This window comes from Cuculus canorus, chromosome 2 (assembly GCF_017976375.1).
Source record: "Cuculus canorus isolate bCucCan1 chromosome 2, bCucCan1.pri, whole genome shotgun sequence".
Taxonomy (NCBI): Eukaryota; Metazoa; Chordata; class Aves; order Cuculiformes; family Cuculidae; genus Cuculus; species Cuculus canorus.
In genome coordinates this window covers 51,153,333-51,225,421 of record NC_071402.1, presented here as the reverse complement: position 1 = coordinate 51,225,421, position 72,089 = coordinate 51,153,333, and the positions used below count along the sequence as shown (strand labels likewise).

The 72,089-nt window shown below is 39.7% G+C and overlaps 1 protein-coding gene across 2 annotated transcripts; it reads left to right on the top strand.

The window, feature by feature from the left end:
- Nucleotides 1-20,759: 20,759 nt before the first annotated feature.
- Nucleotides 20,760-71,756, top strand: YES1 (YES proto-oncogene 1, Src family tyrosine kinase). 2 transcript variants are annotated; one of them, XM_054059790.1, is made up of 12 exons: nucleotides 20,760-20,935; nucleotides 54,995-55,267; nucleotides 59,619-59,718; nucleotides 60,802-60,900; nucleotides 63,861-63,964; nucleotides 64,162-64,311; nucleotides 64,529-64,684; nucleotides 64,958-65,137; nucleotides 67,445-67,521; nucleotides 67,866-68,019; nucleotides 68,544-68,675; nucleotides 69,440-71,756. In XM_054059790.1, the coding sequence occupies exons 2-12, from the start codon at nucleotides 55,003-55,005 to the stop codon at nucleotides 69,646-69,648; spliced, it is 1,626 nt and encodes a 541-aa protein (XP_053915765.1). In that variant the 5' UTR covers nucleotides 20,760-20,935; nucleotides 54,995-55,002; the 3' UTR covers nucleotides 69,649-71,756. The 2 variants fall into 2 exon arrangements, with proteins under 2 accessions (XP_053915765.1, XP_053915766.1); XM_054059791.1 differs by lacking the exon at nucleotides 20,760-20,935 and adding an exon at nucleotides 28,956-29,081.
- Nucleotides 71,757-72,089: the final 333 nt, after the last annotated feature.

Here is a 72,089-nt window from a genome sequence, read left to right as displayed (position 1 = left end):
TGGGTGAATGTGTTTTAATTTCAAATTAACTGGAAAATATATAAATAAATTGGTAATTACCACTGTCTGAGTTCTATGATGTTAACTACAGGACATAATGAGAATTTAATTGAGTAGTAGCCACTGTCTTTGCTAAAATTGGTAGCTAGGCCTTGAGCTGAAGTATTCTGATTTTCTCAAATCTTCCCATAACGATGCCTCAATTCCTCAGTTTTCTTAGAGCCCATACAATTAACCGTATGTGTGTGCATGTGCATTTCCTGTACAGGACCCTGAGAACACTGGTTAGTGTTTTATTTGCACTTTATATACAGGTGTGCTTGCTTTTCCACCTGATATTAGCTAATAAACCTGCCATACGACTAAAACCTTTGAATACTTCAGTGTTGCTTATCAGTGGAGTCACAAACTACATTCGCTCAGAACCAGTTCTAGCTTTAAATTCACCAAAATTAGCTTTGTCAACCTCATCTCTTCTCTCCTTCCCCAAAAATACAATAGCTGAACTCTCATTAGTAGGTCCCTGTCTCCCTTGCCAGAGCTGATATAAAAAGAAGAGAACAATAGCCAAAATAATCTTTAAACTAGTCTAATACTTCTCTTCGTCTTAACATCTATTCTTACCAGGTTCAGCAAGAAACTAAACTAATTTGTACCAAAGTAGCAAGAAATTATGCCCTGCTGTACCTAACCTCAAATGTAACTGTAGAATTAAGTGTAAACCATTCCTTTGCCTGAAGACAGCAGCTGCGCTTAACCTGAAGTAAACCAAGTGCTTTAGCCCTGGATGTCCTTACCCTTAACCATTATCCAGAAACTCCTAATTGACTGCAAATGAACCATAAGTTATTTGCCAGCATGGGTCAAGTTTTTTCCTGTACATCTTGGAGAATTCAGCAGGAAACTGAGCCCTTCGGTTCCTGTTTTCCTGAACCCAATCCTAATCTCAAATCCTTGATGTAAGGCTATTTTTTTTTCTATCCCAGAATAGATCAAGCTATCTAACTTTTGTTACCCTGAACTTAAATTCAGCCAGCCCTTGTTTCATTCTGCATCAAAGTCTTATAAGTCTTAGAAGATCCTGAATTTTCCTGAATTCTTCAGATCCTTGTGAACTAAACTCTAACATTTACTCAAACCCAGCCATGGTGTTTACATATATCCTACCAATCCTTCCCCACACCAGCCCAAACAGTGAGCTATTTTCTCCTACCAGGGTCAGTCCGCAGGTTAACCCCATGCATCTCTTAGATCCAGCAGTCCTCTGACTCTTCAGCCCTCTTAAGTCCTAGTTAGGTCCACACCCTAATCCTAGCATTAATCAGAGCTCAGAGTTTAAGCTGCAGTTGTGACTAGCATCTGCATTCCCTGCTGCCTTTCTGGATCAGCCCTTTCCAGCTGAACCTCTAGCTACAGCCACAGCCTTCCTTCACTGCAAGGACTCACATCCCTTCCTGTCCCGTTACCCTGAAATATTACCTATCAGCAGTAGTCCGCATTCTAGCTTTAATGTTCTTGTAAGAACACACAATAAACACATATTTTCATGCTTTTTTTTTTTTCCAAATCCTTATCCTGTCCTGTTTCTGTGACAGCAAGGAATGAAGAAATTCACCAAGATCCTGCAGCACACATGAAGAGAAGGGCTGGGGTTACTGTGGGAAAGGACAGTGTTTAGATGTAAGGAGTTGGTGATTTGGAGCCCATGATGCAGCCAGGAATGCAATTAGAGCTAAAATTTACCAGCAATGACAAGACCAACGAGTCACACGTTCATACCTAGTCCCTACAAGCTGCACAGTCATAAGTAAGAGCTTCTGCTGAGAGGTGTGAGTGATGCATGAAAGATTTGGGAAGGCTGTATCTAGCAGAGGATGATTAATATTGCAGATACAGTTTCAGAAGAAATGAGCTGAGAAGCATTTTTGCTGACTGTTGAGTTTTGCAAAGCCTAGTGCCAGGAGCACCCAATTATCTTAACTAGAGAACAAATGGGGATCTATGGGTAATGTTTAAGCTAGAAGGAGGGATAGGCTACGTAGTAGGATTCAGGTCACCTGGAAATGAAGATCAGTGTTTCTTTGTGGGTTTTTCAAGGCCAGAAGGCTTGTGAAGAAGAGTGACATGGCTACAGTGAGCTTATTTAAGTTGAGCTGGAAGAAAGAGAGGACATTGCTTTATAGCCATTCTAGGACTGACATCATGGATTCTAGTTGGAAAGGAAAGAATGTGTTTTCTTCCTTCATTTCACAAGCCCAGTACATCCTAAAGTCAACTTCTGATTAAAGCTAGGGTTGGAAATGGCATTACATTTGGAGTATGGGATGAGGAGTTGGTGCCAGGGATGTGGGTGAGGTTCTATCTGATAGAGATGTTTAGGATTATAAAGTAAAGGATCAATACTGGGAACTGAAAATGGCTTTTCATTATTTATTAGACATGCGGGAACTGTTTTAGGTAGTTGAATCTGTTTGTAGATCCTTGGCTTTCAGCAGCAGCGGTTTTTTTTAAATGAGACTGGACATGTTCTTTTCCCCAAGGGAGACTGGGGAACTGGCTGAAGTCATGTCGAAACATGAGACATGGCTACAGTGGCAAATTCTGGGTACGTGATCTTGAAAGAAATTCTGATTACAGGTGACTAGGTAACATGCCAGGATTTCAGCAGGGAGGTAACCTCTGCTGCAGGCACCCAGGGAAATGGGCAGGCTGATTCAAGTACAAGGCACTGCAGTATGGGATAACAGCTGAAGCACTCAAGGTGATATAATTAACTTTAAAGAGGGATGCAGCTGCATAAACTTCACATCCATACATGTTCAAGAAAAGAAGCAAGCCCCCGTGTCTGAAGTGTGATAAAAGGAGGCCTTGTGAGCTTGGCAGCACAAAGCAATGCATGTTAAGGTCCAAGAAGTAGCTTTCCCATATATAAGAGTGCTCATAAATCTTGTTGCCCAGACACTGCATGTACCTGCATGCCCCATGGAAAGATGTAACACAATTAAAATGTCAACAGTCATGACAGCACCTGAGCTGTTCTTTCCATTTGTGATAGCCCACGGAACCCAGAGGCAGACAGGTTGTGCATGCCACCCCTTCCAGAGACCTGCAGTCACAGCTGCTCCTCCTGGGTCAGCCAGCACTGGTGCCAAGCTTACCACTGTTCTGCCAGAAATACATGAAGCACAGCATACAGGTCAAGTGCAAATATCCAACAGATATATTAAAATGAGGCTTCAATCCTCATTTGGGGTAAACTAACACATTACTGATCACAGAAACATATACCATTTGAGAATGGCGAAGGGCCCTTTAAAGCACAGACCAAAAGCACAACAGATAAGCAAATAGAAACACAAATTTTAAACACTGTTATGATTGCTGTGGAATTTCAGAAAGTGCAGAAGGCCCCCACACCTGCAGAATGTAAGGCAATGTTAGTATTGGACCAGGACTATGTAAGTGTGACTTTCAGAGCAGCATTTTGAATTCTGTTACCTCACTCAGAGGTGTATTTCACTGCTCAGTGAGACACGCTGGCAGTGCTAGAACATGTTCAGACATAAAAATGCAAATCAACTCACCTCATTAAATCCTACATAGGGGATCAAATGCTGTTTTACAGTTACTTATTTTCTTTTTTTTTTTTAATTAACCATTTGCAGAGAGCAAGACAATTCTTCCATCTTTCCAACTCACATCAGAGCAGGCTCTGGATTAATTCTTGGCTCTGAAAAAGAATAGCACTACTGTGGCCCATAAAAACAGCTGCTGCTTACATGGGAGTTTAGTGCATCTCAATGCTTTGTGTATTAAAATTATACAAAAATTTTCAGTATCATTTCTGCAAAATTTACTTGTGGAAAGTGGTATTTTGATAGATACATTGCTACTTTAGGGGAATTTTTACCCTTTTCTGAGTGAGTATCTCCGCTTACAGAAGTGATGATTTATTATTATTACGGGGGTGATTTATTATCTTTTAAAAAAAATAATCTTTCTGTCATTTTATCTTCACTAACAGTGAAAAAAGCCTAGCTTTTTTGCAGGAAAATTAATTTCCTGTAGACATTTTTCTCTTTCTTAAGTAGAATGAGTATGCCCCTCTCTCTCTGTGGGGTCCTGTACTGCAGAGTGGGAGCTGGACATGCCAATATACTTTCTTCACCAGCAGAAGTTCTTCCTTCCCCTGCCACCACTCCTCAGAGATCAGATTATAAATGCATTCATGAATTTAAATGCTCTTATTTTAAACAGTGTCCACGGGAGTCCCATAAAAAAACCAATATGTCGAGATCTACAAGTGTTCAGTTAAACCTTTAACGTGCAGCCTAACCTATTACCTTCACACGCATATTTGCCTTCAAGAACATGCAGTTTTTCCATTAGTGCACACAGGGAGACTGACACCTGCATTCCTGGATTTGCAGATACAGAGTATGAAAGTAAACTATTTTTCAGGTCCACTCTTGATACACACATTGAATTATTGTCTTTGACTTAGTTGTAGATGCACATTTCTATGCATTTAGCCATACCAACTCTTGTTTCTCTTGAAGAATATATTATGACAGGGGTCCCCACAAAAGCAAAGGGCAGGAAGGTCTCCCAGGGTGCCTTTGAAAGTCTTCCCCACAGAGGTTTGTCTTCAAAGACTGCCTGAGTTCAGACATTCCAAAATTGCAGCTTATTTTTTTAAGTTCTCCAGGAAGCTTTGTTACTGTGTGGCCTCAGGACATTTCTGCTATTTGTTTTATTTGACTTGTTCAGAGAAAATAAACCAGGCTGTCACCAGGAAACCAAAATAATCTCCTTATAAGTTTTCCACAAGAGGGGGCAGTTGCATTTTGTTAAATCCAGAGCCGACTGCAATTAATAAATGGACTGCAGCATCAGCTGCCTAGCTGCTTACATAAATGACTAACAAAACAGTTACAGAAAACTGTCTTCAAGAGAGATGAAAGATGAGAAAAATATATTGAAACACACTGAATGTATTAATGAACAGCACTGTTTGTCAGGTGATATTGACTAAAAAAACCTAATACACTTAAAATACCTTTCAAACCTCAGTGAGATCCATTTGTAATTTGTTTTCTTTGAGCTAGTGAAGAGCCACAAGTGCTCCAAGGGGAGTCTCTCAGCTACAAAATCCACTTTTCAACTTTAATTAGACTTCCCAGAAGAAACATCATGCGGCAGGTAGAGCATTTTCTAATTTCAGCAGCGTATGCATATGCGATGACCCTGGGTCCTTCAATAGCTCACCATGCATTCACAGGAGTGTGATGAAGCTCAGAGTTTGTGGCTATTTTGCATATCAGACTAGCAAAGGTTTTTCTAGAATGGTAGTTTTCATTATGAAAACACCTAACGGACCTGCCATGGGGACTAGCATCCCACTGCGAAAACTGTACACATAAAGAACAAAACCTTGATACATGCCTGCAAGAACTTAGTGAAAGATTGTATATCTTAGCTGACCAAAACACCCATTTGCCAACAGGCATGATGCCAACACTCATCTTCAAATACCTGTTGAGCTCCTGATTTGGTTTGTTGCTCTGATCTTCTTTCTTGGTCCCTTAAGCTCACATCACCCAAAGCTGTCCAGTCCACATCTCTCGGTGCCTTCTGATCAATAGAGGACACTTCAGTCTGGCACAAGTGACCGGGCTCAAGCGTGGCTGAAATCTGAGAGGTGGTGATAGATATTCAGAGTACTCAACACTGGCTGGTCTATTGGGTCACTTCTGTTTTTGAACTCAGTGAACTGCCCATTTATTAATACTCCGAAAAGCATGCGATTAACTTTAGTAAAGGACAGTAACAGGCTTTGTCTTCTCCCCGCTATTGTCAAGATGAAGCTTGCCCTGATACAGAAGCCAGGACAAAGCTTGTCACATTTAAAGCAGAAGTTGCTCCGAAAGAGAGACATTGAGGTGGTCATCAGTTCTAAAAAGTCAGTGACTCACAGCCACTTTTACAATGCCAAGACTATAAAATGGTCTGGTAGATTATTCTAATTACCCATACCCTAAAAATTCAGTAAGAGTAGTACACCTGATATCTTTCCCCAAAATACTTCATTGTGTTGTTAAAAAGAGCTTTGTACCCATTTTTTAGAACCAAATTTAGTGGTATGTTTCCAAATATTAACATTTTTCTGTATGTTTCTAAATATAAAAGCTTTTGCTTGGTGGATAGGGAGTTGTGTTTTTTAGAAAAAGGCAATGCTCAGTTTTTTAAAAATGCCCAGTCCTAGCAAAACAGTGTTGAAATCCCAGATGTGATTTTTCACCTCAAAGGCCTAAGCCTTCCACCACAGCTCTTTCACAATTTTTAAACAAACAGAGTTTTCGAGTGCCTCTGTGAAACATCGTATTTTAAATGTGTTGAAACATACTAAGTCGTGCCACATGGATTTCATCATGTTGTGTTTGGTGTCTATGAAACATACAACCTTCATATGAAAATATTGCTGCTAGGTTGTAGCGGTCCTAAGATTCTCTTGGGAGAACATTTTCAAGTGTGCTTAGTTTTGGCTTTAGTGCTTCCCTCAGTTGCTGCTCCAGAATTTTCTGTTCATGGCTTTTTAATAGAAAAGTAGTTTCTGTAATATTGACTTTTTTCTACAGGAAAAGGTTGGTTATGCCAAAACAATGTAATGTCCCTTTGGGAAAATAAAAAAGAATCCAAAATGTTTTGAACTGTCCAAGCAAATCTAAATGTTTTGCTTGGGGATGGTTTGTCATTACTCATCGTGATTTTGTCATGGCTTAGGTCCCTCATTTCCCTCCATCATCTGGGGTGCCTGAATAGATTACATTTTCCATCAAGAACCAGAGTCCCTTCCAGCTGTGTTATGATGATGCATCAAAGACGTCCCAAGCCCACATTTCAAAACCAAAATATTTTGGAATTTTACATGTTTCATTTTTCTTCCCAATTAGAAAACAAAAGCAAAAATATGGGACAGTGTAGAACAGAGTCCGATATTCAATAGGCTATTTTGAAGGAACAAGGAGTAGCATAATCAAATTTTTGTGCTTTGGAAAATCCCACTTCAACCAAAAGTAAAAGGAAAAACAAGCAGAAGAAATCAGCATGTGAGCCACACTAATGTAATCTTAAATGCCATGTATTTTTCTTTAGCTACTGTTTTTCTTTAGCTACAACTGTCTGCATATTAACTATTGTTGTTTCATTATCACAAGAATGATAAGTGTATCTTTTTATCTTGTCATGTACAATTTAATCCATGAGCAATAAAATACCAGCTATGGGATGTTATCTGGCTTCCACAAACTGTTAATGAAGTGTAGGAAACATAAGATAATAATGAAATATGATGTTACTTCAGAAAAAAAATCAAAGGTTTTGATATTAGATCAAAGTTTTGCAGTTCTCTGAAATAACAGGATCAATTGCTTGCATATTCAAAGAAAGAAAAAGGAATATCTGTCACCTCTCTTTCTTAGAATAGCTCAAAATTTGGAGAAATGTATGTTGATAAAAGCTCTCCTTTCAAAAAAAAAAAAAAAAAAATTCTTCTTTCTGTGGCTTCCAGTCCTGAATTGATGGCATTTACTTAGTTTTCCCCTGAACCTTTATAGCAGCCTTTTTTTCTCCTTTTGAAGAATATGAACAAAAAGGTTCTGAGCACCTGTGACGTATCATTACTGGCATTTGTTCTGGGGAGCCGAAGATGGGTTCTGTTCTTCTTTTCCCCTGCTGAGAGCTAGACACCTGTGAAGCACAGTGATGAAACAGCCACACAAATCAGGAGTCTGCAGAACAAAAAGACAGCAACTCAGAAGCAGTCTTCCTTATTTATTCATTCCTGTATGTTTTTTTCTTTTTAAGCAAGGGGTGGAGAAGGGAAGAGCCACTACCGTTTTCCCATAATAGTTATTGCATGGTGGGAGGTCCATTCCAGCCCTGCGTTCCTACCTAATTGCAAAGAATTGCTAGCTTTGAAGCCTTAGAATGGGGCATCTCCAGACTCCTTGGCAAGTAGAACTTGTGGGAGGATATGCAGATAGACTTTTTGGAGAACTCCCCTTAGATCTACTAAGCTCCTACATGTGAAGTAAAGCTGTCCAGAGGCTTAGTTACCACCAGGTCAGATGTGAATGAATTACTAACACATACTGCAAAAGGTGTATCCCTGACATCTGCATAGGAGACTTGGTAAATTTCAAATGCCTGCACCCAGTTTGGAGGTAGAGGTGCCTCTCTACAACTCAGTTGGCAAAGTTACCTCCTTCTAACATGAGAAAGCAGCAGTTTTTCACATTGCAGAGCAGTGAGGTCGGCAATTGCCAAGAATAATCTCAGCCTAAGAAGTTGAAGTTGGGTGGTCAGAGGCAAATGAAAACTCTTACTAACAGTACTAGTGATCATTAACCAGAGGAAAGGCTACTGGCCCTGCTTTTAATAAACCCAGGCTTCTTCCATATCTTAATGTATTTCTCAGATTTTAAAAATTAGGTTTTCCATAGGTGCCTCTTCTCAAGTAGTTGTTACTTTGGCTGCGTTGTTGATGACTCCCTCCTTCGCCCTGGCACAGATTCTCAGAGGAGGATGGAAGAGACTGTGTCTGCTTCAGGGGAGCAAAGCAGATAGTGTTAAGGAAACAAAAGGACATTTATCTGGGGTGGGATGGGAACTGAGAAAGATGCATGCAGATCCAAGAAACAGCTAAACATGAGGAAAACAGGGCTATCTAGTCTTTTCTACTCCCCACCTCATCTCTTTCCTCAGCTACCAATGCAGTGACATTGGGGTTTTCTAAATTCTGGAATTCTGGAAAACTCAGATTGCAGCTGAAATGAGGTGTCACTGGTCAACTCCCTGATGTTGTTCTGTCTTTCTTGATATCAGTGAGCACAACTGCATGGATGTCACTCCCTAGCAAAGTTGCATCAACATAATCTTTAGAAAACTATTAGATGATTTAAACTACCTAAGATCACGATGGCAGAACTGCAAAACTATAGGAAAAAACTTATAACCATAGTCATGCCAGCAGACCCGAGAGGATTGTAAACTCCAGTTGAAGGCATGGTGATGAGAAAACGGAAAATGGGCGAGAAACAACAGAGATACTGGGCATGCTGAGAAAAATAACTATGCATCTGCTGGCTGTCCAGTTTTCTGGGATCTCTAAATGTGTACAACAGTTATGTCCACATCTCAAGGTGAACACTGCAACAATGAACAGCCTCATCCTGATTGAAGCTCCACTCTAAGGATATGTCTGGCATCCCAGACCAAGGGGAAGATGTTGTTCCTGGAACTATTCCGAAAGTAATAAACTGCATCACATTCATGTCTAAATTAAGAAGGAAGGCTTTCTGTTGCCCAGGGTTGTGACAGACAATTATCGTCAAAACATTAGGGCAAAACAGTAGCATAAGGGCCCCAGCCCAGCCAATTTTGGCAGCTAAAACCAAGCAGCTGGCTCTCAAATCCCTCCCTCCCACCCCCAGGGAAAGAAAATGAGAGGAAAAAGACTTGCGGGTTGAAAAATAAAACTATATCTTTAATGAAATAATAATAACAATAATAACAATAATGACAATAATAATAGAAAGTAATAAAATATATACAAATATATGAGATCGAGACCCCACCCCTTGATGACTACACGTCACCACAAATACCGTAGAGCAGAGACAAAAGAATAGATCCATGGCTAGGAGGGAGCTGGACTCAGGAACTGGAACATGGGGATCTGGGGTCAGGAACAAACAGACAGATGAGGTCCTGTCTGGACGTCAGCCACTGCAGAAGAGAGTAAGACCCTCATGATCTCCCATTTTTATACTGAGTATGACATATATGGGATGGAATACTATGTTGGTCAGTTTGGGATCACCTATTGTCCCCCCATCCCTGCAGGTGCAACCTTTTTTTCGCCAGCTCTACAATGGCCTTGGTTCCTATAGGAATACATATAAGCAATGGCCTTTATGCATACCAATGCCCCGTGTTACCCCTTCTAGACAGGAAAACTGTCTGAAAAACATGCAGTTAACTTTAAGAAAGTACTTAGATGAGACTGAGCTGAAGCTAGAAACTGAGCCTAATTTAGCTCAAACCACAACACCTCGTGTGGAAAATTCAGAAGATCCATTAAGCATTAATGCATAACAAAGAGCCCTGACACAGACTTGAGGAATTTGTCCATCTTTAGTCAGGGTGGGAGGTCAGGGGAAAGGAGCATACTGAGCCTTCAGCCAGACTGAGCGTAAGAGCTATGTACCCATGAGGAGGAGGAAGATAACATCAGGGAATACAGCAGGGACAAGAATGATGAGGTGCACAGAGGAGAGGCTGATTATGGAGGGCTGATCCCATAGAGCCGCATGATGACTACATATCTACTTGCTATGTCTTTGTAAAAAGAAAATTGTTGAATTCTGTTTCACTTGGCTTGATTTGATGAAGTCATGTACAAAAGTGCCACAACAGCATGCGTGTTCAACAGCTAAAATACAGGGTGCCCTGGAAAACAAGGTAATTTGATGTGGAGTCCCCTTGCAGTGCTCCCTAAACGCTGTAATAACTTGGATTTTGCAGCTAATAACATCATTAAGCATTTCTTCCACAGTAATATCTTGGGCAGTTAGCACAAGAATAACAAAATAAGTATACCAAATACACATATGTACAAGTCTCCTAAAGTCAGCAGAAACTGCTTCTTTATACTGGCCACCAAATGAAGTCATAAGTCCCTAAAAGGCTATGAATGATTCTAGCAGTGATATCAAAACCAAAGTCAGTTCAGGTTAGCTTTACCACACATATTTTTTCTCCCACTGTTTGTCGCTTCTCTTTCTGACTAAGAGTACATGACCCACTTTGTGAGAATGAGAGAATATGTTCCAAATCTCTCAGAAAAGCACAGTGGCCCAAGTAAATGCATTAAATGTTTCCAGACATGTATGTCTTCACAGGCTCCGTTTTTTTTCAAACATGGAATTCAAACAAAAAACTCAAAAAAACTTAATATATCTGTGTAGCTTCCAAATTAAATCATGCAAGAACTAAAGACACAGGATGTATAGCTACTGCCAAAGCAGGGTTGAGAGTTAAGTGTTCATTATATATAGCACTGCCCTTGAAACAAAAGCAGTAGTTATTTTAAGTAACCATAAGCAATACTCATGTGCAATTCAAAGGAGATCAGATATAAAGAGATAAAGATTAGAGTACAGCAATACGGCTTTCATTAGACAATGTAATCCAGTGCGTCTGATATAACTGGATGTGACACAAATGTAAATAGCAACTGGTTTGGAAGTACAAGGTTTTCCAAGATAAAGTCTAGTTGGCTTTCAAAAGTAACTTTAAATAACTCCAAAACCAATATTTGAATCAATGTTTTTCAAAAAGAAACCTCCACACGCTTCCTAAAAGTATAGTACACCTAAGTAATTAGTCACATTACACAAGATCAATCAGAAATGCTATTTGAGAAAAAACAGAATATTTAATCTTGCAAATAGATGTGCCCACCAAACACAAAGTTCCTGGCCATTTGGAGAAGCATTTTAAGGCAAAACAAGACTTTGTTACAGAACGGTTTTGAAGTTTAACATAAAGCAGAAATTGAATACTTGCTTCAGAACAGGAGACAGTAACAGCTCACACAGTGACTTAGCACTCCATTTCCTTACTGAACTACTATACTCATATGTAATTTGCATTATTTCCAAGGGAGATGTTTCATTTCTAAAAATCAATGATTTTATTAATAGCTCCGCTTGAAGAAATTAACATGACAAAACAAAACCTACCCACTTATTTGACTAACATTTAGAATATTCAGATTCAAAATAGCTATGCTCTGCTAAACTCCCTATTCTTAAAAATACTTACGCAAGTGCTTAAAAGTAAGCATGTGACTAATACTAATTAATTCCAAGAACAACTGCATTTTGTAATATGACTACACAGTACCATGAGCAATGGGAACTTGGCCCATGAATTTTGGGAGATGTTGCTATAAAATGCCATCATTTTCCACACTTTTAAAGAGTGATAACTAAGATGAGGCTTTGACTACCATAGTTATTTCTCAAAATGAAGGAATACAATCATAGAATCATAGAATCATTAGGTTGGAAGGGACCCACTGGGTCATCGAGTCCAACTATTCCTAACACTCCCTAAACCATGTCCCTCAGCACCTCGTCCACCTGTCCCTTAAACACCTCCAGGGAAGGTGACTCAACCACCTCCCTGGGCAGCCTCTGCCAGTGCCCAATGACCCTTTCCGTGAAAAATTTTTTCCTGATGTCCAGCCTGAACCTCCCCTGGCAGAGCTTGAGGCCATTGCCCCTTGTCCTGTCCCCTGTCACTTGGGAGAAGAAGCCAGCACTCTCCTCTCCACAACCTCCTTTCAGGTAGTTGTAGAGAGCAATAAGGTCTCCCCTCAGCCTCCTCTTCTCCAGGCTAAACAACCTCAGCTCTCTCAGCCGCTCCTCGTAAGACTTGTTCTCCAGCCCCTTCACGAGCTTCATTGCTCTTCTCTGGACACACTCCAGAGCCTCAACATCCTTCTTGTGGTGAGGGGCCCAGAACTGAACACAGTACTCGAGGTGCAGTCTCACCAGTGCCGAGTAAAGAGGGAGAATCACCTCCCTGGACCTGCTGGTCACACCGTTTCTGATACAAGCCAAGATGCCATTGGCCTTCTTGGCTACCTGGGCACTTTACTGGCTCATGTTCAGTCGGCTGTCAACCAACACCCCCAGGTCCTTCTCCTCTAGGCAGCTTTCTAGCCAGACTTCTCCTAGTCTGTAGCACTGCATAGGGTTGTTATGCCCCAAGTGCAGGACCCGGCATTTGGCCTTGTTAAACCTCATGCCATTGGTCTCAGCCCAGTGGTCCAGCCTGTTCAGGTCCCTTTGCAGAGCCTCCCTACCCTCCAGCAGGTCGACACTTCCTCCCAGCTTAGTGTCATCTGCAAACTTGCTAAGGGTGCACTCAATGCCTTCATCCAGGTCATTGATAAAGACATTGAACAGGGCTGGATCCAGTACCGAGTCCCAGGGAACCCCACCTGTAACTGGCCTCCAGCTGGAGTTAACTCCATTTACCACCACTCTCTGGGCCCGGCCATCCAACCAGTTTTCAATCCAGGAGAGTGTGTGCCTGTCCAGGCCAGAGGCTGACAGTTTCTGAAGCAGAATGCTGTGAGAAACTGTGTCAAAGGCTCTACTAAAGTCCAAGAAGAGTACATCCACAGCCTTTCCCCCATCCAGTAGTCAAGTCATTTTGTGATAGGAGGCGATCAGGTTAGTTTGGCAAGACCTGCCTTTCGTGAACCTGTGTTGACTGGGCCTGATCACCCGGTTCTCTTGCATGTGCTTTGTGATAGCACTCAAGATCACCTGTTCCATGACTTTACCTGGCACTGAGGTCAGACTGACAGGCCTGTAGTTCCCTGGATCCTCCCTGCAACCCTTCTTGTAGATGGGCACAACAATAGCCAGCCTCCAGTCTAGTGGAACTTCCCCAGTCAGCCAGGACCACTGGAAGATGATGGAAAGGGGTTTGGAAAGGACATCCGCCAGCTCCTTTAATAATCCTGTGTGGATTCCATCCAGCCCCATAGACTTGTGTGTGTCTAGCTGCACAAGCAAGTCTCTAACCACCTCCTCCTGGATCATGGGAGCCACATTCTTCTGTACAAACTCCTAGGTTTGTACACAGGGGGAGCAACTTCGTTTACCATTAAAGACTGAGGCAACGAAGGCATTAAGTACCTCAGCCTTGTCTTCATCCCTTGTCACTGTTGTTCCTTCTGCATCCAATAGGGACTGAATAGTCTCCCTAGTCCTCCTTTTCTTGTTAATGTATTTGTAGAAAGATTTTTTATTATCTTTCACAGACTTAGCCAATTTGATTTCTGTTTGGGCCTTAGCCCTCCTGATTTTTTCCCTGCACGATCTCACTTCCTCCCTGTAGTCCACCCAAGACACCTGTCCCTTCTTCCAAAGCTCACAGACATTCCTCTTCTTTTTTATGTCTCTCAAGATCTCCCTACTCAACCAAGCCGTTTTTTTCCCCCCGACAGCTCCTTTTCCAGAACATGGGGATGGCTTGCTCCAGAGCTGCTAGGATTTCATTTTTGAAGAGTGCTCAGCCCTCGTGGGCTCCCTTGCCCTTAAGGATTGTCTCCCATGGGACTTTGGTAACCGGCCTTCTGAACAATCCAAAGTCTGCCCTCTGGAAGTTTAATGTGACTGTTTTGCTAATCCCCTTCTTCATCTCATCTAGAACTGAAAACCCTATCATCTCATGATCGCTTTGTACCAGGTGTCCTCCAACTGTCACATCCCCCACAAGGGCCTTCTCTGTTCACAAACAGCAGGTCCAGGAGGGCACCCTCTCTTGTCGGCTCACTCACCAGTTGTGTGAGGAAGTTGTCTTCCACACACTCCAGGAACCTCCTAGACTGCTTCCTTTCTGCTGTATTGTACTTCCAGCAGATATCAGGAAGATTGAAGTCTCCCATGAAGACAAGAGGTAGCAATCTAGAGACTATCCCCAGAATGCATTTAGGTCCAGCAAAACTTTTTCTTTCTTTTAAAAGAAAAAGTTGTTTGCGGGAGACCATGAACCATTACAATATTTTTCAGTTTATTCCATTTATTGGAAAACAATCCCATTAAGTATTTCAAGAACGTCTCAATGTTTCCAGGTAACTATTGTGTGTACCATACCATGTACTGTTAAGGCTTCTCAGAAAAATCAGTCTCCCCTTCTCCTTCAAAAATCTCAGGATACAAGTCCTCAATCACAAACCAGTGAACCCACATCAGTGTCTGAAATACCTTTGTCTGCCTTCCTCCATGTCTATTCCTTTGTTCCTCCTTCTTCCTTTCTGGTCTTACACCTGTATTCTCCTTTCTATCCTTAAAAAGACTTAATTTGGTGTAACATGCACTTAATCCTACCAATCATTTAGTAATTTGAACAAAAGAGACTATTTACAATTGTAAAAATAGCCACCTTCCTTCGAAATTAATTCAAGTATGTGATAATATGGTCACCAATACAAGCGAACTCATCAGTGATGTTAGGATCGGTGGCAGCCTGGGCTGCAGTGAGACTGGTGGAGTTCAAGGTCCAGAGGGATATGGGACAGGTGAGGACTATAGTCAAGGACACTAAATTTTAGGAAAGCAGCCTTCCAGCTCTTCAAGGGATTACTTGGTAGGACCCCCTGGGACCCTGGTGGTCCTCTGAGACAAGGGAGAGGAGCAGAGCTGGAAAATATTTAAGGAAGCTTTCCACAGGGTGCAAGAGCACTCAGTCCCCATATGTAGAAAATCAGGCACGAAAGGGAAAGAAACCAGCACAGCTGAGTTGAGACCTGCTGGTCAGACTAAAAAAAGAAGGAATTGCACAGGCAGTGCAAGCAGGGACAGGTAACCTGGGACGTGTACAGAGACGCTGCCCAGTTGTGTAGGGATGAAGTCAGGAAGGCCAAGGTGCAGCTGGAGCTGAACTTGGCAAGGGAAGTAAAGACCAACAAGAAGGGCTTTTACAGCTACATCAATCAAAAGAGGAAGATCAAAGACAACGTACCCCCACTGGTGGTTGGAAATGGGGATCATGTATCAAAGGATGAGGAAAAGGCTGAGGTACTCAACAACTTTTTGCCTCAGTCTTCACTGATAACTGCTCTCATCGCCCCTCCTGGGTCACGGGACAGCAAGACAGACCCCATCCCACAGTAGAGGAGGATCACGTTCGCGAACACCTGAGGAACCTGAACATATATAAGTCCATGGGACCTGATGAGATACATATCATCATCTCATTGGGAATGAAGGAATGAGGGAATTGTCAGATGTGGTTGCCAAGCCACTCTCCGTGATATCTGAAAAGTCATGGCAGTCAGGAGAAGTCCCTGGTGACTGGAAGGAGGGTAACATTGTGCCCATTTTTAAAAAGGGTAGAAAAGACAACCCTGAGAACTACCGACCTGTCAGCCTCACCTCTGTGCCTGGGAAGATCATGGAACACATCCTCCTAGAAGCTATGCTAAAGCACATGGAAGGCAGGGAGGTGATTAATGGCAGCCAGCATGGCTTCACCACGGGCAAGTCCTGTCTGACCAACTTCGTGGCTTTCTATGATGGGATAACCGCAGCAGTGGACACGGGTAAACCAACGGATGTGATTTATCTGGACTTCTGTAAAGCCTTCGACACAGTCCCCCACAACATCCTTCTCTCTAAATTGGAGGGAGATGGATTTGATGGGTGGACAGTAAGGTGGTTGGATGGTCATATTCAGAGAGTAGTGGTCAATGGCTCAAATTCCAGATGGAGATCCATGACAAGTGGTGCCCATACTGGGACCGATGCTGTTCAATATCTTTATCAATGATATTGACAGCGAGATTGAGTGCACCCTCAGCAAGTTTGCGGATGACACCAAGCTGAGTGGCATAGTTGCCACACCGGAGGGACGGGATATCATCCAGAGGGACCTGGACAGGCTGGAGGAGTGGGCCTCTGAGAACCTCATGAGGTTCAACAAGGCCAAATGTAAGGTCCTGTACGTGGGTTGGGGCAATCCCCATTTCCAGTACATGATGGGGGATGATGTGCTTCAGAGCAGCCCTGCAGAGAAGGACTTGGTGGTGCCGGTCGATGAGAAGCTGGACATGAGCCGGCAATGTACGCTCACAGCCCAGGTAGCCAACCATATCCTGGGCTGCATCAAAAGAAGCATGGCCAGCAGGTCAAGGGAAGTGATTCTGCCCCTCTATTCCTCTCTTGTGAGACCTCATCTGGAATACTGCGTCCAGTTTTGGAATCCTCAATGTAAGAAGGACATGGAGCTGTTGGAACGGATCCAGAGGAGGGCTACAAAGATGATCAGAGGCCTGGAGCACCTTCCCTACGAGGACAGGCTGAGAGAGTTGGGCCTGTTCAGCCTGGAGAAGAGAAGGCTCAGAGGAGATCTTACAGTGATCTTCCAGTACCCGAAGGGAGCCTACAGGAGAGCTGGAGAGGGGCTATTCGTAAGGGCTTGTTGAGATAGGAGCAGGGGGAATGGTTATCAACTGGAGATTAGATTTAGACTAGACATTAGGAAGAATTTCTTCACCATGAGAGTGGTGAGACACTGGAACAGGTTGCCCAGAGAGGCTGTGGATGCCCCATCCCTGGAGGTGTTCAAGGCCAGGTTGGATGGGGCCTTGGGCAGCCTGATCTAGTGGGATGTCCCTGCCCAAGGCAAGGGGGTTGGAACTAGATGATCTTTAAGGTCCCTTCCAACCCTAACTATACTATGATACTATGATAATCGTGAAAGACAGCCTACATTTAGGAAGGCATTCTGGCCATACTATTTGCACAGATTTTTAAGATTATGTTAATAACAACTAAAAATGCAACGCAGTTGAGGGGTTAGTGAATGCTGTGCCTGTTTGAAGGGAAATTTGGGAAACTGTATCCAGCAAATGGCAGCGACAAACTTCTAGAGCAGTACTATCTCACACCATATTCCAGCCATGCTAAAGAATACAAGACTAGCTCCTCTCTTCCTTCCTGGACAAAGTAAAAAATATTAATCTAAACAAAAAAATAAAAGGGGTGGGAAATTCCTAAAAGCAGGCACTGGCCTGAGCCGACTCTCAGTTGAAACTGGTGCCAATTTCAGCTGCTGTCTCCTGAGTGAATACTGAGCAGTGTCGATCCACCTGCATGGCTCACAGCACTCTCAGCACTGCAGCAGATTTGAGAGCAAGCTCAGTAACAGGAGAGCAGCAGCATCTGCAAGTCATGCCTAGGTAAATTGTGGTGACAGGTTGCAGGCTGGCTTGCAGGCAGAAAGTAGCAATGACACTCAAAGTCCCCTCCAACAAAGGATTAAACAGACTGAACCACCAGCAGTTTGATGGTTTTTAGTCACCTGCTTAACATTTCCTTATAAAAATGAGGAACACTCAAGACTGTCAGGAACAAGTGCAAGACAATTTAAGCAGCAGCCAATTTTTCCACTGCAATGAAAGTATGTCTAGCCTCCAAGACTCCAGACTCAAACTCTAATCTATTCTTTCACAGCCATATGGTGTGGGTCCGAGCTTGTTCTCAGTTATGAGATTGGTCATCTCGTCTTCTCCCCAACTGCTCAGCTATTTTAATCACACTGTACTTGAAATTAAGTGTGCTGGTCTCTCCGCCATCAACCAAAGTCAATCACTGGTGCAGCCCCTGTGCTATCCATGCCAACCAACAGCACATATACATGTAACACAGCAAGCAGAGGCCAGGGTTAGCAGCTCAGTCCTTCAGAAACCCATTAGTTCATTCCTTATATTGGTCCTAAAGAGAGAAATCAATGGCAGAGGTGTGATGGATTGAGAATCACAATGAACTTTTCAGTGCCACACATGCACAGCCAGCTGCTGGGAGAAAGGGCAGCTATGAAATCCCATCCAATTACTCCAGGACTGAAAATCTGAAGTCAAATTACAGCGACAGCTGGCAAGAGCCAACATGCCTCTAACCACAATGCTTTAGCCCAATGCTGAAAACAATCTAAAGAAAAATTAGTTAACTTTGAAACATAATGAAGATGATGACATATTTAGGTCTCAGTCTGTTTTTCAGATGTGCATGTTTTACCATTGTGCTGTAAAATTAACCACACAGCAATGTTTACTGGTCTATAGAAAAATCACGACTGATAATGGAAATGAAACTTTGCTCTCCCTCAAAATTACAGTAAGCCCAGCCAGTGCCATGAAGCAGGGGCAGACCCAGAGCTCCAACCAGGTTGTAAACACTACTCCTCAGTTAATAAATTCATTACTCAGGTCAATCTGTAAAACTCGCTGTTGATTTCTAAGTTAAAAATCAATTCTGCACAATGTGATTTAGGCTCCTGACAGAACAGGAACATGATAAACTTCACAACATGATTGCATGAGTATGATTTATGGTAAGGAGTCCCCAAATCTAAAACACTTCCGATTTTTTGTATTTTGTTAACCACTTAGTGTGTTTACAGTGCTGTAAAAGCAAATACATGTATTTGCTTTATCTTAAATTAGAATTATAGAACGGTTTGGGTCAGAAGGGACCTTAAAGATCATCCAATTCCAAGCTCCCTGTCATTACCAGGGACACCTTCCACTAGACCAGGTTGCTCAAAGCCTCACCCAGTCCAGCCTTGAACACCTCCAAGGACTGGGCTCGCGCTACTTCTTTAGGCTACCTGTTCCAGTACCTCACCACCCTCACAGTACAAAATTTTTCCCTAATATCTAATCTAAATCTACCCTCTTTCAGTTTAAAACCATCACCCCCATCCTGTCACTGCATTCCTTGATAAAGAGCCCCTCCTGTTGCCCCCTTTAAGTACTGGAAGGCTGCTGCAGAAGGTCTCCCCAGAGCCTTCTCTTCTCAACCCCAACTCTCTCAGCCTGTCATTAAAAAAAATACAAATGCAGTAGTAATAGTAAGCATTGCCTGGAAGATAAATTGGACACCCTGTTTCAATTTTTTTTCATGATTAAAAAAATGTTATAGTTGACTATCATTAGTGGGCAATACAATTACTGTTTTACATTCAACCTTTGAACCAAATAAAGAAGCAAGAGACATAAATGCTACTCCAGTGCCAATTATAAAGCTGAAAACAAAGAAAAGACAATGCTTGGGCAGATTCCCCCAAGTAAACTTCAATAACTTTGGTTCTCTTTTTCTTTTCTTCTGCTTCTTCCTGCAGTCCACAGCTCTGAAGGCTGGATGCATTCGACTAACCTTTCTCCTTGAAGCCCACCTTGCCCCACATCCCATTTTTTCTTATTCATTGAAACGCAAAACGCTGGCTACTGGAATTGCTACGATGGGAAACCCCTACCACAAACCACCACGGAGTTAGGGGAGTGCTTTTCACAGGCTCGTTCTTTGCTCAGCGGTGGGAGGACAGCTCGGCCCCTCCGCAGCGCCTCCGGCCCCGCACTTCGAAAGAGCTGTTTTGACCCAAAGGAATTAAATTTCCCATGCCTAAGCCGTGGCCCACCTGGAGATTAACAGAACCACTGAGGTTGGAAAAGACCTCTACGATTATCAAGTCCAACCGAATGAGGAGTTTTAAAGTTATTTTCGTTCGCCTTTCCCACACCACGCCGAACGGCTCCGCTGCAGGCATCTTTCAGGTCCAGTTTCTCCGTGGGAGAGGCTTCCCGAGCCATCCACCTGCCCCCTCGGCCCGCCTGGAAGTGGGGAAAGCAGCTCAGTCTTGCCCCTCTCCCCCATTTATCCCTACAAGGGTCCTGCCACCTAACCCCCGGGCGCAGAGACGGGGAGACTAGGACGGGGAGATGGGGCTGCCCTCGGCCAAGCCGCCCCAAAACCAGGGCAGGGCAGGGCAGGGCAGGGCAGGGCAGGACAAGCCCCTGGTCGACCCCAAGACCCCTGCACTGCCGGTGAGCTTCTGCTCCGCGCTCCTCGACCCGCCGGGAAGCGGGGAAAGCAGCTCAGCGGCTTGTCCCCACCCCCATTTATCCCTGCGAGGGTCCCGCGACCCAGCACCGGGTCACAAGCACGGGGGACGGGGCCGCCCCGCAGCCAGGGCGGTGCAGGACAACCCCCCACCGTCCCCCCGCCACCACCACAGCTCCTCCCGGGCGCGATGCGGGGCGGGGGCTGCGCGGCGGAGGAGGAGCCGCGGCGGCAGCGGAGAGCGCGGCCGGAGGGGCGGGGAGGCTCCTCCTCCTCCCGCAGCGAGGCTCCGGCTCCCCGCACGCACCGGAGCGCTCGGCTCCCTCCTCCTCCGGCTCCTCGTCCCTCCTCCCTCTCCCCTCCGCCCCCCCTTCCCTCCCCGGGTGGCTCCGGGAGGAGCGGGGGGGGCTCCCCGCTTCCCCCCCCCGCCGCGCCGTGAGGAGCAGGTGAGGCCCCGGCCGCGTCCCGCCATGGCGCCGCCGAGCGCTACAGGCCCGGCCGCCGCGCCCCGAGCGGCCCCTGCGGTCCCCGCACCCCGCCTCCAACCAAAGTTTCCCCGCAACTTTCTTTCCCCGGGCCCCAGCCCCTTCCGCGGGGCCGCGCGGGGCGGGGGAAGGGAGTTTGTGCGGGGGGCGGCAACCCCGCTCCCGGCCCTTCGCTCCCCTCCCACTCCCCTTCTCGGCCGGGCTGCCTCTCTCCCTCCGTCTCCCCTCCTCTGCCACTGCATTCTCTCCTTTTCCCCTTCTCTGCTGTGCTTCCTCCTTCTCACCTCTCCCCTTCCCTGCTGCCGCATTCCCTCCTTCTCCCCTTCCCCACTGTGTTCCTTCCCTCTCCCCTGCTGTGCTCCGTCTCTCCCTCCCCCCTTCTCGGCCGGGCTCTTCCCTCCCCCCTTCCCTGCCACTGCGTTCTCTCCCCTTCCCCTTCTCGACTGGATTCTCGCCCTCTCCCCTTCTCTGCCGGGCTCTTTCCCTCCTCTCTTCCTCTCCCCCGTTCCTCTCCCCTTCCCCTTCTCGGCCACGCTCCCTCCCTCCCCCCTTCTCGGCCGGACTCCCTCCCTCTCCTCTCTCTCTTCTTCCCTCTCTCTCCCCCTTTCCAACAGGCTCCCTTCCCTCTCCCCTTCCCCACTACTGCCGGGCTCCCTCTCTTCCGGGCTCCCCCCTTCCCCGCATCCCCTTCCCGCCTGGCTGCCGGGATCGTGGGACCCTTGCTCATTCCCCAGTGGTGGCGTTCACCTCCTGGGCTGGTGCTCGGCGTGAGCTCAGCTCCTGGGCCAAGGCCGGAGGATGTAAAAGGGCAAAATTCAGGAAATTGGTTTGTGAGTCGCCTGTAGCTTGGCCTGCATGGAATTACTTTCTTTTTGTTTTTTCCACTCCGTGTTCTGGTTTGTATCCATGCATCGAACAGGAACACGACTAGCAGCCTGTTCTAGTGGAAGGTGCCTTTGCCTATGGCGGGGGTTTGGAACTGGATGATCTTTAACTCAAGTTGGATGATTCCAACTCAAACCATTCTACGATTCTGTGTTTTAAATTTCTGAGTCATTGATGTAAATGTTCACTTCATAAGCTCCTTTGTCTTTTTTATGGTTAAAAACCCCAAAATGTCTTGGGCACACACAGATTCCTGCTCCCACAGAGGCTGCACAGAACTTTTTGTGCTCTCTGGACCTTAATGAAGTTGTGCATGCATCTCCCCAGCCAAGGGCTAGCGTGCCATCTTCTCCATTATACAATATCACAAATAGGTGGGTTTATTATATTAATTTTGGAATGGTTCATTCTGGATGTCTGGTATGCCTGTGGGTATAGTCCACTTTGCACTGGGAAAACTAGCACAGAAATATTTCTGCATCTCTCATTGACAATGTGTATTCAGAAGTACCTGCTGGACTCAGGGACTGTAGCGATAGGACTAGAGGGAACAGTTTTAAGCTGAGAGAGAGGAGATTTAGGATAGATATTTGGAAGGAGTTTTTTCTTGTGAGGTTGGTGAGGCTCTGGAACAGATTGCCCAGGGAAGTTGTGGATGCTTCCTCCCTAGAGGTGTTCAAGGCCCAGTTGGATGAGGTTTTGAGCAACCTGACCAAGTGGAAGGTGTTCCTGCCCATGGCAGGAGGGTTGGAACTAGATGATCTATAAGGCTTCTTTCAACCCCGCCCATTCTATGAATTACCCCTAAGGACAGGCTCATCACTAATTAAGAAATAGATTTTTTATTTACTTAAACTGGCAGAATGTCCCAAAAACAGTTTAAAACTTGGAGTGTGTTGCCAGGGAAAGTGGCTTTCTCTTCATGGACAACTGAATGAAATTTCAGACAAATATTGGCCTTTGGTCAGGAGGGCAAGATACAAAAGTGTATCTCAGAGTCTTTTACTTTCATTTTTGTATAGTAAGCCCTTGAAGAGGGATTTCTGATAAAATTGCCATGTCAGTAACAGTTGCAGAATCTCTGCCGTTGGTAGTATGTGTTTGCCATAACTCTGTGTTTCTGCAGGCTTCGTAGATGTAAGAACTGTTCTTTTCCAAATGACAAAACCTTGCATTTCCACTCTTGGTTCTGATGTGTGTCTGTGAATTTAGTGATAGGAGATTCCTGCAAAGACACTGGGTGTGCTTCGCACAGCCAGATTGTTGGGGTCAGGTTCAGGATGAGGTAGCATTTGTGAAGGGAACAGAAGGACGGCAGCACTGGCGCTGAGCTCAGTTTCAGAGAAGAAGTTCCAGTGATGCTAGATGTGTGAAAGCATGACAATAGTTGGTAGTAGTGATTGCTAGTAATTATTCCACAGTTTTTGTTAGTTTTATTTCAGCAGAGGTCTTCAGGTGAGCAATTTCTACAAAATTTGTGAAATTAAGGAAGACGGGTAGAAGAGAGTTCTTAACCTGCACATGCCGGAGAGTTCACATCAATGCTTACCTCCATCTGGAAATTCATGTAGGAAACGGGGTCTCCCTGGTTTTGCTGTTTGCAGAGCTACTGGTCCAACTTTCAATAACTTTTTAATATCTGGACCCCGCTACTGCTCTTTGAAATTTGAAGAACTTTATTTGGAATGAGAGGAGTGAGCCCAAGTAGCTTTAATCTGTATTTTTGTATTGTAAAGAGAGATTTTCCTGGGAACGTTTATTACCTAACAGCAGCTCTTTGACTATGAAAGAAAGGAGCGAAATTGGAAGTATATTTAAATTGCTGTGTTATTTGAAATCGCTGTGAAAATAATAAATCTTCGGTGTACTGCATACTGCGTAAGAGAATTACTGAAAAACTTCAGTGCACAATGTAGGGTTTTTATCAGTATCTACGTAGCAGAGCTGAGAACTGTGCTTCTGCACTGGAAGAGTATTCTTTATCTTGAGCTTTACCTACTTCCTTCAGCTTCTGAAGAAAGAGATCAGTGCTTGTTCGCTCTGATAAATGACAGCTGTCATGTGACAGCGATGTGAAAGTCTGAGGTGTGGCACATGACAATTTATGTGGTCAAAGTATATGAACAAAGTAGCTATATGGTTTTACTTTTATATACCCACTGTCTGCGGACAAAAGCTGTGTATTTTCACTAGATAATTCCTTGTGTTCAAACCGTTAGTTAAAAGAAATTCATTCTTTCATCTGTGTTCCCTACTTGGATCCAGCTGTTTTACCTCATACTTTGATCACAGTTTGAGTAAGCTATCTTGATGTTAATTTAAAAATTGGTGTCAGTATTTAACACAAAGTCTACTGTAGGATTGCATCCTTATTTTGCAGCGACACATCAAGCAACCTATTTCAGATAGAACATGTTCTGTGCATGCATACACGAAAGGGGCAGATTTAGACTAGACATGAGGAGGAATTTCTTCACCGTGAGAGTGGTGAGGCACTGGCACAGGTTGCCCAGGGAAGTTGTGGATGCCCCATCCCTGGAGGTGTTCAAGGCCAGGTTGGATGGGGCCTTGGGCAGCCTGATCTAGTGGGATGTGTCCCTGCCCATCATGGGAATGGCGTTGTAACTAGATGATCTTTAAGGTTGCTTCCAACCCAGACTATTCTTTGATTCTATGAAACACAGTCTGTGTTTTCTGTGGAGCCCTTGTGCAAGGTTTCAGGCTTCTGGTGCTGAAAGTCCTCTGCTAGTTGACAGAAGAGAATTATTATTGCGGGAGAAATGTAGTTTCCCAAACTACCCTAACAGTGCAGTTTAGTTTTTGACCTGGACAAATCATCTCTGAATAAAAGTAGATAGCTCATTCTTGGTATTTATTTCATTTTTCTTCTCCCCAAGAATGGCAGTAGGATGCTACTTTCTAGTGATGGATTTGTGATGTGGCAGCCACATACATATTTTTTTTAATTTTAATATGAACTGCTTTATGGTTGCTGTGTGGTAACTTCTTTCAATCACTACAGTCCCTGGTAGCATTCAAACCAATGACTTAGAGCTGTAGGGTTCCAGATTGTATTATCAATTGCCAGGTTTTGCAGGCAAACCTGGATGAATTCCCGTTTGTATGCTGAATTTAGTAAGGAAAAACTCGTATTGAAAAGATGCTGCCAACTAACTGTAGGACAAGTTTTATTTTAGGTTTTAGAGGTCATTCTAATTGCCTTTTCCACCTATGGGGGTTTATCCTTAATGATGCCGATGCATCAAAGCAGAAGCTGGCACCGAAGCAAGTTATTAAAATGAGCGAGACTGCACCCTTAGGTAAAGTTAACATGCATGGCTGATTGCAGGATCAGAGACAAAGATGGCAGTAATCTTAATGCTAGAAATTAAGTAAGTAAACGTTATTACTTATGCATGACTTTTGTTCCCCTTAGATTTAAACACATATTCTTTAAAAATGTAAAGGATAACTGAAAATACGATGGGGAATACTCTTTCTCTTGTCACTTTGGGTAGGCACCTTCATAGAGCAGTGGGTTTCACGCCATGTCCTAAAAGTTAGTGGATCAGTCACACTCAGCTGAAATGAGCCCTCAAGCTGAGGGTCTCCTGCAAGGGCTGCCAGCCCTGGCTTGTAACCGAACCTCACAGCCCAGTGGGATACTGTCATAGGAATCATCAGGAAGGGGATCCAAGTCCATGTTGACTCTTGTGACCAAGACTAGAGTTTTCCTGGACTGTAGTATTAGGTAATGTTACAGGGTATGGCTGGAGGGGGCTGAGGAAGTAATGACCACTGAAACCTCAGGCTGGCATAGTTCGTATTTTAGCTTCTTGAGTACCCTAAAATGCTGCATAGGAGGTTGGATAACTTTTTTTTTTTTGCTAACCTGGCTGTATTTATTCCTATTTTTGGAAGGCAAATGCTATTATAATGGTGTTATATGAGATTCTAATATGCATCTATATCGATTGCATCTGTATCTTAAACTTTTATTGGAATTTTGAATTCTGATGCTGCTACTGTACCTCAAATACTTAGTCTTACAAATTGGTGTTTCAGGGGGATGAAAAACTCCTGTGGCTTGAGATACTTGTTTCTGTGGCTTTCTTTACAACAGAAGGCTGGAGAAGTCTGGGAAAAAGAAATGATTCTTCAGAAGTGTTGAGCCACCCCTTCAGTTCAGATTTTGGTATCAGCTAGACCAGGCTTGCAAAAGTGAATTACTTTATTTATTTCCACTGACAGTGAAGTTGAGTAAACACACCCACATAAGTAAATCTTTGTAGATCAGGGCCTTTAGCTTTGTTATAGGGAAACTTTTAGGGCATTTTGTGGCATTAATCAGACATTTAAAGTCAGTCTTCATATTGGAAGACTTTAGTTCAATGGTGTTAATTTCCTTTGTTTACACATGCCTAAAGCACTTTCTGATCTTGCAAAACTAAGATAGTACTAGTGTTTTATTCATGGTGTGAATGACAGAGCATAAATGCAGACAGGTCTCAGGTATGCTTCCTGGGACTGATGGCCCTGTAGCAAAAGAACGGTCAGAGTGGAAGACAGTGTTTGTGTTCTGTCCCATTTCAAATGTTTGCCCATAGTTCGGGCCAGCTTTTTGATGGTGCATCTGAAGTTCAGCTCCAGGAAGGAAAATACAGTATCTGGGCTAAAGGTTTTAATATTTTCAACCATACTTGCCCTCATGATTGTAGGAAAAGGCAGTGCTTGTGCAAGGTATTTAAAGAGTAATTAGAGAGTGCTATGAATCTCTTGTGTATTGCAGTTGTATAGCATTATAACTGTTTTGGCAGTCGGCCAGGAAAATAAGACTTAAAACAAATTAGTAGTGAACAATCCAGTTTTAATAATTTCTTTTAAGTATAGTTAGATAACAAAATTATTATTTGTGCTTTAAATGTGACAAAGGAAAACCAGGTCCGAGTTGTTATGTGTATCTTCTTGCTTTTCAAGAACATTTTGTTGGAAACTAAAATCATGACCAATACTTGTAATCACAGAAGAATCAAAAAAAACCCAAAACCCTTATAAGTCCTCCTGCTCTTCCTTTCCACACTCTTCCTATTTCTGGTTGTTTTTTACCAGCTTAGCTTGTTCAACATAAATATTCTGTTTTGCTAGCAACAGTGCCCCAAAGTCCAGAAGCTAAAAGACTGTGCCAAGGATAACGTGGCCACAGGCTTTCCTGGTTCTTAGGCTCCCTTCCTGAGCACCCAATATTTCCCAGCATCTTGGATGGTGGGGACCAGTGGTGAACCTCTGGTCCAACTGGGATGTTTGGGCTAGATGGACTTCTAGTCTGATTGATAACAATTGGCCTTTCAGTAGGCTTAACGTAATGAATATGTGCCTCAAAGGTGAGCAACACTGTTAAGACTTTGGTCAAAGCATGCTCCACTGAAAACTGAGTGTCTAGAAAATATTCTCATTTTCAAAATATACATTTCTCCAAAACTAGCATTCATTTGCCAAACTCTGGGTAAGTAAACATTAACAAAGAGCTGCAGTTAAAGAAGGAAATTTGTACATAAATTAAAAAGCTCTGTATTTCACAATAAGTTGTCAATAAGTTTACCAATCAGTAAGTTTATCCACATCTTCCAAGTTATTTTTTTCAATTCTTTTGTGTAGCCTTTCTTCACCTGGATTCTGATGCTGGTTTTCTGAACATCTGCAGTTTGAGATTAAAACCTTACCTTACTGGTTTCCAAACAAAGATCTTCTGAAGCGCATAAACAGGCAAATTTTGTAGAGTTTCAGTTAAAAGTTTAACAAGGTTAGTCTGCGAGAAACAGAAAATTAAGTGTGATATGTAGGTCTGAAATTTGCATAAAACAGTGGTTTTCAGACATTTTAGTTTTTTTAAATCTACACCAAACCTAATAGCAAACTTCACATTTTAAAAATGTAAAGGCATGATGTTTATAGTCATGTGAGGACTGAGCAAGGGTGAGATGAAATGGGAGGAAGGCTTATGGTCATAAAAGCAGGTGCTTTGTGTCCTCTTTCCCATGATTTATTGAGTTGAAAACGGAGTGTACCAGCATATTTTACTACTCCTGTTGTTTTTATTGATACATAGTGTTTACGCATTGCAATTAGCTCCAATTCCAGTAGTTTAGTTGAAATACTCCACATTTCTTTAGGTATGGACTTAGATTTGTGCTATGAGTAAGCTGCCAACAGATGTAAAGTGCATCTTATGCACGTGTAGGTAATTTCTCCTAATTCTCCTAATTTCAAGAAAATCTTGAAATACTTCAGTGACAAGTGAACCTAAAAATATGGATTTTTTTTTTTTTTTTTTTTTTAATTTTCTATACCCTAATGTGAGTTCATGCAAGTTCATGTGAGTTCTCTCCTTTTTGTGATGACTAGCCGGGGTGAGTTGTGTATCATTCTTTTGAGAAGGCTGTCCCATACTACATGGACATGGAAGACTTTTGAAGTTCTTGTTTGCTTGTGTTTTATCCTAATAGTGCTTTTTTTTGCACGCCACCTCCTTTCCTCCCCCCCAATTCAGGAGAAAATCTTAATGTCTCAAGTAAAAGTTCTTAGACATTTAGTTAAAGGAAAAATTTCAGAATGGGTTCTTTCAGCAACAGATGGCAGTTCTGACTCTGCCTCTTTTAAATAAAAAATATTCAGGTTTTCTTCCAGCAGTAATATCTTAAAATGTAGGTGTGTTCTCTGTTTTCTATGGCATGTGATATTTGTGATTTTTGCTAAAATATGTGCTTTGGGTTGGGTTTTTTTTTGCGTTCTCCCCGCCGTAAGCTCCAGCTAGAAGATGCCGTAATAGAATGACAAAGTCCTGAAAGCAAAGGGAGGGAGGGGTTTGTTTAACTGATACCAATGTTAAATATTTGTTTAAATGGTATTAAAGGTTATAATGCTATTGGCCAGATCAGCTCATCCATACCTAACTGAAAAACATGCATTGGAGGGAGAAAAAAGATATACCAGTCTCACCGTGGACACCCATGTTTAATTTTGTTTTCATCATAAGGTTAAGTAGTCTATTCAGGAACGCTTACAGCATAGAGCAAGATCCTCTTCCTTTTGAAAACAGATGCCTGTGAAGGAAAGAGAAGGGAAAAACGTGGATAATTCCTGAGCTGCTACTGCTAGTCAATTGGGGAAATTTTCCTGAGTAAAATTCCTTTTCTCAGCATCTGCACTTTTTCAAGCCTGAAAAGTAAGTAGTATATTAATATTCTATAGGGAATAAAAAAAGCCTGTTATGTTTGGGGGTGGGGGTAGCTTTTTCTCTTAGTTCTGTGTTTTTCAAATGAGTGAGCAAAATGCAAGTACAAAATTCTCGGCTTCAGAAGACACAAAGATTAAATGCTGACTTTTATATGGCTTTAGAGGCTAAGATGCAATAGTAGTATGGATACATTTTTTTTACTTTCAAATACGTTTCTATACTGTATTTTAAGTACAGTTAAAATAAAGCACAGTTCATAAATCATAGTGGTTGAGGTTATTTAAAGTGATAAGCTTTCAAAATAGCTTGCTGAATAATTTTATATATTATGTAATTTGCTAAAGATACCAGTCATCTTTTTCATTTTAAGAAGTACTTCTTAGCTTGTGCGCTGTAGAAACCTGTAGAACTGATTGATTCAGGTGATCATGATGTATGTAAAAGGAGACAAGTGGTAGTTTATAGATGAGAAATTATTTCCCTGGAAACATTTGACTTGTTCATACAAAGTAGGTGTATTTAAATATTCTGGAACTAATTTGCATTGATTATTAAATCTAGGGCTCTTTGATTACCTCCTCCCTCCTCCTTTAGCTTGGGTCTGACATACCTTGAGAATACTGTTTAAATTTGGTGCATATGTAGTGAAACCATAGCCAAGTTAATGCAAAGTGACTTACATTAACATGCGCGACACCTTGATTTTTGTAGGGTTATTTTCTGTGATTATTTTAAATTATTTTTACACTTCTGCTTCTTCGTTATTTTCTTAAAGAAAGATGTGAAGTCCTGCTGGTCATTGACTCTAATTGCATATTAGGTTTACATTAATCTTGTTACCCTTTTTTGCCAGAGGCATGGATTTTCTGAATGTGTATTTAACATAATGATAAAGTGCTTAAATAATTCTTTTAAGCTGTATATATAATTATTTAAGCACTGAATGCCCAATTTATGTGCAAGACTTTTTTTTTTCTTCCTAATTTCTGTTCAGTGGCATTTAAATGGAAGTAGTGATTGAAAAGTCATGTAAATGACCATCATTACATTTTAAGGTACAAGTTAATATGTTGCCTTTTAGATAAGGGTATGGAAGGCAATAATTCTAAATGCAAACCAGATTTTGTTTGAAATCGTATGGATTCATTTACTAATGGGAATGTTAGCATTAATTTGTTAATTAATTTTTAATTTTGGTCACGCTAAGATGTCAGAATGAATAGATTTCATACTTGCAAGTTTTCTTCCTTGAATTTTTGTCAGATTGTAGTGAACCAATATCTAAATAATATTAATTGAGGGGGTAATCCTCTACACTTGTAACAACTTATGTTACTTTAGATATTGAGACTTTCAAATGCTGATTCTAAGCAGTTGTGAACAACATCTGCCAGTTTGCAGGTTTTAATTTGTTTAAAATTTTTGTGACTAACAACATAGTTTGACTAATTTCTTAAGTGAATATAGGTTATCCTAATAGTAAATTGAGGTCTTAGTGTAAACTGATGTTACAATTTTAAGAAATATTTTTCTCCACTTTAAATATTAAAAAAAAATGTCCTCAGGAGCATCGGAAGGGTAACTTTGTAATGTGGCATGTGGTCAGCCAGAATATGACTTAATTTGGCTATGCAGATCTATTGGATTTTTTTTTTTTTTGCTGTTAGACTAATGCGTCAAAGTGAGCATTCTTTACTGCATTATATGTAGTACAATAGTGTAGCCAGGTAGTCAGGTAATTTAGGTGACAGAATTAAATCATATGCAAGCTGACAGAGTAGCTTCCCAAAACTTTTAGTCAACTGGACTAATCAGTGTAAGACATTCTTGAGGAAACCAGACAGCACTGATACAGAATTGCGAAGTTTATAAATTTTATTGCTGCGTGATTTCTGCAGCTTGGAAACCATGCCATTAAACTGTTGCTTGTCTTAGAAGTGTTTCTTACACTTGACAAATTGTTACTTTTTCTCCCTCCGTTCTTCTGAAGCTGAAAGGATGAGGCAGATGCATTAGGTAGTACAGTTTTTACATTTGAATAGGATTATATTCTCTTTTTAAAATCGTTGCCATGTAAGACATCTTCACCTGCTTCAAACTGAAATGGAAATTAGACTTTTTTCTATTTGTTTTTAATTGTTTGTTTCATCAAAATGATTGTTTTGGTTTGGGGGTTTATTTTTTAGCTAATTAGGAAGTGGAAAATCTGAACCTATTTTTATTCACAAATACTTTAGCATTGCTGTTCTAGAACCTGATCCTTTGTCACACTGAAGTCAAGTGCAAAATTCTCCTTGATTTAAGGGAGAGCTGGATTAGTTTTACACAAAAGGACCAAATTGTCCTCAGGGATAAGTGGAGGCAATTCTATTGAAGCAGACTTCATTAGAGTATAAAATGAAGACAAAGAAGTGTTGCCTGCCTTTACAGGCAATGAAATTGGATCTGTTAGCTCAAACGGTTAATTTAGCAGTTGAATCAAAGACTTTCCTTTTTTCTATTAGATAGTAGAGTTATACTAATACACTGCATTGAGTAGTGAATAAGATGTCACTCATTTTTCACTACAAATATTTACAGAAGCCAGAATCTATTTATAAACTCTTTTGTCTGTGTGGCGTAAGAATTACCATGAGAAAACTCAAACACTTTGTAAACTGTTAGCAAATGTTCAAGCAATGTATTTTTAAGTAGCTGAAAGGGATCCATGTATTGTTTAAATTTAATAGGCTTTATATGACAAGTTGTGTGGGATCTGGGGGGCTTTCTTTGTACTTTCAGCATCAGGCTGGCATCCCGAGTGGGTTTCTGTAATTTTGAGGTGGGAAGAGCGTAATTGATTTACACCAAGCATTGGACTGGGTTTTATCCCTTATGTTTGCCAGTAGTATCTGGAATAATCCCACTAACTTCCACAATAGAGAGTAGCACCTTTGGCATCCTTTTTTATGCTTTACACAACGATATCTGTATTCTGTACACAAACAATGAAGAAGTAGTATTAGAAAAATGAACTCAATTATAGTGATTACATATGTAATACTCTGCTATACTACTTGTAAAATGTATCTTTTGTCACGCTTGCATATCAAGTTTCAGTGCTTCTGGTATCTGTTAGGATTGTGAATTAATTCAACTATCTGCGTGATTATTTTGACCTAAGCACTGAAAGGCTTTCTTGTACTTGCTCTTTGAAGTTTCACAAAGGGAGGGGGAGCTGGGACATTGTAATCTCTTTAGAAAAACTTATAAGGATGAGTCCCTAATGCTGCTTTCTGTTTCTTTATTAACATTTCACATATGAAATAAAATCCCCTCCCTGGGAAGAATGCAGGTCCACAGAGCTCTTGGCCTTTTAGATATGTATCTCTGCAGGAAAACCCTCCACAAATAACTGCTGATGCAATATTTAGCTGCTGTTAAGGGGTTAAGTAGTAAAATAAGTTCTCTGGAACACTGGAGATGCTAAACTTACAAGGCACGAGAACTGTTTTAAGATTAGTCATAGTTAGGAAGCTTATTGAACTACCAGCATCTTTCCGGAAACAGCCTGTACTTTTGTCTTCAGCGAGCTTCATCTATTCACAGCCTTAACTACTTTTTGGTTTTTAGAAACTCTTGCTACAACTTCTGTGTGACTATGGCGCATTGTCAATCAGTCCTGTCCTCCCCATGCCAGCCAACTGTCCCCTTAATGCAGCAATTCACTTGGATGAATAGGGCTCATACTTTAAGGAGACAATTGCCTACCAGAGAAAGTGCCAAGTTGATTTAACTTTGCACAAGTGTGAAAGAGTTTTTAAATGGATGCTGTCAAGGAGTGTTGGCCCAGGGCTTCAGCTGCCTGAAAATTGTTTTAATCTGATTGGGACTATGTCCAAATTTGTTTAAAATATTTTAGTCAACTGTTCAGCTGCAGAATGCAGTAGTACCCCAGAAACTGTTGTCAGATGATCCTCCTTGGTCTGTTGGAGCTGCAGCGGACGTGTGCTGGCCAAGTGTACAACATGGCTTTTAAAATGGACGCTTTTTTGGCAGTACATGACTAATTGGTGAAAGAATACAGGATTCGTGTTGTAATCCGTTCTTCCAGTGCAGTTTAATGACACAGCATGTTTGAAACACTTAGTCAGATGTATAGTACAGTGTAAAACCACAACTGTAGCCTGCCATTATTGTAAGAATCACAGAGCTGAGCTACCATTTAGCCAAACTAGCTACTGAATTATCCACTACCTGGAAATGTTTAGAACTGGCCAGAATATAGGAAAACTGCATCGCTGCTTTGTTGGCCAAGAAGTTTTTATGCATTTTCAGTTTTAGTAGAGGTTGAAATGATGCTTGCCTTTCTAGGTTGAATGCACAGGGTTTGGTGGTGTGCCTTCTTTCTTCCCCAATAGGTAAGAACAGGTGTTTTTTTTACCGTAGTTTGTGGTCTGATGTGTCTTCACTGCACTTCCAAAGGGAAGAGAGAAGGTGAGAAAAGTTAAGGAAAAAATGTGAAGAAGATGCTCCCTGAAATTCCTGATGCCTTTGTTTCAAGGAGGCCAAGAAGTCTGAGAAAAGGAGCTACATTTGTCAAGAGCATGACAGAATATGGGAATTAGACTAAATGTGTAGAAATGATTTTATTAACAAGATGTTCAGTTTAAAGGAGAGAAAAAGTCTTACATACACAGTGGTTGTACAGTATGCCTGGTAAACTTGTGTTTTCCCAACAGTAAGTTATGAGTATATTTGGGAGCGTGGAGGAGGGTGTTTTCCTTGCTTCTCTGAGATCATTATGCTGTTACAGCTGCAACAACATTGCTACTAGTTTAGATACATTTGTGGAGGAAAAAAAGAAGCATTGTTATTTCAGTGCCGGGCTGGAATAAGTGGTTTGTTAATCAATGCTGTGAGATTGTTAGTTGTTTTAAGGACATTCCAATTAGTAGATGCACAACTATTAATGAGTAAGTGTATTGTATACATCAGAAAAGAAAAATTATTTAAGTTGGAAAAGATGAAGAATAGGAGCTAGAAGAACTTTCAAATACAAAAGACTAAAAGTTGATTGGGAGCTGTCAGTATAACATGGATTTATGAAGGGCAAATCATGCTTAAACACCCTCTGTGATGGGACTGGCTGGGTGAGAGCAGAGCAGCAAATATTGTTTATATTGACTTTTAAGACTATGCTTTCAGCATGATCTCCCATAGCATCCTCACAGACAAACTGATGGAGTACATGCTAGGTGAATGAACATTGAGAGCAACTGGAAACTGTTAGAACTGCCAAGCTGAAAGGGTTGCTGTGACTGGCACAATGTCCAGCTGGAGACCGGTCTCTAGTGGTGTGCCCCAGGGCTCAGTACCAGGGCCAGTCCTGTTTAACACCTTCATTGCTGACCTAGGTAGGTTTGCAGAGGGTACAAAGCTGTTAGGAGTGTTTAATAGACTAGAGGGTTGTGCTGCCGTACAGAAGGACCTCAACAGACTGGAGGAACTGGCTGACAGGAGCCTCATGAAGGTCATTAAAAGGAAATGCTAAGTCCTGGTCCTGGGGAGGAATAACCTCAGGCTTCAGTATATTGTAGGGTGCAACTAAGCAGAAAGCAGCTTTGCAGAAAAGGACTTGGAGGTCCTGGTGGAAAAGGTGTACGTGAGTCAGCAATGTGCCATTGAGGCAAGGAAAGACAGAGGTATCTTGGATGCATTAGGAAAAGAGTTACCAGAAGGTCAAGGAGGTGAACATTCTCCCTACTCAGCACTGATGAAGCCACACCTGGCGTGCTGTGTCTGTTTCTGGGCTCCCCATTACAAGAGAGATACAGACGTACTGGAGAGAGTCCAGCAAAAGGCCACTAAGGTGACTAAGGGTTTGGAGCATCTCTCCAATGAGGAAAGCCTGAGAAAGTTGGGAGTGTTCAGCCTGGAGAAGAGAAGGTTCAGGAGGATCAAGGTGTATAAATACCTGATGGATTGGAATAAAGAGGACAGAGCCAGACTCCTTTTGGTAGGACACTACCCAACAGGATAAGAGACAATGGGCACAAATTGTAATACAGGAAATTCTATTTAAATATAAGAAAAAAAAAAATCTGATTTTTTTTTTTTTATTGTAAGGGTGATGGAATGCTGAAAAGGTGACCCAAAAACATTGTGTCATCTCTATCCTTGGCAACAACTCAAAATCCAACTGGACACTGCCCTGAGCAGCTTGCTGTCATTGACGTGGCTTTGAGCAGGGCGGGCTAGAGTAGGCTGCTCTATGACTTTCTTGAAAGGATTTAAGAGGGCCACAATAGTAACTGTGGTAGTTGAAATGAAACAAAACACAGGTGCTGAAAGGCAGAGTAGTTTTGTTTGTTTATTTTGGCAGCCAAAGGTTTGGTTGTTTTTGGTTTTGATTCTACCAGCTTTCTTATGACAGCTTGGGAAGAGGGGAGAACTCTCTGCAACTGCATTGTTCTTTCGCATATCTTAGCTTTCTGCTATTAATATCAAGACTACGTATTGCTTTATCGTCTGCTGTGTCCTCTCCCCACTCCCATGGCAGCAGTGACAAGGATACTGTTAACTTCTCTGCTGCCTAGAAAAGACTGAGCAGCACCAGGAGCTTTTGAATCAAGGAAATGTTTTCATCTCATATTTGGAAAGGAGTTTTTTTGACATCTGCTACAGAGTAATTTTTTTTTTTCTTCTTAATGCTGTGAAAACGTAGGATGTGAACACTACGCTTGTTCCAATGGTGTCTTTACCAATGGCAGTAAGGTAGTTTTCTTGTTTGTCTCCCTACATTTCACTAAATATATTGAACTGATGAATTAATGCTGTTGTTCTGTTGATGTTTGAATTATGAACTTATTAGACTGGTACACAATGTAGCAGTGAAAAAGGAGCTGTAAGAGTTGCATGTGTATTTAAACACATTGTTATGTTTTACTTTCTATCTTATCAATAGAAATATGGTCACAACAAAGCCCAGCATTTGAGCTTGAATCACAGAAAGGCATCTGATCAGTTTAGTAAGATGGGACTCATTTTCAACTCTTTGTCTTTGGACTTGAGTAAAAAATAAGATGAATATTAATGCTATGCTGAAGAAAAATAGGGTGAACTTTAATCTGTAGTGTAGAGGGCACTTAGAAACCTTGTGAAACAAAACTGAAGCTTAACATAATTGGATAAAATTACTTAAATAAATTGAGAATTGGCTTGATTTAATCCTTGTCTCAGGTTGCCTGCTTGTTGGTTGTTGTTTCTGAAGAAGTTCTTGATTCCGGTCTTCAAGCAAGATGTTAGAAGTTATAATTCTCTTTGAATGCTATCTCATTTGCAAATGAATAACTGTGTTTTCACAAGCTCATTTGTGTTTTCTGGTAATTAGGGCAGCTGTTAAATAGTTGAATGGCTACTGCTGCACAGGAGCTTGTGTTTATGGAACTATCATTTACAGACTGGAAAGATAAGAGAGTTTTGATACAACTAAGTGTTTGTGTTACTAACTCACTACTGTTACGGCAAATCTTTATCATGTAATGATCTTTGCGAAGATAGTGCTTAAACCTTCTATGGAAATAAACAAAAATAATTTATGTCTCTTTAGAGAGGCTTGCTTTTGCTCTTAGAATAAACACAGCTTTCCGAATAGCAAGCAAGTAAGGGCCATTGTACTGTAGCAACAAATACAACATCTAGCTAAGATACAAATTCATTTATGTATGATCTGTAGAATCAGAGATCAGTAAGCCTGACATTTGTACTAAGGAAATCAGTCAAAAATAATCATGAAGATAACATATTGAGGAAGAGTTAAGAGTCTGCTGTGAAGGTATGTCATGTCTTGCAAACTCACTGGAGGTATTTTGAAGGCAAGCAAATGAATAAGTAAGATCAGACAGAAATAGTTTACTTGGATATCCAACAGGCATTTGACACGGTCCCCACCAAAGAATTTTGGAGAAACTAAGCAGCTGTAGGATAGAGGAAATGGACTTTGAGGTTAAATTAATGACTAAAATATAAAAAAGGGAGAGTTGGAGTAAGTGGAGTAGAGCGGAGTCCCAGAAATTATTCTCCAGGGTTGTTAATGCAGAATGTTCAGACTAATAAAGTATATAGAAGAGAAGTGAGCCCACAAACTTTACTGTTGGGTAGTGGATGCAAAGGCAGACCCTAGCATAACACAAGGACTTAACATTACTCAGCAGCTGGACACTAAAATGGCAGATGAATTTTTAGACAGATTGCTTTATGTAATATATTTGGAGACGGAGAGGAGCAAGCTTGCCTTCTCGTCTTAAAAGACAAGCTCAAAGCTGACTGTTGGCACTAGAAATGATTAGGAAAGAAAGGGAGAACAACTATTATACTGTTTTAAAAAAAGAAATTTTACAAAATTTAACTATCTTACGTAGTTCTGCCCTACTCACCCTTATCCTCTATCCCTACCACCTCCTTATCCCTGTCATTACCTCAAAAAGAACACAGTTGAAATTTTGAGGAAGAGCAAATCTAAGATATGGAACAGATTCTGTAAGAGGAGCAGGATGAATTTGTTACGGTAGAAAAAGAGACCAAAAAGTGGTGTGATAGAATCCTGTAAATTGTTCAGCTGCCAATGGGACATAAATAGAGAGTGTTTATTCACTGTCTCTTATTTTATTTTTGTGCTACACACTAGGAGGTATCTAATGAAACTAGCAGCTGATAAATTGAAAACGGCGAAAAGGAGGTGGTTCTCAGAGTGTGTAATTAAGCTATAGAATTTCTTGCCTCAGGAATTCAAGTAGGCTAAACATTACATCAGTGCAGAGGGAAACTGCTGTTTTGTGGAAGAATCATCAAATGCAAATACCTATTCTTGTTCAGGAAATCCTGCTTCTGCAAACTGTTGGGGGCTTGGGGAGTATTCTGGGGAATTATTGCTGTGTATTTATTGTGTTCTTACATGCTTCCCTCAGTATCTATTATTGGCTGCTGTTAGTGAGAGGATGTTTGAATGGAGGTGGACCTTTATGTCTTGCTGAGTACAGCCATTCTTTTGTTTTAAAGCCTGCGCCCCTTCCTTTTTTTACTTCTCTACTACTCATTTTCCCCAAATCCTTTCTAGTAGTAACACTCAAACTTTGGCTCAAAATGGGGTGTTAATCTATTTAGTGGCTGTTTCACAGCCACTGGTTATACATTACTTTCTTTGTGCGACCTTATGCGGGCCACCAAAATATAAAATCCCCTTGATGCAAGGATGGAGTTTGGAGCAGGGATAGGACTGCAGGTACATGTCAGTCAGTGGCTTAATTTCATGACATTGCCCTCTTACTGCTGCATAGTACTTTTTTGGTCAGGTAACGGATGCACTTCCAATCCCATCTCTCTTGGGTGCTCCTTGCACACTAGAGGCCCTTTAGAGAAAGAGATATTTTAAGGAAGAGAATGTTTTGAGGTGGGTATTGATCAAACAAATGCATTGTCTGGGCTGTCTGTAGAGTGGTTATTTCTGCTCTCCCTATGGACGCCTTTGTGGTGATTTTGTTTGCCCTTCCCTCCTCCAGGTATGCTAAGCTGCCGTATCTCTCTGCTGTTTGTGACCAACTTATCCATAAAAATATTCTTCTTTGTGTCTGTAATGAGTATTGAATTAAGCCAAGGGATCTCGCTACTTGTAAATAGAGAAGCAATATTTGGCTGGACAGAAATACTGCATTTGAAAAGATGCACACTATTTGAAACAAGAGACTGCTATTTAACGTATCTGCCCTGTTCCTTTTGTTCAGGTGGCGGCTATACAAAGCACAGACAATTTTTACTCTTTGGTTCAATCTTAATATATTATTGTTATACTCTACTATGTCACTAATTTCTAATCCTAAATCCCTGCTTTCCTTAGGAACATTCTTTAAGTTTAGACTGAGTTTAGGCAATTAGTAGCCTTAAAAATTTTCATTTAGTTATGTATTGTTTTATGACAATATGGGCTTCTGGATAGCTTTCTATATGTGTTTGTGTTATTTTAAAATAGTTCTTTCAGCAGGTGTTAAGATTCATACAAAGATGGCAGATGTATGTGGGCTCTATTGGAGAGGTGTGCTTACTTTTCCACAAGCAGACCTCTAACTCTCGTGCAAGGGGAAAATGGTGACAGCTAATGTGTACATACAACTTAAGCTAATTCCAAATGCTAGTAGTGTAGGACAGGGCTGCTTGTCACCTTGTTGAGAGAAAAAATTTCTAGCCTAATTTTTTTTTTTTCTGTGATAGAAGATGACCATTAGGCATGCTATGCAATGTAAACTTGAGCATTAGGTATCACAAGACAGGTTGGTGAACACAGCTTTGGCTGCCGATACGTGAGCTAGCTCTGTAGCCTCTCTATATAGGCAGTGGAGAGAAATAAGCACTTTTGCTGCATGATTCATCTCACCCCCAGATGGATGTCTAAATTTGGAAGATGAATTCCACCTGAAGCCCATTACTGAATATAACTGTCATTAGTCAAAACTAGGGAATTATTTAAAAGGACACTAGCTTGACTGGCATAGCAATTGAGTAAAAGTCTTGTTTTCTTCCATGAATTTGGTTTCAGAGAGATAAAATCAGCATTCTGTAGCCTATTTTGCATTTTGTGATGTTTGAAACTGCTCTGCTTTTATGCTAGATATGAAACTGAACAAGTAGGGTATATTCACACTGCCTAATTTCTAAGCATCTGGCTCTGCAAGGTTATCTGACTAGTCTTGTTGCCAGCTGGTTGGATTTTTTTGGGTGGGAGATTGATGGCAGGGGCTAACGTAATGAGAAGAGCGGGGCATATAGCGCAATTTTCTTTCTGCTCTAAACTTTTGTTAAATGTTAGGGATGAGAAAAAAAAATATGTGTATTTGGGTGTCATTAAAATCATTGCTCCTCTAGAGGAGCCTGTGTTTCTCCACTGGCTGTACGGGAAGCCTGTGGGAGGTCATCTAGCCTTCAAATTTTTGGGACTGAAAGGTAGGCAGAACTGCAGATACCTTCTTTAATTTTTGTTTCTGTTTCTCTGGGGCAGAATGGCTAGTATCCTTTTTTAAGTAATTCATGTGCTGCACCATGCTTGCTCACTCTGCCATGCTTGAAAACTCTTTTATTTTTTCTTCTCCAGCGTTTTTCCCTGGTTATAAGTCTTGATTCCCATCACTGGAAATCTCCTGTTTTCTTTTCTTACTTTTGGGAACACTGCTTTTTATGTCATAATTTATGGCACTTTACCCTAAATAAAGGTTAATCACACTGATCAAGTCCTGCCATCAGACTTTACACCTGAATCAAAAATCAAAAATAAGAAATTATTACAATCCCATTGGCATTGTACCACTTCCGTTTTTTCCTATTAATTATACTAATTCTCAGTTATCTATTCAAGGCTGATGGATCTCTCAAGTTTATTGTTTGCTCAGTTTGGGGTTTGTTTTGGTTTTTTTTTTACATTGAAGTAAGTATTTTTTTCATTTCCTACATAGAATCATAAAATGGTTTGGGTTGGAAGGCACCTTAAAGATAAACCTGCTGTACAGCTGTTGTGTGGACTCCTTACTTGTACTAATATGTAAAACAGTTCACGGGTCTCTAACAAAAATAGCAAAAGTCAGAATTCACAGCTACAGCTTGCTGCAGGAATATCTGAGGATGGATGAAGCACATCACTAACCTATAACACTACCGGTGCAGTTGTCAAATACACATTGACAGGCTCTTCTAGAAAAAAATACCTTCCCTGCAAGAGGAGACATAAAAAGAACCCAGTAGTCTCTATCAGTTTGGAATGCCTGGATAATTCTCCTCACCCCTAGTCTAGCAGTTTAATGCTGGGTGTTGTATGAGCAGGAAATGCAAACCTGTCAGTTTGTGTGATAAGGAACAATTGCTGAGCTCTCTTGCTATCTCTTGATATTGAGTAGGACTTTGCTTGTAGACAATATCCTTTCTCCATGTTGAGTTACAACCAGTATTTGGTAGAAATATGAAGTGCTACCCACTCCTTCCCTATAGACTGTTCTAAGGAAGTTACGTCCTCCTTTTTTAAATTTCTTCTGTGTATTTGGGATTTAGTGCTGTGTTGTGCAGATCTTATCCATGTTTAGACCAGTCACCAGTGAACTATTCCACTCCTCTGGTGGCTGAAGGTACATATATTTACTGGTTTTAATTCTGCTTAGCCTTGAGGTTATCACTCTTTGTATTATTCTTCGTGAATTTCAGTGGATTCTGGCAGCGAGCAGTCCACAAATAATTCGAAACAGCAGAACCTGTTTTTCAGCAGATTCATTTTGTGTTTAGTCTAGAAGACAGTGTTTAAAAATACGCAAAATTGATACTTAAACCTGACCTGTGGGATGATAGTATTGCATTGCTTCCTGCTTGAAAGATGACACTTAGAAGCATTAAGTTTATAAAACTGCTGAGGATTTCAGGCATTTTTGAAGTTTAGAAAATTCTTAGCAAAGAAATCCCATTTCTCCTTATTTAACTTGTGAGAAATACAGGGTTTTATGTATTTGTAAACCATGAGTTTACATGAGCATAAGAAGAACCGGATCACCAAAATGAATAATAAAATCCCGTAGAAGGACTTAATATACCCCTCCCCTTCCCTCCGGGACAAACATGGGACAAGGCTTTCTTCCCTTTCTCTTGTTTTATGGGAACATGATAAAATAGGATTATTTAAAGTATTCGGGTGGTGGGTTTTTTTTTTTCAATAAAAAGTTGGGTTTATTGAAATTTTCAGTTGTAGCCTATCAAATCTGCAGCGAGGCATGTATTTCAGCTCTTTGAAGTGTCCTGCCTATTTCTGAAGATCAGAAGTTCTGTCATTGCAATGTTTCTGGCAGCATTAATTATTTTTAAGCATTGTTAATTTGTTATTTCCTACGTTATTAGTCATAATTTAAATCCTTCTGACCTGTGACTGAAATTTAACTAACTCATGGAATACTCTGGCAATACTTTGGGAGTCAAAAGAGTATTGCTAAAGGCTCTGCTTACTGGTTAGGAGCAAGGAAAATTTGCTACTAAGGAGTAGCTATTTAGCCTGAAGAGAATCTTTAAATATATGTTGTGTACTCCTGTAAACAACGTACCAGAGTGATTGAGAACACAAAATGGCCAAGACATTTTATTTACCTATTTAGAAGACCATTATCTGAACCTGTTTATAAAAACTGAAGATGTCTTTGTGCTGTGCTGTACACTGTAGGTTAACAGTATTTACCTACATCAAAAATGTCAAAACTATTTTCTGTTGCTCTTTTTTTTTTTGTTCTTTGATTGCTAGTATTTTGTTCTGGTTTTAAAGAGAACTCATAGCAAGTCAGCTGTTGCTCTAGCATCTCTTCACTCTCTTCTTCACACCTTTTTCTCATCTATTGCTGTTTTGGTTTGTATCCTGTACAGCGGCTAACTTGTCAAAGTTGTGTTCACTGTGTTCCTTATAGTGGCCTTCTAGTACATGAAGGGGGCCCACAAGAAAGCTGTGGAGGAACTTTTTACAAGGATGTGTAGTGATAGGACAAGGGAGAATGGCTTTAAATTGGAAGGGGCGGAGATTTAGATCAGATATGAGGAAGAAATTCTTCACAATGAGGTTGGTGAGGCATTGGCACAGGTTGTGTAGGGAAGCTGTGGATGCCCCATCCCTGGAAGTGTTCAGGGCCAGGTTGGATGGGGCCTTGAACAGCCTGGTCTGGTGGGAGGTGTCCCTGCCCATGGCAGCAGTGTTGGAACTGGATGGTCTTTAAGGTCCCTTCCAACCCAAACCATTCTATGATTCTGTGATCTTTAGAAAGTAGTGACTGCTAATGTGTTTTACATGCTGCTGGCTAGTTTGTGCTTGGATTGTGTTGCCTGAATGGTAGGGAGTAGTGTGAGCTGGAAAATGAGAGGGAAGGCCCATTGCCTAAAATGGAAAACCTTTTAAAAAGATGAACAGAAAACTGATGTCATCTTTAATTTATCCTTAGAGATGTCTGAAGACTTCAACTTTTTTTGAGCTATGTTTTGGTAAACCTCCCCATCACAAGAAATGCTGAGATGGTTCCCTGCTGTTTCATTCCATCAAATTGGAACACCCTCAGGAAAAGCTTATCTTTGACATCTTTTTCAGAATTGCTTTTATGAACTGTATTTAAAGCCTTTTCAACAGTTATAAGCAGTAGAGGCAAAATCAGATGAGTCTAAAGGAAAACCAACAAGGAATGGTAAGCAAACGCTATGTGGTTTTCCATTACGTGCCATCATTACATGCTTGGTACACTCTGTATGTGTCACTCTAATTGCTAGTCTGGAGCTGGAAAGAGTTGAGTGCTCTGATTCCTTAAGCAAGTGAAACAACGTGAACGTGAGGTAGAGTAACGTCTTGTCTTTGGAAGCAAATAATTAAGTGGGGAGAGGGGTTATTATTTTTCATAGTGGGATCACAAAGTCACTAGCGAAATGCCCACATTTGGAACAAAACTTCTCTGTTGAAGGTAGAGGATACGCCTACTTTGTAGAGGACAGCCCTGTCCTAGGACAGGTGACTTTAGCCTACAAATAAGTCAGGCTTGTCTCCCAAGACAAGAAGAAAGAGGGTACTTCCCTTCTGCTGCACCTCAGCAAACACAGTGCAAAAATGTATTTCTCCTGTGGAAGCAGATGAGTTTGGAAGGTAGAGCTGCTGTGTGGCTGAGGTCCATACGTTGCAAAACAAAATGCCAGGTGCTCACAAGGCAGATGATAAACAGGGCTGTTGGAAGTAATTTTAAGAAGCCCTGAGAGTGTAAGGCTGAGACTCTTAACTTGTCCAGTTGTCGTAGTTTTCAGATGAGTGACAGAACATTCCCCCACCACCACCTCGGCCCCCTGAAACCTCACAGCGCCGTGACTGGAGTAATCTGGATTAGCTGAGAAACATACCTGTTCAATAGTGCAAAATTATTATCATACTTCTAGCAGTAATGGATCTGCTGGAGTAGGTCCAGAGGAGGGCCACAAAAATGATCAGAGGGCTGGACCACCTCTCCTGCGAGGACAGGCTGAGAGAGTTGGGGTTATTCAGCCCAGACGAGAAAAGGGGAGACCTGGGGAGACATTATTATAGCTTTTCAGTAATTAAAAGGGGCCTATAAGAAAGATAGAGACAGACTTTTCACCAGGGTCTGTGGTAGCAGCACAAGGGGTAACAGTCTTAAATTTAAAGAGGGTAGATTTACATTAGATATAAGGAAGAAATTTTTTACTATGAGTGGCGATGCCCTGGAACAGGTTGTCCAGGGAAGTTGTTGATGGCACATCATCACAAGTGTTCAAGGTCAGTTTGGATGGGACTTGTAGCAACCTGCTGAGTGAAAGATGTCCCTCCCCAAGATCATGTGGGCTCATTGTATGTCCCTTCCAACCCAAACCATTCCGTGGTTCTATTAAAGAATTATTAAGAAATATCCCTTACCTGGAATATTAAACCTTTGATATTAATCCCTGTAAGTGGGAGGAAATCAGAAAACAGAGGGACCTGGGAGAAAAAAAGAGGTAGTTGTGTGTCTGGAAAGCTTGCTAGACTGGAATCTAGTGGGAGTGCATCAGTCTTACCAAGGGACAGGATAAAGAGAGCCGTGATCTGCTTAGACAGGGAACAGAAACAGCATGGTGGTAGGGCTCCAAGGCCAAAGTGTAACAACATTGCTGGCCGGATGTTGGTGTTAAATTCAGGTGGGAAGAGATGGTTTACTTTTAGTGATTACTGTGGTTAAAAATTAGGACTTGTCCAGTATGGGTCCATTTTTTGTAACAGGACGCTTTGGGTGAATACAAGCCTGTTCACATATTCAGAACCATAAAAAGAGAAATTAATTTAGGGCAGCTCTGTGGCCTGTACTGTGCAAGGTGCCTGACAAGCTAATTAAAGTAATTTCTCCTGATCTTCTTGCCTATGAACACTGTTATATCTGTCAGTATAGAAAGCAATAGAACAGCAGTAATGATAGCTATTAGGGTAATAATTCTTGTTTAGTTAAAACATGATCCAGCTCTTCCCTTTTAATAAGGGTGTTATTTAGGAGGTATCATCTTACACTTTTTTTATTTTAATTGTACTTTTCGCTTGCTTTTTATGCACAAAGGAAAACACAAGCCATTGAATCATGAAGAACAGTGTACATGTGTGGTTATAACTGTTTATACATACTTTTTGTTTTAGTCAAAAGGTTGGTATTTTTCAGCTGGCTTTTTGAAATTTCTCTTGCTCAGCAAAGAGCTAATTGCTGAAGGAGATCTGGGTATATGGCCCTTGAATACATGAGCGGCAACATTTTGTCAGTAATTGAATTTAAATACTTGAATTACTGATTTTTATTAACATGCTAATTATGTCAATTATATTCAGATTAAAATAGTACTAAGAATAAAGTCCTTTCCACTTAAGATGACATTTGGCAAACAGTAGCTAGGACTATTCATCTCTATATGTGAAAATGTTGAAGTAACAGTGTGTCAATCACATACTAAATAAATTATATCTAAATTCCATGAGATTCCCTAGCACTGTTCCTGTGCTATAATTTGGGTGGATATCGCAGTCATTTATTATAGGGTCTTTTTTTTTAATTCATCTTTTATATTCCTGTGACTGTTCCTTTCCTTTGTATTTCTAACTTGACTAAATGAAGTTGCAACTGAATTCTTGCTGATGTTGAATTCCTCTGTCATCTTAAAATGTTATTGCCACATATAATTGCTGTATGCCCAGCTGAGAACATGAAAAATACTGTAAATCCATATGAATTTTGTTATCTCTGAATATCTGGGAGCTTGCAAATGTTGTAGTCCCTTTTTTTGTACATCATTTGTAGTCGAACTTTGAAAACTTAAGAAGTAATTTCTTTCACAGTTTTTTTTCAGAACAATAATGCTGCAAATTATTCTTCTGCATTTAAGTTTTACTTCACATTTTCTGTAATGCAGATGTTTCTTGGGAAGGTAGTTTGTGTGGTTCCTGTGTGAGAACCAGAAGACAGAATGTTAGTTTGCTTTAGTAAACAATATTTAAAAGTTGTTTATTAAGTAACTTTTGGAGGCATCTTTTTTTCAAAATAATATAGAATGGTTGAAAACTGAGTGTATGAAAACATTCTGTGATGTCAGGCATGCTTTTGGTTTTTGCTTTCCAAGTAGGATTCAAGGAAAACAAAATCTTTCTATTTATTAATTGGTTCTTAAATGTTGTCTGAAATGGGCTAGATAGCTTTGACAAGATATCATATACATTTTATTGTAATCTGAAACAGTCTTTTGATCAGACTTCTTGAATGTATCAGACTTCTAGTTTTTAAGTTAGTTGTAATTATTTACAACTCAATAAAAATAGATACCACACTGGGAAAAAAACACAGGATTCTCCTTTTCTGCTTGCATTCGTGTATTGACTGTGTACTTAAATGTTGAAGACAATGAGGCAACAGTAATGCTGTCTAGACAATATATTGGTTGTTTTGCTGTGGTATCATCTGTTGTTAGAGAAAAGGCCTTTTTGTGGTAAGGGCTTGAAGTTGTATGGCTAGACATTGTAACTCTAAATTTAAAAAATGGTCTTATGTATATGTATTATGTATTTCAGCACATAAAATTGCTTTTGCAGTTCTGGTATTTTAGTTAATCTCTCCCTTGTGATCTTGACTGCTGGAATAAAGAAAATTAATCCATCAGTGTTGGGTATCAGTCAGTGTTGTGTATTTTACATTATCTGCCTTAGGTTTATCGGCAGTTTTTTTGTTGGATATACAAAAGCACAAATTATCTTTCTGTCTCTCTGGATGTGACAGTATGGTGATTTCACTGAAAATTAAGACTAGATCCTGAAAATAGAACTCTCTTGAAATGGAAGTTCTACTTAGCAGCCTTACCTACCAACTAAGGTTGGTAGGGTTTTTTAAAAAATTAAGTTTAAACATTTAAATTTGACATATTTTCTCCACTCTACTGTGGAAATTAGAAGCGGCTCCCTCTGGCTGTCAGTCAGGTACCCCTAGCTGGGCTCTGTGCCTACTGCAGGTGGATTTGGGGTGCTGGGTGTTTTTTTCTTTGTTTTTGTTTGTTTGTTTGTTTGTTTGTTTTTTCCCCACCCAGCATCTTCTTTCCTTTGTGCTTGTGTTGCCTCGTGCACAGGGTACGCGGTTTTCAGCTGAAGTAGAGGTGGTTCATGTGAGCAGATGGAAGACAAGGAAGTTGATGGTGGGATGTGCTTTTCCAGGTGCTTGAACAACTTTCTGAGGAAGCCTTGCTCAAGTGTATCAGACTAAAAGTCAGGCTGCTACAGCCACATTTGGAAGACTTCAGTCCGGGACTTGGCTGTGACACTGACTTCCTATGGGTTTTCAGAAGTCTTATCTAGAATAGAAAGTTATGTTAAATCTATATCATTATAGTAATAAGTACTTTTATTTTCTTGGATGTGATTATTCTGGCTTAAACCAGGCAGCATAAAACAATTCAAGTAAAGACATCCTTATACTAGAATGCAAGTTCTGTGCAGATGGTGCATCAACATAACTACAGTAATTCAAATTCATAAGCTAGATCATACCTGTAGGAAGGACTTTTCTAGTATAGCTGATTCCTTTGGAGCAGTCTGTGCTTATCCTGTTTCTCATATCTTCCAAGGCGTCTCCTGCTGATTACTCATTCTACAAGGAGTCAGATTTATTTGTTGCCAGAGTCTGTGTCCAGGCCCATGGTGAAGGAAGTCCTCCTGGTTAGAGGCAAAGGTCCTTGTTGAAGACAGCGTCCTGAACTAGATATTCCTTTACTGTAATTTTAAAGATTTTTCTAATAGGCTTGCTTTTTTTCCACCTCTAGTCAGTCTGTCCTGACCACTACTAGTCTAATTGGAAAAGCCACGTTTTCTTGCTATGTTTACGTACAACATCTGGTCAATGGAAACCTATACTGTCCTACATATCTTAGTGTAGGTGAAACTCCGATTATAAATAAGCACAATTTTACGAGTGTTTTGCAGAGCCAGCCACGTGTCATCCTTGACACGATCACTGTCTCCAATATGTTCCTGCAGCCTTTCCCTGTCCTTAAAATGAAAGACCGCCTCTACAAATTCAGCTGTCCAAATGCAGAGTAAATGGGTGGAGATATCCTACGTGTTTGATCCAAATAAGAGGATGGTGTGAGTGAGAGGGGAAAGCTTGAGAGTTCTCACATCTCTCCTGACCTTGTCTAGCTGATAATCCTTGGTTCCACTTTTTTTTTTTTTTTTTTTTTTTTGGTTAGGGCTTGTTCCAGTAGTTATTTTTTCCTTCAGCTTTTTAATCTGGCATCCAATGGGTCATTGCAGTCAGATAGTAAGGCCTGGTGTGGATTGGTACGAGGGTTGTACTGCCTGCTTGGGCAGCTATGTCTTCTATCTGTTAGTTCCAGCAGGGCGGTAGGTATTTCTTCAGGAGAGAAGCCTTTGTCTGGGATGATTCAAACAGGAGGACTGGAAGGTATGATGTCCTTGGTAGGTATGATGTCCAAAATCTGATACATCTGAGTAAATCTCCCATGTCGAAGCCGTTTCAGACCTCAGAGTAACTAGACCTTTCATCAAACTTCTCGTTTTCCATTCTAAAGAAAAGTCAAGAAATAATGGAAAGACATGAAGGATTGAAAGATCTTAGTTCTTCTTTATGTAATTCCTCTTTATCCTAATTTTCCAGGTAGCGTTTTGAGGTCTGGTATTCTTCCAGAGCAGAGTTGTTGTAGTGATGTTGTCAGCCAGGTAATCAGCTCCTCCAGTAGAAGAATCACTCTCAATCAATGTAATCTAAATTTAAAATTCTGATTCCTGTTAAAAACACGACTAGGAAAGCAACTTTATACTTCCTGGTTTTTCTCTCTTTGTACAGAGTCCTCTGCTGCGTTAGGGTTGCAAGCTGTAGTTCTGTTAGGAAATAAGCTAGGGTTTGTTCTGCTTCTATGAAATCAAAAGCATTTCCACAGCAACCCCAGAATTTTTCCTTGAATATGTTTGTATAGTCATGATAAAAGCAGGATTTGGTCTGTAGAAACATTAGGATCAAAAACTTCAGATTGCATTAGTCAGTGATAAAGGGGATGTTTCTTTGCTTTTAAGTATGTTTTATTGTATGGGCAGCCTAAAGTTTAAGTGCTGTTTTGTAGTTATTTTTCCATGTAGAGATGCACAAAGATGTGTGGTAAACATTGAAATACTAGTAACCTAAATCTTTGCTTCAGTGTATTTTTTAATGCTTCTTCCTTTATCCTCGCTTTTTGCTCATTATCAAATCATTGATTACAAGGTCATGTCAATTGCATTTTAAATGCATAATGATACAGACTCTCTAAGGTCTTGTTATACCAATGTTATTGCTAATTATAAAACTGAATCCGGTAGGAAATCATTCTTTGAAATGCCATGGGTTGTTCATGGTAAAATAAGCAAACTTTACAGTTTACGATACATATAGAAGATATAACATGTGGTTTAAAAATCATCATGTTAAAAAATTGCATATACTCTGTAAAGTATCAGTATTAATTTATTCTCCTTTACAATCATTGCGGGTTGCTTTGTAGACAAGGAGGCCCATCCATATCTTCATACCATAGCAGTGAACTGTGGAAGATAGACTGAATTAGTTAGCTGTTATAGTATTGGTCAAAGGGGTTGTTACCCTCTTTTCTGATTTACCTTCATTGCTTTTGGTCTCTGTCACTTCTGAAAAATGAGGTTTTGATACCACCATCTAAAACAGCTGTTCGGTGCATGCTCTGTATTGTTTGCCTAGTGAACACAAAAAGCCGATATAGGTTGTGTGTCTCCAGTGACATACGGAGTCAGCCCTACACTTGTTTGAGCAAATAGTCAGCTGTCAGCTAATGGATCCATTAGTGAACTTTCTGCAGACTATCCTGCCTTCATCACTGCATGAAATTTTAATAACTTTAAATCACGACTTTAGTTGAAAGTTAAGAGGATCCTTTTCTAAGGCATTTCTTTCACATTTGAGAAATGGACGTGTTTATTTATTGATAGAAACATTTTGGTTTTGCCAATGCTTAGGAATTTGTGAATCTCAGATGTAATTCTCTTTGATGCTATGTAGCATGGGAGAGTAGGTTTTTAGTTGGGTCTTTTGGTTTTTAGGCAGAAGGATATTTGCAGTCTTGCTTTTTCCTTCTGGAAAGAGATTTGATTTGCTTGTTCTTCTAACTTGACTCTCTTCATAATGAAAAGTGACTTAGGTGCTGGTTTTGGCTGTATGAACAATTTCAGTAATCAAAAGGAATGAAAGAAAGAAATGTTGTAACTTGCCCTTCCCCTTGGTGATTTTTCTACTGCCCTAACTCTTGCATTTAATTCTTGTATGGTTTTAGTACTTGGTTTAATCTAGAGGCTGAAAACAAATCCATAGAGCATCTTGCCATTTATGGCACATTGGAACAGCTACGTGTGGCTGTCATTCCTGGCCTTAGATCATGATGAAGTCTCCTGAAGGCATCTGGGGTGGTGCTGTATCGTAACAGAAGTGCAATATTACAAGACTACCTCCAGTTAACCCTGAGAGGAAACTCCTCGTTTTTCTTCGTTTGCTTTTTTTTTTTCCCCTAGTGAATGGATTTTGTTACCAAATCCATTGCAGCAAGTGAAAAGTATGAGGCTCTCTCAGCTTTTAGTCTTCAACTTTTCAGAGGCTAACATATAGACCTCGAAATCTTGATGCTGATGGGAGGAAAACAAATACGGTTTTTAGAGGCATTTGCAGGTGCTTTGCTCTGAGGCTGCTAGCTATGGTAGTCAATTTATCCACCTGAACTAAAATTAGCTCTTTCAAAGAAAGCTCTAGCATCTTCCTTCATACCAGTGGGAGACCTTTCTTTAAACACTCCCAAGAAGTTTTTGTCCCAAGGAACTAATGAGTAAGTAACCTCTCTAACTATCAGCTGGAAAGAGCAAAGACATGTTGGATGAATGAGTGATTCCTGCATCTCCTGGCTGGATGAACAAGGCTGCAGACACACCAAGGGAATAATTTGTCAGTATCCTAGGATATGATGGCTCTTCAGGAAAAAATGGTTTGGGTTTTTTTTTTTTTTTTTGGCTGGTAGGTCATCCTTCTGAAAGGAAACCAGAAAAAAAAAAACAACCACAAAGACTTTACTGGCCACATTTTTCAATTGTTGTTGAACAAAGCTTTTCTCTGATCCCCAAATCTGCTATAAAACAGAACTTGGAAGATAAGAGGGGGCAACATTGACTTTCTTGGTTCTCTCTTGTTTGGCAGAGGATTATGAAGCGTCTACTGTCATTGTCTGAGGTATTTGTAGCATATTGACTGACAACGAACTTTTGCCCTTTGTATGACTTCACCAAAAAGCCCAAGTTGAATTAGATGTCGCTAAAATCTCATTTGATGACTCCTTCTTGGAGTACTCTTTCTCCTATTGATTTTTGTGGGCATCCTGCTAACCTTCAGCTGTCCTTCCAGCAATCATTTTAGCTTCTGTTTCTTCTTGAAAAATTCTAACTTAGGATTGTTTTCATCTAGAAAGCAGAACAAGACATCTGTGCTTTTAGTCCATGCCTTTCCTGATAGACCTCCAGCAAGCTGACTCCTAACCCTCCCCCACCAAACACATGGACAACAGGAGAGTATTCATGTTCGAAAAAAGAACAAGCTGCTGAGGTTACTAAAGTAGTTTTCTTCAGACACCAGTCTGGTCTAAAATCATGATTTAACTACTGGGAGATCGGTTGCTTGTGAAAAACTTAGCTTGGGCCAGCATTTCTTTGAATAGATGGGCTTTTACAGAGCACACAGGAACTTCTTATCTACATCTGTTTCTAAAAAGAGTTCTGTGCTTCAGAAAGAGGACCATGAATTTTATGACAGAAATGTATGCCTTAGTACTTTGTTGCTGGTCAGACAAAGGGTGATTAAAAATAGCTGTAAAGTTATTTCAGATACATTTTTTTATAACAAATGCAGTACCAGTATAATCAAATCCAACATTGCATGCCAGCTGCTTAGGGATTTTTTTCTTTATCCAGTAATTTATTACAAGACTAAACAGTAGTAAGTCATTGGGTTTTTCTTCCCATAGAATGGACAATCATTTTTCGGTTCCCTGCTACTCACTGTTGGCTTATGTTATCTTCCCTTCTCTCAGTCCTCTAATTCCAACTCATAAATGATATGCAGTATTTTATAGTAATTCCCACCTATGTTTTTGACTTTTAAAAGCTAAGGAGTTTGCTTCCTTTCCGTGGGCCCGCAGTTACAAAAGCAGAGCTTTTAAATTTTTGTCTGCTTATTTCCGAATGTTTTTCTCTTTGAAGTGCTGATGGAATCTCTCTTGTTAATCTCTTTAACCCCTGAAAGAAGATTAACTTAACAGTGAAGTGGCTGGGGAGGGGAGAAGCCAGGGAGAGGCCGGCTGTTGTCTAGAACAAATTCAGGTCTTCAATAAAGGCTTTTATTTTTCTTTTTCCTTTTTACAGCACTCAAGTATACCAATGGTAACTTCTGCTGCTGACCACAGCTTATGCGGGTGAGCCTCTACAGGCGATAGCAGTTGTAATTGCAGTACAGGGCAGCATCGGCTGTTTGGTCAAATCAGCAATCTCATGGACAGAATCCAGCAGTTTTACTGAACTTGACAAATTGTTTTCTATCTTTCTTTTTTGATCTCAAAGTCTTATCAGCCTGTTAGAAGCTAACCATATGCCAGAAGTAAGGGAGGAAAAATATTTGTGATGAATGCTTAATAGTACAAATGTCCTTACATTTTCCTTTTAATATACTTTATTAACTTAAGTAGTGTGCTGAGCTTTTGAATTGTGTATGATGCTTAACTTCCAACTAAAGGCAAAGAATCGGTACTATTAGCAAACACATTTTCACAAAGGTGATTGGACTTGTATTCGGTGCTAGCAAAAATTTTAGTTGCAGTTTTTTAAAGCGAATCAAAGAAATACACCTGAAAGTAAGGCAAGAATTCACATGAGGCAGCCACATGGCCCCCCAAAAAGTGGTTCAAATTACAGCATCTGTTTGCAGTGGCAGAGAAACTGAAAAGGATGTGATTTGGTGTTTGATTTGTATCATGAATTAACAATTTGCTTTTTTACTGTAGATTGTCAGACTTTAAGGTATTTAGATGCATTGCATTCCTCATGCATGTATGTGAGTCTTCGTCTTTTAACTTTTGTGCACAATTGATAAGTTGGTATCTGAAGTAAAAAACTAAGTGTATATGGCGTGCATTTTGTGTTGATTCAATGTTCCATGTAAAACTCTATTTATTTAGACAAGATTTGTAACAATGCAGTCATTTGATGCTGTTGCTCCTTATTTTTACACCAGTAATTGTATTACATTAGAGTGTTAGTGGCTGAAATGTCAAGGCAAACATTCTTAATTTTATGAGCGGTAAATTTCATATGGTGTTTTACCAGCTATGGACTTTATTCTTTCCAGGAATTCTGATTCACAGTTCTTGAGGCAATTACAGTATCTTTAATACTGTAATGGTTAGTTATACAGAGAGAAGTGGTTTCTCTCAGCGTGACCGTATTAAGGCTTTGATTAGTAAGGCTTACTTTGTTTCGTATTTCTGTGTCTAATAGTTAACAAGGTAAGAGAGAATTGAAAAGGAAAAAAATAGGCCCAGAATGGAAATGTTTCCTTAATTGTGAGAGCCCGTAAAACTAATGTATTTATCAAAAAACATTTTTAATGCTTTCAGACTGCTGCTGTTTGGGGTTTTTTTAGCTGATTCATTACAGAATGTGGAGCAGCTGATTTTTATTTCTGTAGAGTTGTCTACTTTTGGAATTAAAGTAGATTTTAGACTCTTCTTTTCCCCCAAGCATATAGGCATTTTCATGTTGGAGTATTGCTGCATCTAATAGAGAATCCTGTTGTCTTCCCGATTTGTTTCCCAGCTGGAGTAAGCCAGAAAATGCCTGCTATCAGTTGTCACCACCTGATAAATGGCAGGTGGTGACTTCTTAAGATGCAGTCATTTTAATTGTTGGTGATACACAAGTCTCCTCTCCGATTACCTCCATCAGCAGGTAATAGGTGTGCCTGTACTAAGTAGCTTTGGCACAGTCTGCCTGTAGTGACAGCTGGTGGCAATCTTGGGCTGTCAGGGCTATAACTTGTCACCTGTCCAGCGCAGTTTAGTTTCTAAACTACTATAGATGTTGTAATTACTACGCAATTTTTTTTTTCCTGATTCTCATTAGAATTGGAGCTTGACTTTATCCTCTGACTGTGAATATCCTAGGTGTGTTTGCAAGTTGTACTTTGCGGCCTGGTGATAGATGAAAACTGCTCTGTATCTTTAAAGATATTAGTTTTAATACCACCAGTAGGTCAGGACCTTATTGCACAGGCATTTAAAAAAGAAAGCAGGAATGCCCCACTTGCTTCCTTCATACAGTTGCTTTGGATTTCCTTCTTAAAAATGGCTCAGGATTTGTCACCTCTGTTTCCTTTTCCATCCTGCTATAGAAGACTTAAGTGTCTTTTCCTCATCTGTTGCCTGACTCCATCTTTTTTTTCTTTATTTCTTTCCATTTTTTTCTTTTTTAGCAATTAAAGTCCACCAGGGAACTGGAATGAAGAATAATTGAAATGTACTGTTAGTATGTGTTGTTGTAAGGGAAAATAATGACGTTTTCTCTAGTATACAAGTGACTTAAAATTTAATCCAGAACACTTTTTCGTCAAAGTTTATAAACTGCACATAGGAGCATTTCCTGGGGGTTGTTTTAGGTTTTTTTAACCAGTAATAAATTGGCATTTTTAGTAACTTCTTGGTAATCTTCTTTGTTAACTATCAAAAGATACAACATAGAAATGAACTTTTTCCTCTCATTCTCACAGAAGCAACCATGGGGTGCATTAAAAGCAAAGAAGATAAAGGTCCAGCCATGAAATACAGAACTGATAATACTCCAGAACCTGTTATTTCCCACGTCAGCCATTATGGGTCAGACTCCAGCCAAGCAACACAGTCACCGTCAATAAAGGGATCAGCAGTTAATTTTAATAGTCATTCCATGACTCCTTTTGGAGGGCCCTCAGGAATGACACCCTTTGGAGGAGCATCATCTTCATTTTCAGCTGTGCCAAGTCCATATCCTAGTACTTTAACAGGTGAGCGTTACATAAAATGGTGGTGGTGGTGGTGTTATGATTATTCTTGTTGCTTGACAATCATATTAAAAAAAAAAAAATACTATGACCCCTTGCCACACAGAATGAAATTGCAAATTTAAAATAAACAGCCTTTTAGGATTTCTGATTTTCAGTATCTTTACTGCTCAGAAAATGATTCAGCCCAAATTGACTAGTGACTACGGATTGAGGGTTGGGTGTTTAGGTGCTTTGTTTTGGTGGGTGATTTTAGGATCACAGCACAGAGAAATTTGAGACTTAAAGGAAGTAGTGGGAATAGTTGATAAAATTGCGTTAGCAGTTCTAAGCCAGATCTGCGGGGGATAACGGCTTTCAACTTTTGGAGAGAGGTGCAAAATGAAAAACTTCAGGTTCAGGAACTCAACATTTTAAACTGATTTTCAGACTTACTTGAATAGTTGTAAGTTACTTACATTAATGCAACACTGAATCCCTTAATTTATAAAGCTAAACAGGATATACTGTATATTCCATGTACTTTACTATATGAACAATATGTGTGAAACAGAAGAGCAGACTTCTCATTGTCAGAGGTCACATTAAAACTGAAGTTAAAAATGTAAAACTAGAATTTACAAGGCACAGAGACCTTCTTGGCTGGGATATAAAGTCTCTGAAGATACAGTAATATGCACACTTGATGTTATAAACCCACCTTTATATCAAAATCTTAAAACTTCATTACAAAAGCATTGATTTTGTGCACAGGGCTAATTACAGTAGTTATGCTGGATATTTTTGAGAGGGAGCTGTACTTTATTCTTTCTTTGTGAGAGAGAGGAAGGAGTAATTTATTTGTTTAGAAGCGTTGCAGAGACAGGTCACAAAACAAGGTAAATAATTCCTTATTAATCTATTTATAGGTTTTCCACAAACTTCTCCTGTTAGTGCAATCATAGTGATGAAATGTTTGCTGCATTATGGTGGTATTTAGAATCTTGTAAACACAAGATATTTGAGATCTGTGGAAACCTGCTTCATCCTTGACATTAAGGAATTCAGGAAATCAAATATGAATTGTCATGCAATGATCACCTCATATTCCCTTTTTTTGGAATTCATTAAAAATACCCCAAATAGTTAAAATGTGCATCTATTCTGTCTCAAAATGTTTGAGTCAGCTCTGAATCCCCTTTTTGGATGAGCATAAACAGAAATTAAGGACAGCATTTCTATTTATTCATTAGCTCTACTAAGTAAACTTTATCACACTTAAAGAAATCTTCATCTCCTCCAAGAACCTCTGTGTATTTCTTCTTACTAAATCTGTTTCTTCATTCACTTGGGAATCCCCAGTAGTGCATGCAGGCACTCTTAGGTATTAACCAGACATCAGGGATGTCGTCTGCCAGCAAGTACCACAAATCCTTTGTTTCAGAGACCAGAAGGGATGTTCTCTTGCCAGTCCCTATTCCTGCTGATAGTTAAGCATGTTATATCTTGGATCAGAGTCAACAGGAGAGATATCTCATGAAAAGATAGTCTTGAATCTCATCAGTGTGGATTCAGTTATCAGCAGGCAGACTGATTTGGGTGAACATCCCCATTGTTTTGGGATCAGGTAAAATGATATTGCATATTCCTCCTTGTCTTGTAAACCAGCCCATCCACAAACAAATGCACCTTAAATAAAAAAAAAAAAAAACAAACAAAAATGCACCAGCAATTGTTTGGTACATTCAGTACTGATTTTAAGATCAATCAAAATTTGGTGGTTTTGTGAATGAATAAGGTTCTTCATCTGGCTGTAAGCTTTCTGTATTTGTGATGAGTAGAACACTGAATCATGTTCTGTGGCCCTTTGTTTTGCAAGAGAGGAGAATAGATGGGCGTGTCAAACAGGACATAACTGTCAGTAGTACTTACCCAGTCCATCCGTGTTGTCTGACAAAAGGATGATATCGTTGTCATCATGGCCTGTAGTGAGGCTGAAAAGATTTGAGCCATCTTTTATTCTTCCAGAGCAGAACAGGAGAAGAAAATGAGTTAGTCACATTGCTCCTGTGTTACGCATTCTCGGTCATCAAATGCTTTGAATTCATAGAATCAGAACAGATAAATGGACCGCTCTTCTTGCCTTCCATGAAGTCACGTAAGCACTAGTGCTCAATAGTCCTCGTGCTGAACGAGGAAGTAAAGTCTTCTTTCTAAACCAGTCCTAGATTAGCTGATGGGAATACTGAACTAATGAAAGGATAACCTGTAAGGGAAATTCTATGACCGCAAATAGCTTGAACAGCTAAACTAGATCACCATATAGTGATTTGGAAAGAAAACGGCTGCAAGAGTCCTCAAAAATCATTTGAGTGGTATCTCTTTGTTTGTTTTACTCTGTGCTGATACTGTTCTCCTGAAATATTTTATTATTCCTTGCTATGAAATAAATAATACTTGTGAGAATAAAAAGAGCTTTTATGGTAGCTGAAGGACTGAAGTCAAAACTTTTTTTGGGTTATATAAGCTTTTCCAATTCTTTAAAAATAGAGTACACAAATATTGATAATTACAGATAATTCTCTTATTGCATAGTTTACATTTGAATACATTACTTCAACTAGTGCTACAATGTGTAGAAGAATTAATCTTTTTTGTTCCCATGTTAGTATCTTTGTAGATGCATGGTTTGTTTCAAAGTTCTTGGCATCTTCCAGTTTCTTTATATGCAGTTAAAAACTTTTGTAATACTGTGACTTCAGGGCATTGATTTTCTTCATCTGCTGAAGAACTCTGGGGGATGGTTTATTTCTGTAACATTTGGTTTCTATTTGTGTGAATATGGTCTATATCCCCAAAATTTTCTTGCTCTGTGTGGCAGTTCGTGTCATCAAAATAGTGCAGTAACATAGTACTGCAGGCAAAAATTGGTAGACCTGTGTTGATTTTTAAGTCAGACTAGCAACTGTTAACTTCTAGAGAAGTTTCTAATTCATTTTCAGTTCATAAATCACACTTTAAAAAAAAATAAAAATGCTCAATTATTCTAACCTCCTATGGGGATTTTTTGTTCCGTTTCTTCCTAGAGGAACTGTAAATTCATTTCCAGCTGAGATCTGCTGAGATAATGTAATAACAGAAGGTCTCTAAATCAAATGAAAATATTTAAGTGATTAGGAGCTCTTACCTCAGAAATTATACATTGCAAAAGAATATTAGATGTAGACAATACCTGTTGCATTATGTATTCTTCCGTTCTCATCACTGTCATGTTAACTGTAAGATCTAAAATCAGATGCAACGTGTTTCTGTTGGTCTTCCATGTATACCCCTGCTACATATACGTACACGTTAGAGGTGTAATATTATACATTTGAAAATAAGTTATTGCCTGTACTATCATTAGGCTTCCTGAATGTCCATTAGACTATGAAATAGCATTTCTAGAGTCTGGATTGCCCATCTGCAGTTTTCTCTTTTAATTTTCTCCTGATTGTGGTACTCTGTTCTTTATTTTTGCTTATAGCTTGTACGTCTCATATAATCTGTTCTCTTTTCCCTCTTGCAGTTTTCTAGATTAGTTTCTTTAATTATGGTAGTTCTCCTGCTGAAAGTATAGGACCTTCCCTACCATCCATTTCTCACATAAGTATCCTGCTTGTGGGAAGTGTCCGACAGCATGCCCTATTCAAGAAGCGGAAGCAAATTCCTTAGTGTTTGTGGAGTGCAACCACTGGTCCTGTGATGTATCTCGGTCCTTGTTCTCTAGACTAATGCACTGATGGATCATCCCCAGCAAGGGTCTGCTTCACTGACAGGAAGACTTTGTGGAATTAAAAAAAAACTGTAGTCCTAAAGCACAGAAATGTCTTTGTCCCTAACAGAATACTTTTTATTTCTGATTCATTTCCTACAGTAGATATTAAATGTTTACCAGAAAGTTGATAAAACATCACTTATTTATAGCAAAGTTCAACAGGAGATTAATTCTGTAAAAATTAGTGGCTTATGTTTCACCGTTGTGGTGGTGTAGATCTTCTAGAATTTTATTTCTTAACACGAAGCCAGCTTTTTTTTCCGGTGATGTGTTGTGCAGGTTACTGTACATAAGTGCTCTAATTATTAAAGTATTTCGAGTGATGTATCTAGCTGCCTCTTGTGGTGTGGAAGCCTATTTTCGGGTAGTATGTTTACAGGCTTTACTCTGTCTTAATAAATGAGATGATTAGTGATCCAGCTTTCAAAATGAGATGCAACCCAGAATGTTTATTTGCTTCCAAATCAAAATTCATGTGTTTGTTTCACAGACATGTCCTTAAATCAAGTGTTGCAGTGTCACTGCTATATCATGTGGATTTTTTTCCTTTTTCATAAGGTGGCGTTACTGTATTTGTGGCCTTATATGATTATGAAGCTAGAACTACAGATGACCTTTCATTTAAGAAGGGTGAACGGTTCCAGATAATAAATAACACGTAAGTGTTCTCATTCACAGACTTCACTTGGTTGTTATTGAGAACAAACAGATAACTCTTCTTGAAATCTGTGCATCCTAGTTCATCGACGAGGCTTTTTACTTGAATATATGCAATGTTCAACAAGCATGAGATTATAATATTGATGCTGATAAGACAATAACCTTTCAGGCAGAAGGCAGGGTTTGAATGCAGATGTAGAACTGTAGTGACTGGGACAGCCCTAAGCTGCCTCCTCCTGGGCTGGTTGGATGTCATCCTTCCACTCCCTACTGCAGTGAGGCACAGCTGCCCGCTGTGGGGCAGCGGGGGTGCAAATACAGGTGGTCCAACCCCTTGCACGTGTTCTCTGACAGGTTTCCATATGACGGGGAAGTGGGAGCAGCTGGCAGCACAGCATTGCCCTGCAAATGCCAGGGGTAAACACCTTAGCTGTAGGCAGGGAATTCTGGCTGCGGAAGTCATCTAGCTGGCCTCCACAGCAAAGCCACACTTGGATAACTTAGAAGTAGTTTGATAGTCTAGTTTAATTGCAGTAGCATTACAGTATTACGGCCTGATTTCTAGAAGGCTAGTGGAAAGGAAATAATTTGTTTGCCTTGGAGATTTGTTTACAGGCAGCTTTTGGCTGAGTTCTAATTCATACATGTAACAATTTTCATTCATCCAGTTCTCTAATAATGTCACTCACTATCAGTGTACAGGCAGAATAATCTGGGAGAGGCAGATGAAGACTAGAGAACTGGGCAGCTTACCTGCTCATCTCTGCCGTAAAACATTTTGTTCCAGGTTTGTATTTGGCATGTATAGATAAAATCCTTTTACATTAAAAATAAAGAAAAACAACATTTAAAATACAAAATTCCACTAAGAAGCATTTGTTTTGCTTACAACAAAAAGAAAAATATATTTAGGTGCAGCGCAAACTATTTTCAGTGCCTCTAATTAAAATAGTATTACCTAAATTTAACCTTCCTTTCAAATGTGAGGATGTTACAGCTGCTAGAAATGTGAGGATGTTACAGCTGCTAGAGAATTGTGTATTGTTTATATGTGGAATTAATAACTGATGTTGCATTGCAGGGAAGGAGACTGGTGGGAAGCAAGATCCATTGCTACGGGAAAAACGGGCTACATCCCCAGCAATTATGTAGCTCCTGCAGACTCCATTCAGGCAGAAGAGTAAGACATTGTAACCTGTCGATGTGTTCTTATACATTCTACACTTTATGTCCCGTGGTGATACTATTCCTTTAATTCAGTGTCTGTAACATTAAAGAGTACAGTAGTATGATACTAAAAATTAGAGGATAGCAATATATTTGGATGATGTCAGAGGTATAAATATTAGTAAGCGCAAGGTGAACACTCAAGTTTTATGCCTGCTTGCTATATGTAAAGCTAGAGGAAAAGGGATGGGAGAATGCAATAATGAAGATAAGAATTGGAGGGCATACATTTCCTATAAAACAAAAATGGTTATTTTTTACTTAAGAGTTCACACAGCATCACCTCTAGGTTTTTGTCCTTAATTTTGCCAGACACTAATTCAAGGACAGCTATATCCTAGGTAGCAGCTAATTTTACATTCAAAAAAAAAACAGTTGTGTGAACAGTTATTGCTAATCTTTTGATTTATAACAGCTTTTTCTGGTGACAAAGTTTTTAGTCACACTAAGAACTACTATAAATTAGGAAAATTGTGTTGTTTTGGGTACCAGTACTTCCTACAAAGATCCCAGAGCACTTACAGAATCACATAAAGTTACGATGGTATACCTGTTTCGAGGTATTAGTTTGTTGTACTAGAAATACAAAGCTCCACAGCTCTTGCTTCAGCATACAGGCATGGTACTGCCAATAAGTAATTCCCTGATATGTGATCTGTGCCCTTCTGTGTTTGCTGCTGCACTTCTGGGGAAAGTACCCAATTTCCAAGATGCTTCCTGAATCTTAGGCTGAGACTTCAGTATGTTATTGCTATTCTCGCCTGGCTCTTTGATGCAATCACTTTTCCATAGCAAAGATGCGCTGTTATTTTATGCCCTTGAGTTTCAGCTGCTTTTAAAATTTTTGGCTTCAGATTTTTTGAAAAAAGGTTGAGGGCTTTTCTTTTAAACTATACAATAAAAGCATAGTGCCGTTACAGTAACAGTGATGGTAGAATGGAAACGATAGCACTTTGCAAACTAAGAATACAGTACTTCTGAAAAGAAAGTAGTGCTCCTAAAGACTGGTGAACAGGGTGGTGGGATTTGTTGTAGGTTTATGTGATGACTGGAGGTGAGAGTGAGGGTTGATGAGTGGGGAAGCTTTTTTAAACTGACTATTTTAAAAAAAAACAGTGCTAATCTTCTTAAATATTACCACAGCATTTGGAATAGAGTACATTTGCTTTAGACTTCATTTGTTAGTCCTGGGCTTTGATAGCATTTATGTGATCGCTGTTGGAGTTAAAATTTCAAAATACACAGCCCTAAGTTGCTAGGATTTTCTTTAAGTGGTCTTTTCCAAGCCTGAAGGCATTTATATCACAAACTGCTTATGGTGGGATACATATTATCAGTGTGTCTTTTGAATGATGCCATGACATAAACGTTTAATGCTCATGAAAAGAACGAGTAAACCATACGATTATTTTATAGGTAATGAAATAAAATAGCACTTTACAATATAGTTTGTAAATTGTTGTAGTAGGCTGGGGAAGAGGCATTTTCATGTCAAGCAATTAACTAGGGTTCAAGTCTGCTTCAGTAAGAGTATAGGCTACATCCAAATTTTCTCAAGTGTATGTACTCTCATATCCAAGTCTAACTTTGCACATCTGCTTAAACAGTCAAACTGCAAATACAATAAAAAGTAAGAATAAATTTCAAATCCCCAACTGATTGCACAGACCATTCTGTTTACAGGCAACAAAATGATCCTACCTATCTTTTTTTTGCTTGCAAAATGTTTCACCCCAAAAAACATTTTTTGTAGCAGTTTCCAATTCTACTTCTCTTCTCCCAACACTTGGAAGACATATTTGCTTGAGGCTGTGATGGTTCCAAATGAAAATGTATGAAACTTAGACTTTGCATCAGTCTTTAAATTCTGTGTCATATTATCAAAATGAAATAACACTTATAACTGCATTTTAAATTCTGGGTATTCATTAGGAGGCGGACTTTAAAATTATCACTGGCTCAGGGCAGAACTCTGTGCAGGCTGTTCATCAGGATAATCACACTTTTTGGGAGCGTAGAAGAAGATATTTCTTTTGTGAAAGAACTTAAGGCAAAGAAGAAATGCAGGTGTTCTAAAACATCTGTGTACTTTTTGGTACCAGAATGATGCAACAAAACTGGAGTGTTACTCATTGAGAAGTAAATGATACTACAGAGTTGTTTCTCAATGATCAGTAGCAAGTGCTCCCTCTACTGCCTCCTGTCCTTCTCCACCCCAGCAGAAGTTGAAACAAGGGAGGTTCCAGCTGGATATAAGAAACAACCTTTTTATCCTAAGGACAGCCAGCCACGGGCACAGGTTGCCCAGGTTGGCTGTGCAGGGTCCGTCCTTCTAGGTATTCAAGCCAGGAGTGGCAACAACGTCAGTACACAGGTCTGATCTCACAGATGACCCTGCCTGCAGCAGCAGGCTGAACCAGGGACTTCGCAAGAGTCCCTTCCAACCCAAATGAACCTGTGATCCAATGATATTTATGCACACCTTCTGCGTTAAATGTAGTCTTCTAACATGTAGTCAAAATATCTTAAGAGAACGTAGTTTCAGCTGCTGTAGTTTTCAGTGTGCTAAGTGTGTAATCTGATTCAGCTCAATCTGTGAATTTAACCAGAAGAAAGATGTTACTTTCAGTGTTAAGTACTGCTCATGTCCATTGTTAAGCCATCAGGAAGACATCGTATTTGCAGATAGAGGCCTCTTTCTATTGTTTGCAAAATATGTGTAAATTAGAGTCATATAGATATAGAGCATCTTAATCATTTGATTATATGGATGTCATTACTTCTGTTGATCTGTAACTGTTTTAGCATATTAGTAGTCCAGTCAATGCTTAAGATTCCTAAATTTTGTATTTATATAGTTAAAAAAAGCATAGGAAGCTTTTACTTACACCTATTTCCTTGAAAATTTTCTAGGTGGTATTTTGGTAAGATGGGCAGGAAGGATGCAGAAAGGCTGCTTTTAAATCCTGGGAACCAGCGTGGTATTTTCTTAGTAAGAGAAAGCGAAACCACTAAAGGTATGTATATTTATGTATATCTCTCCTCCACCATCTCACACCCCCACCCCCAAGGTGAAGATAATAACTGATTTTATGTCTATAACATTATATGTGTACATGTTCCCCACATGTGTGTGTATAATGATAGTTGGGGAGATACGTTAAATATGTTCTTCAATTTTTTGGTGAAGAACCAAGTATGACTTGTTTCCTAGGTGCTTACTCCCTTTCCATACGTGACTGGGATGAGGTCAGAGGTGATAATGTGAAACACTACAAAATCAGAAAACTTGACAATGGTGGATACTATATCACAACCAGAGCACAATTTGAATCTCTACAGAAGTTGGTGAAGCACTACAGAGGTGAGCCCAAGTTCTAGTGTCCCAATACTACCTTGTGCCTATAATGGGGAAGAAAAATTGTGTATGCAGCTTATTTTTAAAATTCACTATTATAAAATTTGGTTTTTATTTTGACAAAGAGTAAATGGACTAATCCTTTTTATCAGCATTAGGATGTTACTTTTGTTACAATCATACCCCTGCTTAATGAGAAAGCTTATTTTTTTCCATTTTGCAGAACATGCTGATGGGCTGTGTCATAAGCTAACAACTGTGTGTCCCACTGTGAAACCACAAACACAGGGACTAGCAAAAGATGCCTGGGAAATTCCTAGAGAATCTTTGAGGCTGGAAGTTAAATTGGGCCAAGGATGTTTTGGCGAAGTATGGATGGGTAAGAACTTAATGTGATGCCTTTCAGTAGTTCATGTGAATGTTTTTTAGTAGTATCTTAAGTAAATCAGTATTGGGATCTGAAAAGATAATCTGATAAAGAATTGAAGAGGAAAAGTACCAATTACTATCAGTCCCATAAAGGTAAAAGTAATATTCAATATCACTGTCACTTGTAATGTTGGATTACAAAACAGAAGCAAACGGCAAACAGCTTGAGCAGAAAATCTCTTCAGTATTGCAGAGGTAAATAATAGCTAATTTGTTTCTCTAGGAACTTGGAATGGAACCACAAAAGTAGCGATCAAGACACTAAAACCTGGTACTATGATGCCGGAAGCTTTCCTGCAGGAGGCTCAGATCATGAAGAAACTACGACATGACAAGCTTGTTCCACTATATGCTGTTGTTTCTGAGGAACCAATCTACATCGTCACTGAATTCATGACAAAAGGTGCGTAGCAACATAGTTTGAAGATAATATAAAAGATTACTTAAGATCCCAGCAACAAATTAAATGTTTAATTAATGTTAGGTTTAAGCTGACTGGAGTAAAAGTGGTAATTTTGATTAAATTAAAATGAGCAATGCTTGACCTACTTGAAGCAGTTCTCATTTAGATTGTGGGTGGAGGCATGAATTTTTTTGCGCATCTGTGTCACCCTCGCTAATCTTCCAAGTACAGAATTCGAGGTTTTTCTTCTCATTTTTTAGTTTGTACTGCTAGTTACATTTAAATTGGATGATATAGCTGGAAATATTATTCTGAGAATATGTCTGCCTGTACACAGATCATGTTCATAACGAGAGAATTAGTTGGATTTTGGTTGGGGTGTTTTAGGTTTTCATTTCCAGTAATGTAATAGTAAATTTTAAAAAAGGTTGAGGACTTTTGTTCAGACTCCTTCTTTATCATCTTGTTTTCAGTCTTTCATCCTTCTTCCATTGCCCTATATCATATTCCCCTCCTTCTGTTGCTAAAACACAGGTTTAGAGATTTTGGGCTGAACGTAGAAATGAATGTCGTAAGCATATTAGTGTTAGGAAGCAGCAAATTTTCAAGTCAGTTATTGTAGTTTTACACAATGCGGACTTCTGTTCACCTCCAGAGAAAGTTTGCTATCCTGGTAAGAGACAAAAACAATGCTGAAGTCTGAGAAAGTAGCTATTTGTGTTCAGTACTTTGCCACAAATACATGGGGTTTGAATTTTTTTCCTGTTTGGATGTTTTTAAGTGTTGTGTAAGTTTTAAAAGGTGGAAGAATAGAAAATATAAGAAGTTCCTTCTGTGGTGTTGTGGTTCGTAAGTAACATTAGGAAGGTGCTCTCTCGGATCTTAAAGCTGCCATGCAAAATCAGTTTTCATTGTTCTGAAATCGGGTTTTGGCAAGACAATCAGGATAACAAAATGCTTTATAGCATTCTACTGAAGAAAAAGTAAAGATTAAAACCAGAACTGGGATGTTACCTTGCAAAAGCAGAAGTAAAGAAAAGAAAGTAGTTGCATGTTTATATTAAGTTATATAATAAAACTGCCATTGGAAGCCTTTGTTTTCATTTTAAAAACTTCTCACGTTTTACCAAAAAACATTAAACCTCTTTGGCGGCTCATGCTTGAGAATTAGTAGCGCAATGTTATTTTACCTTTTCTTTTACGTTGTCTTTTTACAAGGAAAAGAGGTGGATAAGAACTGCACAGTACCCAATTTGTTTTTCCTTGTGGACCAGTTACCAGAGGTCAATATGAAGTCTTTGCTGCTCTCGGTCCTTTGAGCTCATGAACTAAGATGGGAAAAAGTCTGTGTTAACACACACAGCAAACAACAGCAGTGTGGATCTGGCCCGTCACACTTTTACCTTCAATGTAAAAATACAGCTACTGACTAAAACCACATTGGAGGCATCTAACTCACAGCTACTGCCATGAATCCACTGCAAGATATACAGTACAGTGGTTTTTTTCCCCACCATTTTGTTGTTGTAATTTTAGCTGTGATGAGACTGATTTAGTTATCAGTCTTTATCAGTTTCTTTTAAGAAAGACACCATGTTCATAACACCTGTAGGGAAAGCTGTTATGTCAGAGTTTTACCATGTATACTCTCTTTATATATAAAGATCACGGTCTCAAAAAGGAGTGCGTGCTTGGAACTGATTTTGAATACTACTCAAATTGCAGTGTTCTGGGCACAATTGCATTATATAAATGAGAGAAGATAATATACCATAAAGAATGGAAGATACTTTTGTTTTCCCCTATGCGGAAGAGAAGGCAACAAAAATAAAAGCGACAATTTCAGAATAATTTATCTAGTATTTAATTGAAGCTGGCAGAAGAATTTAATAACGGGTAGGAGGTTTTTTGTTCTTTAATGATAAAATTCACTGTGGAAAAGAAGTCCAACTAGGAAGGCCACTGATAGAAGAAATATTGGGAAAAATCCTTATGTATAGCCAAATAATCATCAAGCAGGCAGTCTGTTTTATTAATGTGCAGTTATCTGAATTTTCGAAGGGGATTCCAAAATACTTGGATAAAACTTGCACTAACTAATTATCAGAGCAGAGTCACCTACCGGCATAGTCGTTAAATTATGTATTGTTAAATGACGGTGTTGCGAGCACAGATTTTGGGAGATGAATGTGTGAATATTTGTGTGTAGGAAAAAAAAAAAATCTCATTCTTGTTTTCAGGTCAAACTAATGTTTTGGGGTTTTCCTATCTCTCCCCCACTCTTCCCGAATGTGTCACCTTTTACAGGCAGCTTGCTAGACTTCCTTAAAGAAGGAGAAGGGAAATACTTAAAACTCCCACAACTGGTCGACATGGCTGCTCAGGTACATTGTATAAACCAAGAAAACTTATTTTGTGCATAGTGAAGAGATTTAAAACTATATCAGATATTAACTAAATGTAAATATTGAATGTTCAGGCTATTGTAAGCTGTTCTGTCTTACGTCTTCTATTGTAAGGTTTTAATTTATTGAAAAGAAACAGTCTAGTTCCCAATTAGCAGATACTGTATAGCCAGGCAGACTCTTAATTAGTGCTGTCATAAGCTCTTGCTATGCTATAATTGCACAATGAGAACAGAGCTAAAATAAAGGGGTGCAGCTTAATGCTTGGGAGAAGCATGTATATAGTCATGAAAAATAATCTTTAATACAACTTTATTTTTAAGATTGCTGATGGCATGGCTTACATTGAAAGAATGAACTACATCCACAGGGATCTCCGGGCAGCTAACATTCTTGTAGGAGACAATCTTGTGTGTAAAATAGCAGACTTTGGTTTAGCAAGGTTAATAGAAGATAATGAGTACACTGCAAGACAAGGTAAGACCAATTTATTTGATGAATAAATAAGACCAGTTACCTTCAAATTACTTAGAACTGTTACATTTAGCAGAATGTGTCTGTGTATTCTGTCTGCATGAATAAAGATTATGCATATAAGTGTGGCTTCACAGCTATGTTTAGGTGTCCCACTCGCCTAAGTGCAATTTTAGTAAATTTTTAAATGCTCAAAATTATCTGCCACTTGCCACAGTTTGAAGAGAGCTCAAATTCTAGAGAGGTTGCTTATCGGATTATGAAGATATCTCACTTTTTAAAATACATTAATTTAAGAATCCTAGATGTCTTTGTTACTTCCAGAAATCATAGCCAGTAGTTGCTGACCTAGTTTGAAACTAGTTTCCAGTTGGAAATATTAAAATACTAAACCACCTCGAATTTTGTAAACAAAGCAAAATGTGAAAATGTTTTTGAGTGCAGTATTCTTTTTAAATTATTTTTAAATATAAACAAATTGTGCATAAGCAAGGGAAAAGTGAGTATGTATCTTTCCAATGTTGTAGGAGCTAAATTTCCAATTAAATGGACGGCTCCAGAAGCAGCATTGTATGGTCGGTTTACAATCAAGTCGGATGTGTGGTCATTTGGGATTTTACTGACAGAGCTGGTAACAAAGGGGAGAGTACCATATCCAGGTAAGAGGAAAGCTGAGTAGTATTTTTTGTCCTGTTCTGTGCCTCTGAAGTTACCTTTTGTACTTTTTGCTTTCATTCAGAGCCCACACTTGACAGGCAAAGTCATAGTCATGCTTCACTGGTTCCTTCGGTCACAAAGCTACTTTGTTTTATTTACAGATTAATTATTATGTCTTTTTTTAACGTGTTTTAAGATAGTAGCATTTGTAAATGTGACTGATAGTTCAGGTTGGATTAGTGAGTATCCTAATGTTTTCCTACCTGTCTGTTCCTGAAATTTCCGCTTTTGACATTTTCCTAGACTACAGAGAGCGTTGTTAGAGCGAACCTGCCAGACCAGTTTTTGAAACTAAACATATGTAACACATTTTGTCAGATATTTTGCTGCGGTTGGAATTTGTAAGGCAGTTCTGTTGGGTATAAAATTCCATTTTCTTGCCCTGATTTCAAATTGAGTGATCCTTGAATAAAACCTGAGGTAGGCAGAGAATGTATTTGCGCTTGATTCTCCTTTTTAAGAGCAGAGGCTCAAGGCAGTGAGAAAGTGTACAAATGGAAGAAAGACCAAGTACTGAGAAATTACCAGTGTAACGAAATAATTTTCAGAAAATGTGTATAAGGCAAAATGTAAAAAATTATTAAGCTCATTGAAGGTTCTGTTATGTGATAGATTCTTGTGCATTGTGACTGGAGAGACACTAAAAAAACTTTGGGAAGCTCTTCTTTGCATAACATAATTCAGAGCTAACATGTTTTCTTTTTAGGGATGGTGAATCGAGAAGTTCTGGAACAAGTGGAACGAGGATATAGGATGCCTTGCCCACAAGGCTGCCCAGAGTCTCTCCATGAGTTAATGAAACTGTGTTGGAAGAAAGAACCTGATGAGAGACCAACATTTGAATATATACAGTCTTTCTTGGAGGACTACTTTACTGCTACAGAACCACAGTATCAGCCTGGAGACAATTTATAAGCCAACAGTCTACACAACATGCACAAATCTGCCAAATATAAAAGACTTGCAAAGAATTCCTGACATCTATAAGGAATCAAAGGAAAGAAAATCTTCGCTACTTTGCATGCTCTTAATGGCAAACTGGAATTTCATAATGCAGTTGCACAAAACCACTTTTAGAGTGTTATTCTAATTTACCAATGACATGGGGGTTTTTTTCCTCTTTCCCAACTTATTTTCAGGGTCCAAAGGAAGCTTACTGAAAATACGGGGTAGAAAAATGATTGTTGGTGTGAAAATAGCAGAAAAAACAATGTTTCAGATCCTCTATTTCTCCAACATTTGATAATCATTGTACTAAAGAGGGAATTGTCTGGGATTAAGGTGATCTTGGAGTAAGATATTTTTTAAAGCAGAAGAACTTTGTGGGACCAAGCAATTCTATTCCGGTTCTGTAAAACTCCCTGTGTTCAAAATTACATGTGTGTGCCCTCCACTTCCGCCTCAGAAAAGATGGTACAACTGTATTTGATAAGAGTCTTGATCTTTAAGCATCCTCTTGCATTGACTTAATTAGGGTAGGCAGGTTAAAAGATAAGTTGGAGCAGTGAATGACAAACTTGATCGAAATGGTAGACCTCAATAGTGAAATTAGAGAGCATAATGCACTGTGTTAATACTTGTATTAATATAACTGGAAAGTAGCATGAGAGATTTTTCTTTTTTCTTTATGCATAGCTAATTAAGAATAATGAAGGTAACTAGAAAATGAGGTAATATTTTATAAAATTGTGTTGATAAGGTATGATGATATTTGAACTTGAAGCTATGTAATACAATCAGTAGGGGAAAGCGTTTAATCTTTCCAGCTCCAATCCAACAGCGAGCTTGTGTACGGGAAGACTACCTGAACAAAGCTCTCCAGGAAAGCAAGACTGAAGCTGATAAATGGCTGCTTTTTAGTCCTTTTTCAGAGACAGGTTGAGACTGTTGTATGTGGCTTACATATGTTTAACAAGGGTGGGTGCCACAAATGCTAGCTGTCACTAGTTTAGTCACAGTGTCCCTGTCACTAGGGATTTAATTGCACTTTTGCTTTTCTAGACTATTAAGACACACACAATTGCTCTTCCCACTTCTGCCCTTCCTACAGAATTATTTAGCTAAAAATAAACAAAAGAAAATGTGAAAGTTTAAAAACTAAAGGGATAAAATATATTACTATTGTCCGAATATAGTGACATTGAAATTTGCTGGCATTCAGCCCAGCTGACACTACATCTAGATATAGTTTCTTTGGCTACTGACATATCAAGCAATAACATCATGTCTTTTACTCAGTGATTTGCATGAGGTTCTTGAATTTCTGATCAAGCTTATGTACTTTAATTTTGAAACACTAAACTCTTACTTAGCTACCAGGCTGAAATTCATATTATCATTGTAAAGCTATCCAACAAATGAATTTCAGAAGAGCTGGTAATATAGTTCTGGTACTAAACTTAACATTTTTCATGGGTTTACACTACATTGAATGCAACTACCAGACAGGGGTAACTTTGTAAGAACAGTGCCATCATTTTTTATTTTCCCTCATCATCTAGACATCTGTGGTTATCAAATTTTAAAAGGGCTTTATGTAAGAAAAACAAAAATAAAACAAAAAAACACACACACAAAAATAAACCCAAAATACAATGAAATTTTAATTTTTCTAAATATTTTAAAATTAATAACACAATCATATGAGTTTATGTATTAATACAGCTATAAAAAAAATGCCGAAAATTACACTGGCATTGTTTGGATTTTTAATTATTGGATGGGACAGTTCATTGTAATAACACTTGTATAGTAAAGGAATAAAACACTAACTTAATGAACGTGCTCATTGTAAATGGTTGTGTATTATAAGACTTCTCCAAAAGAGTTTGTATGTTTATGGAAATTTATTTGTTTCACCTGAAGACCTTGATGTGGTTCTTATCCTAACAGAGTTTAAAATTCACATTCACACTTTTTATATAAATAGTAATAAGTTTAATTATGTAACTAAGTATTTTTATAAAGTATGGCATTGTTGAACTGTTTTGCAGAATTGGTTCAAAATAAATTTCTCCTTGATTGCATCTGCTTATTTAAAGGGGGGGTTGGGAGGGAAAGAGGCAAGAGGGGGACAAAAACAGAGCAGCCTTCATATTGTGGAAAAAAGGAGGGGAATAAAACCTTCATGAGTTTTGGGTGTATTTTTATCTTCTGAAAACTATTCCAGTGTACTTTCATACAAGATGGCTGAGTTCATGGTGTGTTATCACTGTGTAACAGGAGGCATTTTCTACAGCAGTTCAGAAGTCATTGGCAGGAATGGGCTAGAAAAATTCTTATTGGATTTAAAACTAAGCCCCGAGACAGAGAGACTTGGGATTCTTGTGAGAGCAAGTCCAGTGTAGACTTTCAGC

Bases quoted from the DNA above. Each gene is read 5' to 3' on its own strand.
- YES1 (XM_054059790.1), top strand. From the start codon at position 55,003: ATGGGGTGCATTAAAAGCAAAGAAGATAAAGGTCCAGCCATGAAATAC. The intron at 64,312-64,528 runs GTGAGCCCAAGT...TCCATTTTGCAG, and splicing joins GTTGGTGAAGCACTACAGAG to AACATGCTGATGGGCTGTGT. The intron at 68,676-69,439 runs GTAAGAGGAAAG...TTTTCTTTTTAG, and splicing joins GGGGAGAGTACCATATCCAG to GGATGGTGAATCGAGAAGTT.